The sequence below is a fragment of the Thunnus maccoyii genome, chromosome 17 (genome assembly GCF_910596095.1).
Source record: "Thunnus maccoyii chromosome 17, fThuMac1.1, whole genome shotgun sequence".
NCBI classification, from domain to species: domain Eukaryota; kingdom Metazoa; phylum Chordata; class Actinopteri; order Scombriformes; family Scombridae; genus Thunnus; species Thunnus maccoyii.
The window spans coordinates 3,489,641-3,553,508 of NC_056549.1; the positions used below are offsets into that span (position 1 = coordinate 3,489,641).

General features: G+C 37.8%; 4 protein-coding genes and 3 long non-coding RNA genes across 10 annotated transcripts; 3 read left to right on the top strand and 4 right to left on the bottom strand.

Moving 5' to 3' along the window:
• Positions 1-568: 568 nt before the first annotated feature.
• Positions 569-3,362, top strand: LOC121882764. Its single transcript, XM_042391206.1, has 4 exons — positions 569-642; positions 852-1,160; positions 1,268-1,534; positions 3,349-3,362. Exons 1-4 carry the CDS (start codon positions 582-584, stop codon positions 3,360-3,362), a joined length of 651 nt encoding a protein of 216 aa, XP_042247140.1. The 5' UTR covers positions 569-581.
• A 4,721-nt stretch (positions 3,363-8,083) lies between these two features.
• Positions 8,084-8,705, top strand: LOC121882173. Its single transcript, XR_006092027.1, has 3 exons — positions 8,084-8,172; positions 8,264-8,292; positions 8,467-8,705. It is a non-coding gene; the product is annotated as an uncharacterized LOC121882173 (long non-coding RNA).
• Positions 8,706-19,427: 10,722 nt separating this feature from the next.
• Positions 19,428-30,230, bottom strand: smpdl3a (sphingomyelin phosphodiesterase acid like 3A). The gene is made up of 8 exons (XM_042390153.1): positions 30,047-30,230; positions 28,865-29,078; positions 24,660-24,804; positions 23,890-23,986; positions 22,761-22,924; positions 22,318-22,498; positions 20,993-21,117; positions 19,428-20,118 (listed from the first exon to the last, which is right to left on the bottom strand). The coding sequence occupies exons 1-8, from the start codon at positions 30,150-30,152 to the stop codon at positions 19,816-19,818; spliced, it is 1,335 nt and encodes a 444-aa protein (XP_042246087.1). The 5' UTR covers positions 30,153-30,230; the 3' UTR covers positions 19,428-19,815.
• A 1,531-nt stretch (positions 30,231-31,761) lies between these two features.
• Positions 31,762-35,119, top strand: LOC121882186. The gene is made up of 3 exons (XR_006092039.1): positions 31,762-31,846; positions 34,542-34,656; positions 35,041-35,119. It is a non-coding gene; the product is annotated as an uncharacterized LOC121882186 (long non-coding RNA).
• Positions 33,402-35,805, bottom strand: LOC121882161 (fatty acid-binding protein, brain). The gene is made up of 4 exons (XM_042390201.1): positions 35,409-35,805; positions 35,034-35,206; positions 34,533-34,634; positions 33,402-33,625 (listed from the first exon to the last, which is right to left on the bottom strand). Exons 1-4 carry the CDS (start codon positions 35,479-35,481, stop codon positions 33,575-33,577), a joined length of 399 nt encoding a protein of 132 aa, XP_042246135.1. The 5' UTR covers positions 35,482-35,805; the 3' UTR covers positions 33,402-33,574.
• Positions 35,806-38,750: 2,945 nt separating this feature from the next.
• LOC121882120 (homeodomain-interacting protein kinase 2-like) lies at positions 38,751-45,975 on the bottom strand. 4 transcript variants are annotated; one of them, XM_042390146.1, is made up of 11 exons: positions 44,929-45,975; positions 44,405-44,596; positions 44,132-44,313; positions 43,878-43,998; positions 43,236-43,346; positions 43,007-43,078; positions 42,762-42,922; positions 41,791-41,907; positions 39,539-39,664; positions 39,284-39,385; positions 38,751-38,861 (listed from the first exon to the last, which is right to left on the bottom strand). In XM_042390146.1, the coding sequence occupies exons 1-11, from the start codon at positions 45,115-45,117 to the stop codon at positions 38,786-38,788; spliced, it is 1,449 nt and encodes a 482-aa protein (XP_042246080.1). In that variant the 5' UTR covers positions 45,118-45,975; the 3' UTR covers positions 38,751-38,785. The 4 variants fall into 4 exon arrangements, 3 of the variants coding, with proteins under 3 accessions (XP_042246080.1, XP_042246079.1, XP_042246082.1); XM_042390145.1 differs by having other exon boundaries at positions 39,284-39,421; positions 44,929-45,972; XR_006092017.1 differs by lacking the exon at positions 38,751-38,861 and having other exon boundaries at positions 39,333-39,421; positions 39,539-39,641; positions 44,929-45,974.
• Positions 45,976-47,119: 1,144 nt separating this feature from the next.
• On the bottom strand, positions 47,120-48,327 carry LOC121882180. Its single transcript, XR_006092033.1, has 4 exons — positions 48,242-48,327; positions 48,130-48,158; positions 47,617-47,685; positions 47,120-47,513 (listed from the first exon to the last, which is right to left on the bottom strand). It is a non-coding gene; the product is annotated as an uncharacterized LOC121882180 (long non-coding RNA).
• Positions 48,328-63,868: the final 15,541 nt, after the last annotated feature.

The following is a 63,868-nucleotide window of genomic DNA, read 5'->3' on the forward strand; positions in this document are numbered from 1 at the left end:
AATAAATAAATAAATAAATAAATAAAGCATGTATCTGTTATTTTTTAGAGTGTAATAATTTGTTCAGTTTTGTTTTGTTATGGTACAAAAGTGTCAAAAAGCAAACTGAGCAGAGGTGGGATGTGATCATGTGACATCCCCACATGGTGTCAAAATTAATATTTGTGTTTGGTGCATTATTTTAGAGAGTGGTTAAAGCAAATGCATCATACACTCTTCTTGTTTCTTCTTTGTGTTAGGGAAGTGGTCGGACCACACACCAGAGGCAATGAGTCATAGCTTCCTCTGCTGCTGTATTTTTAGAAAATCTTGGTAACATTTTACTTTATGGGTCCTGTAGTTTCCTAATCATTTAAGAAAAAATTGTCAAATTGTTTCTCATCATTCTAAAGTAACCATCCTCACATCAGTGCAATTTGTCTGTCTATGAAGCTATAAATTACATATTATGTATATATATATAAAACTTATTAAGGAAGTCTTTATGAGGAAGTGACACATTTCTCTTCAACACGCACCCGTTCAGAGACTCTGACAGTTAATAGCTGAGAAGGAGCAGAAAAAGTAGACAGAGAGGCACGATGGCTGAATTCAGATGGATTAAAATGTTTTTATTTCTTATACTGGAGCTTCAGATTACAGGTAAGGATACATAGAACATACCAGAAACATTTTATTTGATGAAAACAGTCAACAGCTGCTTGTTTTTCAACTGATTAGTTTAGTTTAGTAGACTCCTACAACCTGCAAACTTCTGTTGAATCTAAAATTTTCTTCATGCTATCTGTCAGTATAAAAGACATGTTTATATTTCAATATATTATTAATGTTTCTGTCATCTCTTATCACAGCACTGGCTGGACAGTTTTCCTCATTCATTATCAGAGATGGAGATGATGCCACTTTGCCTTGTGAAAGTGTGACAGCCAATCAGGATAAATGTGACAAAACTAACTGGCTCTTCAGTAGTTCAAACCCAGTGAATCTGGTCAAACATGGAAAGATTCATGAAAATACCAAAGTTAAATCAGACAGACTGAGTGTTACAGCGGACTGTTCTCTAGTTATAAAGAAGGTCACACAAGAGGATGTTGGTGATTATTACTGTCGACAGCACATATCAGGACCAGACACTCAGGTTCTTCTGTCTGTTATTAACAGTGAGTATTTACATTATTAAGTTTTCAGCTGAAACTGTCTTTTAGAACAATATACTGAAACATTACAATAACTGATGAAGCAATTTTGTATTTATGTTCTTCACCAGTGAATAAACATGAAGACAGTGAGCAGGTGACGCTGTCCTGCTTTGTGAGGACACATGATTCATGTAGACACAGAGTGAAGTGGCTGTATGAGGGTCATGATGTGGATGAAAACGTGACAATATCATGGGATGGCTGCTATGGTACAGTGAGATTTCCTGCTTCTCATCTCAAGCTGAAGTCAACATCTCATGAGATATTTCAGTGTAAAGTGACAGATGGTTACACTAACAAAGAACATCTGTTTACCTTCAGCCCTCCATCCTCAGGTGAGAATATGAATTATCACAAACTACAGTTCATTAATGAGAGATCAATATTCAATAATTGCTAACCCTTCTTTCCAAACTAAGTGTTGTTGTATAACTAACAGGAGACCATTGATGTGTGAAGTGATTCTGGGGACACTATAAGAGTGAAGTTATTGAATATTGTTTGAAGTGTCTCTTTCCGGTCTCTGCACCTTCGTCTCACAGTCAGCTGTACATAGAGAACAATGTTATTAGTCCAGCTCAGAGGACGGCTCACTGAAAATAAGGTTGTAGCCTCTTTCCTACCTTACTACGGTAGGAAAGAAGCCTCGTTTGTGCTTTAACAATGTTTCTCTTATGAATTATTGACATGTTCATCACTGTTAAGTGTCCTCTGGAAACACTTCCGTTGTCTTTCTGTAATGTGTTGTGTTGTGGTATTTGCAGAATGTTTTCTAAATGCTGTGCATGTGTTTTCAAATTGATGAGGATGTTTTCTTGATTTTCTTGTGTTTTGTCCATTTGCATGTGTTTTCCTAAGTTGCTGTGTGTTTTGCCCTCGTCGGTCACCGTATAAACCATTTTGTCATGTACATTTATTATAAGAAACGGAGCCAATTCTTTCAGACTTTCACTCAACAATAAAAACATGATATTCCATATACTAATGTTTCAAGATAGGTGAATACAAAAGAAACATTTGGATAAAGCACATATATATATATATATATATATATATATATATATATATATATATATATATATATCCAATAACAACAATAATGATAATAATAAATCCCAATCAGATCTGTTTTTATCTCGTCATTGTTAGAGAGTAAAACCTCCAGAGCTCTGCTGCTGTTGTTACCACATTCTCACCAAAACACTTCCCCTTCAGTTCTCAGGAACATTTACATCAGATACAATGAGGAACTAACAGGTCTCAGACCATTACAACATCATCTTATCTGTTCTTTGCCAGCTGTTGCAGTATCACCATGTTGCATCATGTCGAGCATCAAGAGTCAAAGTTTGACTCTTCACCTGTCTGTTCATGTGTGCTGTCAATCATCACCATGAATCCTGTCTGTTGTTAAACATGATAAAAAATGTAATTCTGTTTTAAAGCAGAAACATACTTTTGCTTCATAATCTATTGATTTGCTTTAGAATCAGTTGTGTGTAACTGTTATTTAACCAGACAGATGTCTCTGCTCCACAGCAGATTAGTGTGAAATTTGTACCATATTACATCCATGTTTTCACTTTTTAAAAGCATTACATGATGAGATCATGATCATAATCATGAGGTAGTTAGAAATACAGCAGTGGAATGGAAGTGGTGTTGGTGGTGAGTGGGTGGAGACAATCACCCTTAACTTATTGAAGGGTATTTTCTCACTAGAGTTTTTTGGTATTTGGGGATTTTTTTTGTCCAAGTGAGGATGTAAAATCCACAACATCAACACCAACAGGAATAAGTGGAAAAACGTTCTTTTGTCTTCCAGTTCATCTCTCTGTCTGTCTGTCTCTTGTTCTTTTTTCATGTCCAGATGAGGACACTGAAAGAGCTGCAGCAACAAAATCAACACCTATAAGTTCAACAAAAACAACTACATCAACACCAACAACCAATGGTACTCCAACAAATCAACAAGGTAGTGATTTAACAACTTGTATCTCTCTGAGTGTAAAGTATGAATGTCAGACTGAGTCTTGGCTGTGGGTGGAGATATTCTCTTATTCAGTTCATCTCAGTCAGTGTGTTCACACACATGTCTGAGTCTCAAACCTTGTTGTTGTTCACTGTTCTCTCTCTTTCTGTCTCTCAGCCTTTGATGTTTAAAGTACAAAACAGATAGAAGAGACATGTTTCTAAATGTCATGTGTAGATTTGTATTTTTGGTGCTTCCTATCTGTAGCAACATACACTTAGTTCACAGTTCAGTTCAAATATTGAACTATATTGTACTAATATTGTAATGAAGCAGTGATAAATGCAACATTTTTCAGGTTATAAAAAACACACACGCTGTATATACTGTATTTCTTTCATCTTTTAACTACAGGAGTCTAAACAGTGAAAAATGTTTTTAATGTTTTAATTCTCTTTGCAGTTGGGTTGAGGTTCATCATCGTGTCTGTGGGTTTAACTGCACTCATAATAATCGTTGTGTCAGTCAACATATGGACTAGAACTAAAGGTGAGAACATTCACAGAACGTTTATGAACAAGAAGTTTTGATGAACTCAGATTTTTACTGATGAAGCTAAACTCTTTTTTTGTGTTTCCAGTGAACAAATCACAGATGGATGACAATGCTGTGAGTTTAAAAACTGAATATTCAAATGTTTATGTTTGTGGTAGTTCACTATTTACTGTGATTCTATAAAGACAATAAGAATAACCAGTGTTGACTGTATTAGTCTGACACAAAGGTTGTTTATTTGTTCTATTTAATCTCAGAATCTCAGGTGTGTTGTGTTGTTTTTCACAGGTGCATAATGATGAAGATGAAGATGAAGGTACGGTGGACTATGAAAACGATGGAGAACCTTCTGCTACTGTCAGACTCCACTGATCAACAACTTTCACACCAACATCAACTTACCAGAGTCCACCGCAGTTAAATAACATTTCATCAGATTTTATATGAGAAGTTAAAGCCTTTGTTTGTGTTTTGGTGGGTTTAGGTGGCTGATTCTTTTTTTAACTGCAGCACTGTTTTGTCAAACTTTTCACCCATTTTAAGAATTTAAACAAATTTTTCAATGTTACTTTTTACACTGTAACTTTGTCTCCATTTTATCATTATTTATACAGAAAAACAAATAAGTAACTTTCATTTTGGATTGTTTAACATGTTTGCTGAGTGAGATATGTTTTAAATTGTGTAGAATAGACTTAACTGAGCTGGGAGCTCTAATAGAGTCAGTAACTGTCTTCTCTTTATTATAACTGACATTATATTACTGGCCAGTATTTCTCTGTGTTTCCTTGTTGAGCTGCAGTGGACGGATAATAAAACAAAGATGGAAATAAAAAGACTAACTTTGGGAGATACAAAATTGATTTGATTAACTATATTGATTGAGAATTGTGAGACCAACATGACATGATAAATAGTAATAATAGCAAGTTGCAACAGTAAAAAGTGATTCATTATTTTAGCTGGTAAAGATCAGTTTGGCCAGAAAATTTCTCATCTACCAGCCACCTTGGCTGGTAAGCTGAAAAGCGTTGCAACCCAGCGCTCTCACCCTTTCCATGCCACATTATCGTTAACTTAGTCAACTCTGCTGTTTTCTCCGCAACACCACTGAGAATCAGCTGCTGCCGACAGGGCCAGAGGACGGCCCCGAGAGGAATATTAACATTGTCCTTGTGTCATCAGCAGCCATGCCCAACATCCATATTTAAACAATCTGTTCTGTGTGAGGAGATTAAATGTGTTTTGTATAGTGTTTAATGTATCTGTAGTCTTCTTCGACTTCTGTGCCTTTACACAGCCTCTGACTTGTGACCACCATAAGTGTTCAATAAATCAACAAACAGCTTTAATTTTCCAAATTGTCTTTTTGAATATGATCAGAGTGCAGCAAATAAACAGAGCACAGACAGGAAGCTTGCTGCTGCAAACTAAATGATATGCAGTGTTAGGTTTATACACTGGGACAGACACTTCCTTCCAAGTCTAAAGTTAGGTCATTCATTTTCTGTGAAACTCCTGTTCCTATTTAAGGTGTGAATATCAGTCTGATATTGAACGCAGTTATTGACTTGAACTCCCACAGAATAAATGCTTGATGAGGCTGACAGATGACCAAATATAGTGAAGCGTTACTGACACAGCAGCCACAGCCTGCGCTCTCTCTGTTGACAGGAAAAGTTTACACAAAGTATTTGATTATGCCAATGACAGGCTTGGGTGGGTTGCTCTATGTCAAATTACCATAGTTTGGCAAAGTTGTTCTGAGTGATCAGCTTTATCCTATGATGAAACATTTCTATCCTGATGGGAGTGGTCTCCTCCAGGATGACAATGCCCCAATTCACAGGGCACGAGGGGTCACTGAATGGTTTGATGTGAATCATATGCTATGACCTTCACAGTCACCAGATCTCAACCCAACTGAACACCTATGAGAGATTTAGGACTGACGTATTAGACAGCACTCTCCACCACAATCATCAAAACACCATATGAGGGAATATCTTTTGGAAGAATGATGTTCATCCCTCCAGTAGAGTTCAGAGACTGTAGAATCAATACCAAGGTGTGTTTAAACTGTTCTGGTGATAATAACAATAATAATGCTGATTTCTCCTGAGAGGGCCAAATTCCTGGATGTGTGGACGTGCCCATAAAGCCGAGTCTGTGTTTATCTTGTCATCGTTAGACGGTAAAACCTTCAGAGCTCTGCTGCTGTTGTACCCACATTCTCACTAAAACACTTCCCCTTCAGTTCTCAGGAACACTAATTTAAAAAATACAATGAGGAACTAACAGGTCTCAGACCACTAAAAATACATCTTACCTGTGTTCTTTCCCAGCTGCTGCACTATCACCATGAGATCATGATCATAATGACAAGGTAGTCAGAAATACAGCAGTGGAAAGGAAGTGGTCTTGGTGGTGAGTGGGTGGAGACATCCACCCTTAACTTCTATAATATCTAATCCCTATATAATGATAACAATATACTCCACCTACAAAAAGTGAGAAAAACAGACCGAAGCCACAATGAGGAGGAGACACTTTACTCATGATAGGAAGTAGACAGTATATTTTTCTGTATGAAGCACTTATAAGGACATTTTGAGAGTTAAGAGCGAGAGAAGAAGACAGAGAGAAAGACAGAGAAGCACGATGGTTGAACTCAGATGGATTAAAATGTCTTTATTTCTGATACTGGGGCTTCAGTTTACAGGTAAGATACAAAAATCTGCATTATTACCTTATTGTACTTTATTAAATAACCTTTATTTTACTGAGACAGTCAAATATGCTGTTTAACATTCACACTACAGTCATATTCTTATTTCAGTTAATTTATCACATTTTTCTCTCTTAACAGCAGTAACTGGACAAACTTCCCTCTACATCACTCTCAGAGATGGAGATGAAGTCACTTTGTCTTGTGAACATGTGATGACTGATCAGGATAAATGTGACAGTACTACCTGGCTCTTTGGTGGTTTAAGAAGCGCAGCAGCAGTAGAGCTGATTAAACTTGGGCAGATTGATGAAAAAGCCAAAGCTAAATCAGACAGACTGAGTGTTACAGCGAACTGTTCTCTGGTTATAAAGAAGGTCACAGTTGAGGATATTGGTCATTACACCTGCAGACAGTTCAAATCAGAACAAGAACAAGGTCAATACTCTCAGGTTTATCTGTCTGTTGTTACCAGTGAGTATTTACATCATAATGTTTTCAGCTCAAACTATCTTGTCAGAACAATATACTGAAACATTACAATAATTATGATCACAGTGATGAAGTTAATCTGACTCTTGTTGTTTTTCTCTCACAATATCTCCATCTTCACCAGTGACTGAATATAAGGACACTGATGAGGTGATGTTAAGCTGCTCTGTGTCGACATATGGAGAGTGTAGACAGACAGTGAAGTGGGTGTATGAGGGTAATTATTGGGATGTGAACACTCAGCACATGAAGGAGTCACAGTCCTCTTGCTTTGCCACTGTGACGTTTACAACTTCCCATCTTACTGAGACGTCAAAGTATTCTGAGTTATTCAAGTGTAACGTGACAGATAAAAACACTGGAAAAGTGCAGCTGTTTGCCTTCAGCTCTCAGTCTTCAGGTGAGTAAACTGCCTCATTTAGTTTCTCTTTTTTTTGTATAGGTGGTTATTATGGGGTATTTTCTCACCACAGTTTGTTGGTATTTTGGGATTTAATTTGTCCAGATGAGGATGCAAAATCCACAACATCAACACCAACAGGAATAAGTGGAAAAAGCAAATAAGTCGATCCAAACAACTTTCTTTTGTCATCCAATTCATCTCTCTGTCTGTCTCTTGTACTTTTTTCATGTCCAGGTGAGGACACTACAAGAGCTGCTACAACAAAATCAACACCAATAAAATCAAGAAAAACAACCAAATTACCGACAACTACATCAACACCAACAATCAATGATACTCCAACAAAAGAACAAGGTAGTGATTTAATTTAATCTCAGTCAGTGTGTTCACACACATGTCTGAGTCTCAAACCTTGTTGTTGATCACTGTTCTCTCTCTTTCTGTCTCTCAGCCTTTGACGTGTAAAGTACAAAACAGATAGAAGAGAAATATTTGTAAGTGTAATTTGTAGATTTGTATTTTTGGTGCTTCATATCTGTAGCAACATACACTTAGTTCACAGTTCAGTTTAAATATTGAACAATTTTGTACTAATATTGTAATGAAGCAGTGATAAATGCAACATTTTTCAGGTTATAAAAAGCACACATGCTGTATATACTGTATTTCTCTCATCTTTTAACTACAGGAGTTTAAACAGTGAAAAATGTTTTTAATGTTTTAATTCTCTTTGCAGTTTGGTTGAGGTTCATCATTGTGTCTGTGGGTTTAACTGCACTCATAGTAATCGTTGTGTCAGTCAACATATGGACTAGAACTAAAGGTGAGAACATTCACAGAACGTTTATGAACAAGAAGTTTTGATGAACTCAGATTTTTACTGATGAAGCTAAACTCTTTTTTTGTGTTTCCAGTGAACAAATCACAGATGGATGACAATGCTGTGAGTTTAAAAACTGAATATTCAAATGTTTATGTTTGTGGTAGTTCACTATTTACTGTGATTCTATAAAGACAATAAGAATAAACAGTGCTGACTGTATTAGTCTGAAACAAAGGTTGTTTATTTGTTCTATTTAATCTCAGAATCTCAGGTGTGTTGTGTTGTTTTTCACAGGTGCATAATGATGAAGATGAAGATGAAGGTACGGTGAACTATGAAAACGATGGAGAACCTTCTGCTACTGTCAGACTACACTGATCAACAACTTTCACTCCAACATCAACTCACCAGAGTCCACCGCAGTTAAATAACATTTCATCAGATTTTATATGAGAAGTTAAAGCCTTTGTTTGTGTTTTGGTGGGTTTAGGTGGCTGATTCTTTTTTTAACTGCAGCACTGTTTTGTCAAACTTTTCACCCATTTTAAGAATTTAAACAAATGTTTAAAGTTTACTTTTTACACTGTAACTTTGTCTCAGTTTTATTATTTATCATTATTATTATTTGTAAAGAAAACAAACTTTTAAGTTACCTCCATTTTGTGTTGTTTTTAACATGTTTGCTGAGTGAGATATGTTTTAAATTGTGTAGAATAGACTTAACTGAGCTGGGAGCTCTAATAGAGTCAGTAACTGTCTTCTCTTTATTATAACTGATATTATATTACTGGCCAGTATTTCTCTGTGTTTCCTTGCTGGCCTCCATTTTTGACCAAACCAAATGTCTACCTGCGGCCTATTTATATTGCTCTGATCTGAAAAGTGTTTTCAATGTAGGCAATTGGCAAAATAGTGTAGCAATGTAGAGACCAATAATTTATCAGAAGCGTGTTAATGAATTACAAACTGAGTGTAAAGCAGAAAATGTGCATTCAGATGTCACTACTAACATGACAAGTTGTTATCGAGTGCCCCAGTGATCCATGACATGAAATTCAAGCGTCATGAATTTTATTATTTAAACCTGCTGCGACATGTCAGCATCCTCCACTACACAAAACACTGCCCACTCAGAACAAGACGATAATACCACATTACAACCAGCAGATGGCAGCATTGATGTAGTTAATAAACCAACCTGTGAGCTTTCACCCAAATCAAACTGTTAATACATCTGTTTGTAACATTTTACACAATGGGTTAATTTGTTTCCTACAAACTATACTGATGTTATTTGTATGTTTTTGGATTTTTGCACATTTCCTCACTATCTACATGCAGGACTTTAGAAATATTTTGATGTAAAGGGGTAGATAAAATAATAGGAACATCTTATAAGAGCTGTGCAGTAAATGTTTATGACAGACATTTGGCAACTAACAGACATACAAACAGTCAGCCCAGGTTTGAAAAAAAAATGTGAAAAAAAAACTTTAGGCTCAATTTTTTCATCACATTTTTACAGTTAAATTTTCTCTTTTCTCTTCTAGTTTTTCTTGTTAATTTTCCATTTCGTATCTGGTTTTGTGTAAATGTTGTTTGGTCACAGCAAATACATTTTAATAATGAGTTACACAATGCTTTCTGTTTATTCTATTTGTGTTTACTTGTTGACCACTTGGGTTGTAACTGTGCAAATTTAAAACATGTTACAACAATGAGGGGAAAATTAAACAATTCAACTAGATGAGTGAGGGGGAAAAAGGTTGAGAAAGAGAGGAACATTTCTGTAAAACTGGTTTCCCTGTGCACCGCTGGGGGTCGGACCACAAGGTCAGTACAGTGTTGATCAGGTGGAATAAAAAGGGTTGTAACCCCCATAGTGATCAAAGACACTGGTCAACATGCCACACCCCTCTACCCCGCTCCTCCTGTACAAACCCGCCTGAGGGCAAACCCACTGACCCTGCTAACAGAGCAGACAGGGATGGAGGGGGGGGTGGGGGTGGGGGGCTGGGAGATCGGAACGGATAGATGGATGGATGGATGATGGAGGAAGGAGGGACGGATTGAGGAAAGAACGGAGAGATTAAGCATTAACAGTCAGATTAACCTCCTTGCTCTCCTTTAGAGAATTATTGCTTGTTACATGTCTTTGCAATATGGCCGGTCTGTTCAGAGAAGAGAAGGAGTACGAGGAATAAAAGGATAAAAGAAAGGAACTGTGGGGGTTCAGTAAGTTTGGTGACAAAAGTGCTTCGTTCCATGATTTCCTACAGTTACTTACTTTGATGAATTTATGTTGGACTCATCATGGCCCTAAAAACTGTTGTGGAAACATGCAGCAATCATAAAGTTTCCTTTTTTCTCTCCTTCCTTCACCTTTATCTAGTAAAAGTCTCTTTGAGATTAAAATAAGTTATTCAAGAGAAACTTGTCCAAGAAGGCAGCATTAATCAGCAATATGAAAATAAATACAATAAAGATGAAATACTGCACTCAAGGACATCGAGATTATCTAGTTAAGGTAAAGTGACAACTGCTGGATCTGTGCCAATAGTTTACATAATACTGTAGTTACATTACATGCGGGACAAAAATTCATTTTTAAAAATGATTTCTTATATTGTTTCCTATCTGGAAACATATGATGTCAGCAGAGTTTGAAACCCTTTTTATGTCTTTCTGTCTGTGTGTCTTTCAGCTTATTTCATGTTACAAACTGAGGTTAGGAGGCACTTTTTGCCTTAAAAAGTTAGCTGATTGTGCAGTTTATTGTGTTGTTATGATCCATACCAGACTTGCAAAAGACATTTAAGCAGAGCCAACTTGTGAGCCTGATTCTGTAATACAGTAAGATAAGATTAGATACACTTTATTGTCCCCAACAGGAAATTCGTTTTGAGCTCAAGTGTTGAATACAGCTGAATACACAAAAATACAAAGTACACACAATATAGGTACATAATCTCCATATGACAGTGAATAGACACATACAAAATACACTATTGTACCTCTAGTATGTAGAGTATACACTATTCCTAAAATAAGCATGTTTTTGTGGTTTGCAGGTGCAGGAGAATGGTAAAATGGGGCTTTGATTGAAAGTGTTAGAAGTGTAGTTTGGTGGATTTAGGGCACTGTGTAGGAAAAGATTGGAGGATCAGAGATGGAGGATGGGTCTGACTCATTACTCATACTGTACAACACACCTGGAAGATGTTTACTTACGCTGATGGTGCAGAGAGAGATGGTGGAGACGTTGGAATCTGCAAGAGTCAACTGTTTTATTTGTTGTTTTGGACTGTGCAACAATTTGGGAATTTTGTCATCTACCTCTTAAATTTAAAATAGAGTCTCACCTGTCCACATTAAAGGAAAACTCCACTGAATTTACAGATCTTCAAGAGTACTACTGCATATGTGAAAAAAGTTGCAGCTCCAAAGTCTGATAAATTGCTGCAAATGATGACGTTGCATTGAGTGCAGTCCTGGCAGGCAAGCAAGCAAGATAAGCCAAACCTGTTCCCAATGAGGAAACACAGTTGACAACCAGGAACATCCTCATGTTTAAAGTGCAACATGCAGCAGGGTCAGGTGTCTTTGGCTGTGTGCGTATTAGATGGAAGGTAGATTGTTTTGCCGCAAAACAAAAAGTGACTATTTGTAGATTGGTTACATGTTTTTGTTCTTTCAGCAGCATCACTGAGACTTTATTTAACATGAATCTGTCACATATTAAACTATAAACAATGAAATGCTGCTTTAACAACAGTTATAAGCTGTACGAGTTCAGATGAAACTGTCCATAACAGAATAACTTGCTTGCTGGTATGGTTAAAAGTGATAAAAAAAAAAGTAATGAAATAATCCTTTCCCAGTCAAAATGGCACAGAAATGAGCTTTTTTTGTTTAATTTCCTTTGAGCCACACAACTAAAGGTTCACTAACTAGCTTTTTCTGAAGCTTTCAACTCCACCTTATAGTCCCCAGCTGTTAAAGGCATAGGAAAAAGGTAGTAAGTTGACCTTGAATTACGCCTGTTTTTTTTTCCCAATATCAAGAATGAACTTTAATTCTCAACACAAGTTTTATGTTTGGAGACAGGAAAGCACCTGAAAGCGGTGATAGTGTATGACACAGAGCATCTTATCAACTATACATTCCACCATCGCTCCATCTTTAAGATACATTTATGATTTACTTCTTTTATGAACATTCTTTAACACCCTGTCACACACACAGTGACAAATTCCATGACACTTACTATGATGAGACACTTTTTTCAGTGACCGCCATCTTTTGTTCCCATTCATAAATTCATCACTACTACAATAATCAGAGCTTTGTGTTCTTACACAATAGCTTTACTCCAGTGGGAAATGTACAACTCTCGTTTTGTGGGTGAAATTTTAATTGGAAGTGGAGACTCAGCCATGCAGCCGGGATGTCAATAGCTGGCCTCCGTCCAACTCATTCATACTGTAGGCACGCACACACACACACACATACACTCACACATGCTCACACACACACACACACAACCAGTTTTTAGCTTCCTAGACAGCAGCTCTGTAGCTCTAGAAAGGGCGAGTGCTGCAGTGTTGGTGTGTGGCTGCTCGTTAATAATTCAAATGTCAAGTGTTATAGATTTTAGAGTTTTGTCCCATATGGGTATTCCGAACTTAAGGGAAATATTGTGTGCTGACATCAAAATCAACATATGCATTTCTTATGTAGCTGTTGGCTAACAGGATACACAAAATTTAATAAGTACGAATAAACAGTGTTTATACAGGTTTAATCAATAATGACTATTGAGAGCATATCTGGAGAGAGATATCTTGATTGCAATGTTAAGCGTTCATTACATGACAGAGTTTGATAAACCAAAAGCAGTGAAAAGTATGGAGTTTAGAGACTGTCCTCCCAAGAAAAATGACACAATAGCTTGTAAATGTCAGTGTCCAGAGCGAGCTATATGTACATTTAAGTGACATCTAGCAGCTTGTAGGAATTATGACAGGAACAGAGGAGGAAATCTTATGAATCCGATGAAATCAGGGATGAGACAGGAGACCACTGTTTGTTTCCAACCGAGAGTCAAGATAGTAACCGCAAGAGAAACCGTAACTAAGATCATTCCCTAACCTTAACAACCATGTGGTTATTGTTGTAACCATGATGACAAAGGTCGCCTAACTTACCCTAACCGTAGTAACTTCAACCCACATGTGTTTCTCTAACCTTAACAAACTTATTATTTTAACCCAAACTATGACCTTTCCCTAAACCTGACCAGACATTAACCACAGCGTTGTCACATCATAAAAACATCATTACGTTTTAACAGTGATTTGTAACAATTTTGGAAAGCAAAGATAAATTACGTAGTCCTGTGAATTACTGCCGATAGAGGTGGCAGATTAGAAAACGCTTCTTGTCAATCTGGAGACCATGGAAAAACAACCTGTTTGGCCGTTTAATTTAGAGAACTTGTTGGAGGTTTATCCTGTTGGCAGCGCTAGAAGAAAGGTCATGGGGTCAATAAAATCAAAAGTTTATGAACTTTTGATTTTTTGATGTGTTGACATCTATTGTATGTCTGTGAAAGAGGCTTTTCTGTTGCTGTTCCTGAAGGTTTTTTTTTTAACCTGTTAAAGTATTTTCTCAGACAGATTGTAAAGATCAAAATTGTGATTTTGGGCTGCTGATATGAATGTGAGAAATGTTTGATATTTTCATTTGATAAATGACTGAAAATGATTAATCAGTTATTAAAAATGCTGTCAAGTGCTAAACTGACCTTTTTTGATTTAAAGAATTGTTCTTTTCTTCTTTTTGTCCTGCTTTACTGCTCTCTTCAAATTAGCATTTTTTTGGATGGATGCTGGCCCAACTTGGCACAGCCCCCACCAGAGAGTGAAGTAATGGGCTCTGTGGAGTCTGATTGGCTGACAGGGAACTGCCTATGGTGGGCCCATACAAAGGAGCAATCTGGGCTACAAGAGGCTTAAAGCAAACTCCAATCTGAGACTGGACCCCCACTAGTGCACACACACACACACACACATTGCCCTCAGATTGCTTGTTGCTGTCTCCATCACTGATGAAGGAACCCATTCATGCCCGCTGACAAATTACTACTGAAGCATGAGACTAAAGAGACCCCCCATCCCTCTGTCCCTGTCTCTCTCTCTCCATTATAGAGTGTGTGAGACTTGGGTGTGAGAGAATATCACACGGGAGACCGGAGCTATGAAAGGAGCTTTATGTTTATCTGCGCTGACCAACAACACAGCGTCGGCAATCATTATTTTTTTCATGTAAATATATTGTAAATGCACTGCCACTGTCACTGTAAATAATAATAACTTTATTTGTTGTATAATTTTTCAAGTATAAGTTACAAGAAGACTAAACTGGGTAGATCAGAGTGAAATAAAACCACATAAAATGCATGAAAAATGTTCTTGTTTTTTGTGTTTTTTGCTTGAAAGGCTACAAATGAGAGTAAACAGAATGACTGAGTGAGCATACAGTAATGTTTGTATGCAGAAAAGTGGTCAAGTTAAAAAAAATCGGCCTCATTTTCAGTCTCCCAGTACTTTTCTGTCTACCTTTACAATGTACAAAGAGTACAGATTAAGCTTTTTCTTTGCCTTACTAGATCTTTTAATGAGATCAGCAGCACAGTGATTAGGAAGTTATGCTAACACATGATGCAGGGTGGTGAGCGGAGTGTTTTATTTCTAAGAAAGCAACACTTAAACTTGTTACTCAGAGATTAGCAAAATTATATTCCCAATAACTTCCTCTGAAACTGAAATAACAAAAACAAAGATTGATTTTTGTGATTCAAAATCTGCAGACCTATGTATAACGGCGACTCAGCAACTACAGCACTAATCACTTTTAGTCCAATCCAGACAAGACAAAGGTTGTTTTACACAAAAAGGATTAGTCCAGAGTCCAGAAGGAAGAGGTAACCTACGGTCACAGGCCACTGATGACCTTTCATGTGAGGTAAAGGGATCCTCAAAATTTGTCTGAGTCTGCATTAAAGGATAGGTTCACAAAAGTCTCCTAAAAAAACAGTCAGGTGCCTATATGAACACTATGAACACAAGCTGTTTTCATTCCTTCCGTTCATGCTGGCCATTAAAAGAAAACTGCAAGAATGAAATAAAATGAATCACACGACTCTGGGATACCTGAAAGAGGCCAGTGTTTTAACCTTTTAGATGTTAAAAAGGGATTAGATGAGCTGGAACTCTTCTGAAAGGGTAATGGTATTCTGAACCATACACACTCATATGCACACACAGATTCCAGCTCCCCAGGAGAGGGCTGCTCGATGGCTATACTGTCCTGACAGTAATCCTCAGATTAACTGGTTGTGGGGCACCACCAGTCAGCCACCAGACAGCCAGACTGCCAGCCAACTGGAACAAAAGCAGAAATGTATGCAAACCTGAACACGTGGGTCAGTCAGCCAGTCAGAAAGTCGGCCAGTCAGACAGTCTACAAGCCAACCAACCAGGTCCTAATGTTTGTGAAGGCTCAGGATCTGGATCTCCTCTCTGTGACCCTGCAGCAACCGTCTCCTTAGAATTGAAGCCCAAACTTCTTATTTTACTGAGCTGAAAAGTTACTAAGTATATTTACAAAAGTACTGTTACTCAAGTTTCATTTAATACTACTTTATACTTCTGCTGCACTACATTTATTTACAGAAATATTGTAATTTTTACTCCACTACATTTATTTGACAGCTGTATAGTTTATTTTAATACAAAATCGATTAAACTTAACTTAATCGAGCAGTAATTCAAGTTGAAAAAATTAACTCCCCAACCTACAACATTAAAATGCTGCTAATATACAGTATAATTTCTGCATAATGGGCACTTTAAATACTTCACATTTTGCTGCTAATATGTCCATACTTTGTGAATGCATCACTTTTACCTGTAATGGAGTATTTTTACATAGTTGTATTACTACTTTCATCCTTCAAGTAAAGTTTCTGGCTACTCTTTCCACCTCTTTCACTTTGTAATTTGTGCTCCTTCCTGGTTTGGTATCACATTTACAGGCCAGCTCCAGTTTAACATCTGAAATACAAACTTGCAGCAGGACAACAGAGCTTCAGAAACATGATAAATGATTTGATTTCAGTCAGTATCCTGACACTGTAACAAGTCAGCATGAACAAAGGTATGTCGATCTGTAGAAAGGGTTCTTGGTGCTATTTGGGGTGTCACTCACTCTTATTCTATATAAATTTAAACAAAATGGCTGCATTTAAAATACTACTTAAAATAGTTTGACCACACAGTTAATACAAGCACAATACGAACCAGCTTTCCATCAGACATAACATAGAGTTAAAAAAAAAACGAGACTAGAGTCAGCAACCAGTTCTGTGGGACTGCCCTTTTGCACAGTGGTGCTTTGAGCTAAATGCTAACATAAACATGCTAACATGCTCAGAATGATATTGTTAATACACTGATATTTAGCAGGTATGTTTACTATCTTAGTTTAGTGTGTTAGCATGCTAGCATTTGCTAATACAGCTGAGGCTCATGGGAATATTATTAGTTTTCCAGGTAACCACAGTATTTGAGCGATTTTACCTGATGATGGCGCTAGGTGAAAAGTTAAGGAGCCACCAAAGTTATTACAATTCATCTTGAGAGGAACACTCATTTCACTGAGATCTATCTAATGGTTTTTTTTAGACATTTAACCCAAAACCACAAATGTGAACCTCCTGGTGGTGCTAGAGGAAAACTCAGGGCATCACCAAAGTCATTAGGATTCATCTGGATAAAATTTTATGCCAATCCATCAAGAAGATGTTAAGACATTTCACTGTTAGGCTATAACCACAGTCATGAGGAATCCATTCAATAATTGTTGAGATATTTCAGTTTGGACCAATGCGGTGGACCGACAAACCAATCAACGTTGCCATTCATCAAACCAGACCCTTAGTGTGGCCAAAACCCCCCAAAACTAGCATATCAGATGCTGAACAAATGGAACAACCTCACTCTCAAGTTATTTCTAATTGTAATAGTATGGTAATACTATAATATATTGACGGCAGTTTGGCTGAAAAGCTTGAACTAACTATATTTAAATGTGGAGTGGACCTTGCACAAAAGTCAATAAATTGCTGAAACAACAGTAATATCTAGCACCAACCCAAAACCACTTTCAAAAAACTAGTGTTATAGTGGAGACCTCCCTCTCATTCAAACACACACACACACACACACAGATTTATTTGCTGTATCTCACTGGCAGGTCAGTAGTTAAATGAAAGCCACTAACAGTGACCTAAGAGATGGATTCAGAGGACTGGGAGCTCTACTGCCGTTACCGTGGAGATGGAGTCCTCTCCATCGCCACCAACTCTGTCTCCATGGTTACATTCTGTCCAGGCACTGAGTGGAGGGAGGCCAGGCTTGGTTGGGATTAATTATGGTAAAAGGGGCACATGAAGGAAAGATTTTAACAAACACAAACTTGCAAAGTACAGATTCACTCGACGAGGCCTAAAGGGAACTTTTTCTAAACATCTGAATTTTTGGATAATGTGAGCAGCAAGTCATGAACATTTCCAAATATGTTCATTATTTCAATTATCTTTACAGTTTTGGCAATTCAGGTAATTCTGAAGGATTTAAGTTTTTTTTATGTAGTGTAAATACCAACTTATTAATGTGTGTTATGAGATAAAGGTGTTAAAAATGTGTAGCTTTTGTTACATTGCTTTTTCTCTGGAGAATATTTCCATAAAGAGACCGTACTTGTGCCAGATGTTAATTAAAGCAAAAATATGGTTGGTTTACGGCTTCTTGTTGATTTGAATCAATGCATTTTTACACCAAAAAAAGAGCTGCTAGTGGAGCTTTAAGAGGGCTGTAATCAACAGTTTGGGAGGAGGGCAGAGGGACACAAAAGAGTTGGGAGGTTAGAGGGGCAAATGCTTCAAGTGGTGGCTGAGAAACGAGAGGAGTTTCTGGAAAGTCTGAGCAGGAGAAGAATAAGATGGGGGGGAGCGATGGTGGGAGGGAGCGAAATTGAAGTGAGAGGGTCAGATGAGGTTATTCGCTGTTCCTTTACCTCCCCTGCAGAGACAAACTGGCCTGCACATGCCATTATTAGTGTGGCTTTTAAGTTTAGCAATTTTCTTTTTTATAATCTGCAAAGCAACACTTGCTCTAATAACCTGCCTCTGAAACAGAGAAGGTGATTGAAACACATTCTTTGAATAAACATCTTTATTTCTAGAAAAATAAACAGCAGAATTAACACCAGTGCTCTCTGTGATATGTAATATCTGATAATGAGCACCATTCATATTTCATTTCTTTGCAAGAGCGCAACACAGTTTCAATTTCATTTGTTCAACAGAAAATTGCCAAAAGTTATCATTCTTATACATTTTACACATTCAAAATGTATTTCTGGTACAATTTATACATTTTCTCTTGGGAATTTTATATTTACCCATAGCCTTTGTCAATGATAAACTCTTAGTATATAATGTGTGTAAATAATGAGGGTAGTTGCGTTAACATTTACATTAATATTCATCAGATGCTCTTATCCAGAGCAACTTTCTATACCAAGAAGTATTCACAGTTAATCAACACCATTAGCTCAAGTGATGGTCAACATTTGGCAGCAATTAGATCATCCCAGAGATTAAGTGTAATCCATTAGTGCAACAGGGGATACAGGGAATAAACTTGTGTGATGGGTTAAAGAGCTTCAACTCATTCTGTAGAGCAGATTTCTATTTAAAGAGTACACCTTACTCTGTTTCATGAAGTACTCTAATAAGGTTTATCCTGCTAAAAGCTATAGCATAATCAGTTTCCCTTACAGTCTACACCAGGGAACAGAGACTGGATCTGCAGGGCTGCAACTCAATACCATTAAGATAGCAATGATATTTTTATAAAATACTCTGGAGTTGTTATTTGTAGTCTAGATTGCATCTGGATAAGTAAAATATACCAAAAGATACCAAAAACTAAAATCTAAAATTGAATATCACCCGATAAAGAACCAGTTTGGAAAAAAATGTAGAATAATTGCATTTTCTTTTTTTAGATATCACAGTATTTGGCAGCATTAGAAGCTGTTATTTCCCTTTTTATGTTACCTCCATTCAAGTAACAAAATATATCATTTAAAAATATATGATTAAAAAATCTACTTGTAAATGTGACTCTAATGACATTCACTTTAATCAGCATTCATGCTCTCATTTTTTGAAAACAGACTTTTATGGTTGAGGGGTAAAGCTCAATATAATTAAAAATATCTATAATAGGTGTTATAGTGTATTGTGTATTTTCTCTATACTATTGGTTTATGTTGAATTGTGCAATTTGATACCAGAAAGCAAAATCTTGATGAACCAGCTTTGAAAAAAAGAGTAAAAGTAAAATAGTTAGTATTTGGGAACAGCAGAATCAGTGCACAGCAAACACTTTTACATGATGCGAGCATTCAAGTAAATATATAAATCGCTTTTAAGAATAAAAAAAACAACTAAATGTGACAGCTGAGATGAATCCTTTGAGGATCCTTCCTTTTTGGTCCATGTTCATGTGATCATTCTCCCTTTGCGACACATTTGGAGTAGGAGAGTTGGTCTAGGTAGAGTACAGAACACACCTGGATGACCTTACAGTCTCCTTCACAGGTGATGGTGCTGTTGTAGCTGACCATGTAGTGACTGAAATACTTGTCAAAGGCTTTGGTCTGTGGCAGCCTGAAGCTCAGGCCCAGCTGGAGGAGGCTTTGTGGCTGGAGGTCAGTCAGTCCAAAAGCCTCAGTCATGATATATTCAAGTCTCCAGTCGGATCTTTGTTTCTCATTGGCTTCCGTCAGATTCAAATAGTACTGCCAGATATCCTTCAGAGAGAGAGAAAAGCACCAAAAGAGAGAGAGAGGAGAAAGAATACGTCTTTGAGTCTATTTGAATGCTAAAAACAGTTTTTGTGTTGTGATTGACACCGTGATTAATCATCAAGAGAGACTTTTTCATCCATCTTTGATCAAGAAGATAAAAGGTAGAGTAGGTGTTTGAGTGCAGGACATTTTTAGTTTGACCTGAATTTGTCAATAAACTTTCAAGCTTAAGCAGTTTTCATCTGTCTTCTCTTTAAACTGTGAAGTAAAAATCAAAGAAACCTCTTGGGATCTCACTAGTAGCCTCACCTCCCAGATTTTACTTTGCCACATATGTCTGCAACAAATGATTGCATGATAATAAGCTCTCCTTAATGTTTTAATGGTTGAATTGATGGTCTTCTGTATGTGAGAGTTTCATTTTGTGTACTTTGGGTTGCAGGCTATTGTCTATAGTTTGAGCTTGGCTCCTTTGGTCCAGTGAATTTTGTGGCTGAATGGAAGCAAATCCCCTCAGCCAGGTTCAAAGGTTTTGTAGAAAACCTTCCCAAAAGAATGGAGGCTGTTTTAGCTGCAGATTAATGCCCATGGTGTTGAAATTACATGTTCAAAAATTACAACTGGGTCTAAAATTTGGGTGTCCACAAACATTTGGCCACACAGTGTACCTTAGCTTTTCTGTTCAACTATACACTGTATTTTTGTAAGATTTTCCAATTAAAGCTGCATAGGTTCTAGGCAGATCTGTAGAAGTATCATGATTCCATGAATGCAGGCTAACTTGCCTCCTGGCTAATACTGCTTGCATGCTGATTAAACAGAGAGCACATGATATGTGATAAACATCAAGCTGGTTGTGTAGCAGTAGGCTCCTTACCAACATAGCGTAGTCCTTGGTGTTGTACAAGTACATACGGAGAGCTGGGTTGTTAGAGTAGGGCTCCAAAACATGTTTGATTGGTGTAACGGCCGGTGACACAAAAAGAGAATTCACTGGTTTACCTACAGAACAAGCAAGTGAGAATTATATATCTCTATGAGAAAGTGTGTAATAATACAAGAGGAAAATAGAGAATAATTCTATTTGACAAAATGGTGAGTGTACTCAGGTTGTAAATGTGTGTCCTGAATCACTTTCCATCTAGCTTCATTAAAAAAGGTTTTCAACTGCCTGTCAGCAGATCTATTTTGTTGATCTTGTTAATATGATTAATTTACAGTGCGGCCAGATTAGGAACAAAAAGTAATCTGGATTTGACTAACACAAGCAATTTCTTACCCGCTGTTGTTGCCTGGTACATCTGGAAAAGCTAGTCAACGTGCATTTGACAGATTACTTGTACAAAACCAAATTTTTTTTAGAAGTTCTTGTATGGTTTTGATCAATTATCTATCTATTATCTATTACTGAAATCGCTCTGTCGGTAGTTATGAATGTTCTCAGAACTGAGAATTATATTAAATAAACTGTGAATTCTTTTACAAAACTCTTTTAATCTGTTTACATCTGGACTGGTGCAGAATTCATTTGTTTCCTATCAGTCAGACTGCAGTGCTTTTGTCACAGTCCAAATGTTTTCATCTGAAAGACTAAACAGTCCAAATGGAGCGCCACAAGGCTCAAATCTAGGTCCTCTACTTTTTACTTTATATTTGTTAATTCTAGGGGGTATCATTTGTAATTACAATGTTGATTTTCAGTGCTATGCAGATGACATGCAAATTTATGATTACTGCTAGAGCAGCATTTTTAGTAATTACATTGTAAGCCTGCTTTTGTCTTTACTTTATCTGTAATTCATCATCTTGGAGATTTTCTCTGCAACATTTTTTTTTACTTCCCACTTTACACTGTAGGTTGTAAATCTATTCTATTTTGGTGTTATTCTGTATTTTCACAAATTTGCTTCATAAATAGATGAAGATAAATTCTCCAGAGCCATGACAGAGTTTCATATGTATCTACACAAGAGTCACACCAGGGACATGTTATCATAGCTTAGCATAGTTACTCTTTGTTGTGAGTATAACACAGAGACACAGCAAGAGAAAGGGTAATTGGAGGAGGCCATTTTGATATATAATTTCTACTTAAGTGTTGTGTCCACTTCAGATGGTAAAATCAAGTTTGATTGGACATGATCAAGATTACATTAACCAAATTTTTGTACAGGATTGAAGAATTACAGCTTGTGATTGTACCTTTCTGGTCCAGCAGCACCATGATGCTGTCTCGATGGGTGTGGCCATAGAAATGTCCAGCAACAACATGACTGTACTCCCTAAAGATGCTGACCAGCCTCTCGTTGTGGATCTCTCTCATAGCAGTGATGTTTCTGGCAAAGGGCAGGTAACCCACTGGGACATGGGCTATGATGTAGACCTAGAGCAAAGAGGAAGACACATTTAAATCTCAGCAGCTCTTTTGGGCAAACAGAAGTAAAACTTTCAGGATTACTGACAATGACAAACAGTGGAGGGGTGTGGACACTTACTTAGCCTTTTGATTTATATGCGAGAAAAAAACTATTGTTTAAAGATCTCGAGTTATGATCATTTATTTGACAATGATATACTGACACATGCAGCACTTTAAGGCAAGTCAAAGGTCAGGATTTAGGACATAAAGACAGAAATTTTGATACCTTCTCCAGGCTCTGAGCAGCACTCTCCAGAGTTTTCTCCAGCCATTCAAACTGTCCAGCAGGGTCAGTCATGTTAACTGTGACTTTATTAGGACTGTAGTAGAGGATCGTATTGAGACTAACTACCCGCAAACCAGGTTTTACCAGCTGAGAGTAGAAACCGCCTGTAGATATGGAACACAGCACAATATAAAGCTTGATGCTGACATGATGATAACCTTAGATTATGTCAGCACAACATGCTACATGCTAAGCATTAGAATATTACACCAACATACTGAATACCTAAGATGGTAAATGTTACATGCTAAATATCAACATGCTAACAAACAATAGTTCTTATGTATACTATTTGTATAAATGTATACTATTTGTAGGCCTAACATGCTAACATTAGCATACAGCTCAAACCTGACAAAGTACCAATTATGAAAGTTATACCAAGTTAAACAAAGATAAAACTGACAAGTGTCAGGATGTGCTACAACTTGCCTTATGTTAATGACTCTACATGTCACAAATATACTAATTAACCCATTTGCATCAAAGTTCGATATTGTACTGAATGTGTTCTATCATGAATAGTAATTCATACGCAAAATCAGCAACATGACCAGATAAAATATCCGCCACACATGACTGGTTTTCCCCCTTCCTCATTTCTTGATGCTGGAATTTCACAGTTTGCAGAAGTCTGTGCTAAATTACTGTATATCCTGTATGTCACATAATTTTGGAATCACAGTAATCAGTCACATTTTTTAAATAATCCAGCTGCAATGTGGCAAAGTTTAGGAGGCTTAAAGGGCACATATTATGCTTTTTTTGTGGTTTTCTTTTATTTATATTTTGTTATGATGTCAGATGTCTATGTTAAACATGGTAAAAGTTCTAAAACTTGAGGTCAATGTATGTAAAAATGCTCCCTTCAAGTCAAAAGCCAGGAGTTCAGCCTGCTCTGAAGGCTTTATTTGCAAAGTTACCTCTACTTCCTCCTTGTGATTATGTCATGCATGGCCATAAGCCAGAATATAAATATAGAGCTGGAAATATGCATAATATGTCCCCTTTAAACTAATTTGACAGAAGCACCCTGACACTGCTGGTAGCTGACATAGTAACACGTCACCTTGTGAAAGCGTGAGCAGAGCTTCAGTCTGCAGCCAGGGTGCCCACAGCTGGGCAGCAGCCTTGTAGATGGCATTAGTGGAGGTCATCATCTGGTCCTAAAAGCAATGGTTCAAATATGTAACTGTGTCTCAGATACAAACAGTTTTCATCTAGCAGCATGTTACGTGGCAAGATGCTCTTTACAAACGTGAGAAGCAGGCATACAATAGCATTCATAATTAAATAAATTCCCAGAATTATAATGCGTTCTTAATATTCAATCGTTTCAAAATTAGAGCAATCTACTTGATATTAGAGTTTGACTGATATCAGTTTGCAAATATTGCCATTTCATTAAAGTCAGTCATTTAGTTGGTGTCATCCACTATCATGACTGAGGCTCTATTCAAACAACCACTAGTCAGTATTTTTACTTTTGGTATTAATGTCATATGATCAAATGCTGCATTTACAGGCTCAGCAAAAATAACAATCTCATATACAGTATATCTCAAATACTATTAATATAGTATATTCATGAATATTGTTACAAAATGTCACCCAACCACCTGAATATGTCAAACTGTTTTTGACTGAGAGTCTGTATATAAGAAAAGCTTCCCTCCGTCCCTTATTCCTGTAAAAGACGGCAGTAAAGAGTCATGCTAAGGTCAAGCTGTCATATCATGTGCTACACCCTACAGTCATTTGTCTTACGTATACGTCATCCTTTTCTTCAGCAAAGCTTGAGACACTGCATGCTGTTGTAACAGTATGTGAGGAAAGTACCTGTGGCCAGTAGTCATGGTTTCCCAGAGCCGGATAGACAGTCATGTTTGGAAAGTGTTGTCTGATGCTCTGAGTCATATTACTGATGACCTGGATCACTGTTTCTGTAGAAAGCTCATCCACAGGCACATGTGGTGGACTGTCACTGGGGGAGAAGAGAAAAAAGATGCAATATTACCAACCCAAGCAAATTTAACCACATACTGTAGGTAAATAGTATGAATATTGTACGTTTATTTTAATACCTTCAGAATCAAGACAATGCAGTTGTTTTAGTAGTAGGAGGTAGTGACTAGCTGCAGGTGAATGGCATTTACAGTACAATGAATGTTCTAAATTCTTGTTCCAGTTGTTAATTTTACTGTATTTCTATTCACATGCTGCTTAATAACAAGAGAGTGTAAGAGAAGGGGTTAACATCTGAAACTAGCATAATGTTAATGCAAACTCAGTGCATTTTATAGCTGCTTTGCATAGTTTCAGATTTTGGGAAGTACATTTGTTTGCTTTTTTGCCGAGAGTCTGGGGGAGAAGAGAAAAAAGATGCAATATTACCAACCCAAGCAAATTTAACCACATACTGTAGGTAAATAGTATGAATATTGTACATTTATTTTAATACCTTCAGAATCAAGACAATGCAGTTGTTTTAGTAGTAGGAGGTAGTGACTAGCTGCAGGTGAATGGCATTTACAGTACAATGAATGTTCTAAATTCTTGTTCCAGTTGTTAATTTTACTGTATTTCTATTCACTTGCAGTAATTGACTTGCTAATTACATCATGATCTGAGCAGCTTTTGTTGTTTTCATGGTTTTCTCTGCTTCACTCTACAACTGTCTGCCTTTATTTGTTTTTTGAAACACCTAAAACAGTTGAAAAAAGATACAAATAAACGAGTAGAAGAAGGACATGGACAACATGCTGCTTAATAACAAGAGAGTGTAAGAGAAGGGGTTAACATCTGAAACTAGCATAATGTTAATGCAAACTCAGTGCATTTTATAGCTGCTTTGCATAGTTTCAGATTTTGGGAAGTACACTTGTTTGCTTTCTTGCCGAGAGTCAGATGAGAGGAAGATAAATCTTTCATGCCTGTGTGTACAGAGGGAAACATATAACCTGGCTCTGTCCAAAGTTCAAAAATACATCTACCAACACCTCTAAAGCTCATCTGTACACAACCAGAAATGTAAAAACAGCTACTAACAATACTTAACACACAAACAGGAGAGTGATATCAATCTTCTCATCCAAATATACGCAAGAAAGCTAATAAATGTACTTTCCAAATTGTCAGATTATTCCTTTATACGTGACTTTGAAGGTAGAGAAACAGCAGTAACTCATAGGTTATAGTCACAGAGTAGCTTAGTTACTCAACCACAAGTCAGCTGTACCAGTAGAAACCAGGAAAACCCTGATTTTTTAACACCACTGTATTTCCTGTTCATAAAATCACAGTTGTAGACAGTTTTTTTATACTCTCGGTAGAGCTGAACTGTCCAATATTACAGACATGATGTGAATTCCCCTCCACAATGGACTTCCCCTTTAAGTCTAAAGGCAAACTCGTGCTACAAAACCCAATAACAATAGAATAACTTACTTACTGTGCAAGCAAAAATCTGCTTGCACAGCAACTTAATCTTCTCCCCCAGGGAGTCTTTTCAAGTTTTAAGTGGCAAGGCGTTCTTCTAACCACATTTAATAAGCCTGTGAATTCCTGGCTTAGTTGATTAGCTTCAGATTAATAGAGAGCTGTATAGAAGTACCACTGCTGCGACTGATGCTTACAGCTACGATTACACTTACACAGTAATGAACATTATAGTTTCCACTTCCCACAGAGAATGTAGCAGCTCTTTAAAGGCAAGTGGATAACTCTTACTCGTCTTTCAAGACCTGGTGATTCAGTGATCAAGTGAGTCCTCAGGACTTTATTCACTTGTGACTGTCGGTCTTGTGCCCACTCCATCTCTAATGATGGCAACCTGCTAAGTACTAAAATATGCAAAGAACTTCAAGTATGATTAAAGGCAGAGCATCAAATCCAGAATTATAAGACTTATTTTATCAATTCCTTACCGAAATCATCATTAGCAGACTGCTTCTAAAGAGCAGAACTCACTCATTTCTGGTACTGCAGCAACGATGCAATCTACTCCCTGCCATTCATATACTTTATTATAGTTTATTATAGTTAATAGCAACAATTAATCAATAGTGGGAACAATCATTAGTTACAGCCCTAAGCCCACTAACTTCTGAGATTGTGCATATACAAATTAAGACAATTCTGTTATTATGAACATTTCATGGATAAGATCCATTGGATATTAACCCAAAAACCACAAGGATGACTATAAAGTAAACTGAAATCATGAAGTTATCATGCTCAGCAGACTTAAAAGAGGGAAGTGACACTTCTGCTTGCTGATACTCACAAAAAACACACAGTACTGTACTGTGCTTTACTGAACCTCAGTGACTATTACATACATTCAGTCTCCTAAAACAAACAAATTCATCACCTCATCCCCTAATCTCATATACTGAGACTTAAGGTGTGTTCAGATGTGAATTTTAGAGGCAGTGCGAAGAAACAAGTGGACTCAAAGAGCTGTGAGTTTGTCCTGGGTGGCATGAATGAACTGAAGGGAATGGGAGTCCCCCCCATGTTGAAAATGTTTAAACTTGAGCAAAAAGTTCAAATGAGTTGATACATGAACACGCACATCAAAAAACATTGCAAAAATGTTGGTTTTGTATGCTGTAACTACCTCCAGCTAACATCTGTGCAGCTGCTACATTGGCTGTTTGGGGTGAATAAACTCAATAAAACAAAAACACTCCAGCAGTCAAATTTGTGCAAATAAAGCAAAGACCAAAAATGTGTCTTACATTTAATCTGAACACAATTTAAGAGTCAACAGCCATGCTAGCGGCTTTGTGAGGCTGCTGAGTCGCAGCATTGTTTTGAGCTAAATGCTAATCTCTGTATGCTAACATGCTCACAGCAGTTAGCAGGTATAATGCCAAACTAAGGTTGTAAACACAGAAAATGTTCACAATCTTAGTTTGGATCCATGCTAACTTGGGAGCTAACAATTGTTTTCATTATCCATTATTATTGATTAATCTGTTGATTATTTTCTCAATTAACCGATTAGTTGTTTGGTTCAGAAAATGTCAGAAAATGGTAAAAAATGTCAATTACAGAGCCCAAGATGACATCTTCAAATTTCTTGTTTTGTCCAAAACCCAAAGATATTCAGATTACTGTCATAAAGGACTAAAGCAACCAGAAAATTCACATTTAAGAAGCTGGAATCAGAGAATTTTTTTCTTAAAACTGAAATGATTAATCATTTATCAAAATATTTGGCAGCTATTCAATGAATCGACTAATCGTTGCAGCTCTGATACTAATATTATACAGCTGAGGTTGATGGAGATGTCATTAGTTTTGCAGCATTTGGTCATAAACCAAAGTTGGACAACTTGTAAATTTGACCTTATGGTGGTGCTACATGAAAAGTCAGGTGATCACCAAAGTGATAATAATTCATCCAGTGGGGGACATGAATGTCTGTATCAACTTTGATGGTTATTCATTTAGTAGATGTGGAGATACTTTACTGGAAATTTCAAACTTTGACCTGTTGGTGGCGCTTGATGAAACATCAAGGGACCACCAATGTCGGTACAAAAATATATATCAAATATTTTATAAGATACTTCCGTCTGGATCAACCAACCAACCGTCTTAAGAGCACTGACACCAGCATGGATAAAAACGAACAACCCTACAATATTCCCATGAGGAAGTGAGGAACCATCAAGAATAACCTCATTTCACAGAAATGTCCTCCATCTAAATGTCAAAAACCTCAAAGTGGCTTTGACAAAGAAGTACAGGACAGACACACACACACACACACACACACACACACACACACACACACACACACACACACACACATGTACAAAGAACAGAACTGCTATAAGAAAACAGGATGTGAAACTACTGTAAAGCCACCAGCACTGATTTTATGAGCTGATTCGGCACATCACTGATTATTTTCTTGCGACAAACGTCTCGTTATTCAGTATTTGGCCACGATTTTTGGCAGCAAAAGAAGCCAAAGAAGGAGAAGAACATAACATCTTCCTCCATCATTATCCCTTCCCCTCATCACTGACCCGGTCCATATGATGAAGTCCTGCGGCTGCGTGAGCTCTGCCATGTGTTTGAAGGCTGACTGGATGAGGCTGTATGGGGAGTCACACAGGAAGTCCCCATACACGCCGGCGTGGGTGGCGGGGGCTCCTTTGGAGGAGAAGCACACCTTGGTGGGATCTTGGGCCAGGTGGTAGGTGGGGTCCAGGTGGAGGTCGGTGATGTGCCAAAACCTGCCTGAATGAGAAGAAGGTATGAAATGTTTACAGAGAGGAATGACAGTTAAATGACTAAGAAGTGGAAAAAAAGATCTAATATGTGTTTTTAGTCAGATACACACGACTACAACTAAATGTATCTGTGTATAGGTGGAGAATCTGCACATTTAGAGAAAATATGTGTATTTCATGTCACACAAATGCAAAAATACAACTGCCCATAAGACTATATTTTGCCTTTATATCCCAAATTAAATTCAAGACATTTTTGAAATACATAAATAAAATATTGATCAAATTATTCAATTAAATAGCGCTTTTTAGTTAGGCTATTTGAGACTAAAGGGTTAAATGTATCATATATAGAATGATACAGCACCGTTCACTGTATAATTTAGATGGTAAGTTTCTTTTCGTGATAGTTTTCCTGTTTGCATTTAGTTTATTTTTATGCTTTTAAAATGCTTAGGCTTATCTTTGATGTTTTTTCCTGTTTGCTGAAGTTAAGACATTAAAGCCATTAAAACACCTTTTCAATCTTACTGTTGCCTTTGTGTTCTTAATGAACTAATAAAAGAAGATAAAAGAAACCATCACCATCATTAGACCCATGTATACAGGAGACTGATTCTCAGAAAAGACGTTTCTGGCTGAACTCCGTTCAAAAATCCCAAGTTTTAGATCATCAGCAAACAAAGAAAAAGTTTCAAAGAAAGTTTGACAACTTAATACAAATCCACCATGTCTTTGGGTAAATTCGGCGTGATAAACATGAACCAATCAGCAGCACGTTGTTAGAAAATATCGATTCTATTAGAGTTGACTCTCACTGTTTAGTGAAAGCCAGCAGATAAACCACCAGTATTAACTCACACTATACATGTTCGCCTTGTAGTTCTGACAGTGGTGACAGGAGGCCGATCTGATCCGCTTGACATTCAACAGAATTGTCTTTTTTAAGCGGGAGATCCCGGAGGTTTGACTCACCTGAGCCCGGCAGGTAGGCGCCTCCTGTGGGAGCCGCCGCCAGCGGAGCCGCGCAGCACAGCAGCACCACAAAACACCGCAGCTGCACCATGATGTGTGTGTTCATACAGACAGTAAACACTGTATCACACACCCCAACATATATGTAGCTGACCACGGCAGACCATTCTCCTGTGAAATAAACAGGAAGTACAATGGTCAGCTGGTCATGTGACTCGCAGTGTTGTGAAGCACAGAGGGAGGAGGAGGAGGAGGAGGGACGGAGGGAGGCGGGGAGTCTGCAGGGTTTGTTCCATAGAAATATGTTTACTCAGAAAATGCACTTATGTACAACACTGAGGTACTTGTACTTGCATATTTCCATTTCATACCACTTTATACTTTTACAGCAACTCAGAAGAAACGTTGTTCTTTTTATTCTACATTAAGTAAATTAAGCTTTCATACAAAACATGTGATGATCTTATAATAGTATAATGTATGAGCTACATCACAGACAGATGCTGCTTACAAATGAATGAATGTACCAGTAGTAACAGTAAGGTGGTGATATTATAGGCTGTGTAATAGTACAACACATTTATGGACTTTTCTTTTTAAAGATCGTTATTGAATTTCACAATGATACATTTACAAATACAATAGATCAAAATAAAGTGCAACATTTGCATTCCTCATTGCTGTATATAAGTTCACAATACACAAAAAGAATATGGACTTTGCCTCCTCTGCACATCCGTGTTTTAACATTCTTATTGTTTTTATTCTTTTAAATATGCTCATTGTGTTCTATTATTTTAGGAGTAGACTAAACTGTACGTACCAGGGGTACAATAGTGTATTTTGTATGTGACTGTCAGCGGTGGGAAGTAACAGTAAGTAAGTACATTTACTCAGGTACTGTACTTAAGTACAGTTTTGAGGTACTTGAGTATTAAAAGTTTCTGCTACTGTGTAGTTCTACTCCTCTACATCTCAGAGGGAGATATTATACTTTAAACTCCACTACATTTGTCTGACAGCTTTAGCTTTACTTTTCAGATTGACATTTGACATGAAATAAGATAAACTTCTAAATTACGCTGCACTATTTAAGATTAAACCAGCAGTTCCCAAACTTCACATGAAATCAGTGTGTAGTTGTGTGTTTCCTTTGTTTCAAATAAATAAAACCCAAAGAGGTAAAACTCCAATATTTCACAAAAACACAAAGTTGAGAGAAAAATTCTGGAAAATGAGTCCAAATGTATGTTTTTTATTCTTTCCTGCATAAATTATCATCTTACAGTCGTTCAGATTCATCCTGTGACTCTTATAAAGATCAAATAATAACTTGCTTATGCACTGATACATCAGTATTAATAATGTACTTTATTAAATGTATTTAATATAGTCATGTACTTTTACTTTTAATACATTAAGTAGATTTACATGGTAAAGTACTTTTACTCAAGTGGAATTTTAAATGTATGACTTTTATTTGTAATGGAGTATTTTTACATTGTGGTGTTTCTACTTTTTAAAGGATCTGAGTACCACCACTGGTGTCTTTACATATGGAGTTAATGTACCTACAGTATTTTGTGTGTAACTTGTATTTGTTTATATGCAACTGTATGCAACACTTGAGCCCAAGATATACATTAAAGTATATTTTATCATCTTATTTTTCCACTTATCTGTGTGTGATGTTGACAGGTGAGCCATGTGTTTGAAACTATGGCGGTATCCCACATGTGAACGCAACCTCAGTCTAACTCCTCCTCATCCTTCAGAGAGTCATCAGATACATGTAGCGAGGTAAACATTTCAAATCTCACACAATTTAAAAACTCTAATAGTATTTAAAGCAGCTGCTCCCAACATTTTTGGCTGGTGTGATCTTTTAAAATGAGGCAAAGTCTACAGTATGTGTCATTATAGGCGATGGCGTTAGTGCAGACATAATTTATGAATCTTAAAAAAATCAATATGTTGTCACAGAAATGTTTATTTTATTGTATTTTTTTTTAAATTTCCTGTCCCCTTAATCCCTACAATCCCTCGGATCTGCAGGGTTCACTTGTGTCAGACTTGAACCGCAGACTTAAAGGGTCAGGGTCTGTATTTACCACCAGCAGTCCTCCTAAATGGCTTAAATTTCCTAACTAAGAGTTTCCTTTTAAAAGCTATTCACAAAGCTGCTGAGAGCAACTTTTAGTAAGGAAGTGAGTAGGTCTGGGTATCATTTACAAAAATGACGATACCAGTGCCAATACCAGTGCCCTTAAAGGGATACCGATACCAACAGAGTACTTCATTTGATACCCATCATGTGAATGGAAGCATTCATTCGCGTAAAATGCCACCACTCCTCCCCATCCAAATGAGTTGAATACATGAATACATTTTGAAAGTGTTCAAATTATTGAAATATTTTTTAAATAACTGTAACACAAAAGTATTATCACCACATGGGTTGTAGCTGCTGCAGTAGTGGGCCGATCACACGTCACATTAAATTGCAGCTGCTAGAACTGAGAGACCCCCGTTGGCTGACATCATGTTTCATAACCCAACGATGACCTGGAATCCATCTTTATTAATACATTTATTGAAATTGGTTGCATGGTGGCCAGGACTTAAGAGTCATTTGAGGTTTTAAATGCATTAATATATTTTTTTGGCCACTTGGGGGCAGCGGAAACAAGACATTTCGCCTTTTAAGTTCATATGTTGAACTTTAGTAAGTCCAATATTCACTCTCTTTTAGTTCTGTTTTTACTCTCTACCAACTCCTGAGGGAAATATCTGGCTCTGTAGCTGCTGAATGCTCCACTATGTTCACCAGCTAGTCTACAGCTAACTGTGTCTGTTTGCCGTTTGGTGCTGAGCAGGTAGTGAACAGCAGCTTTTTAGAGGTTTTTCTCTGGAAACGATGCTATGAGAGCGCTAAAGTTGCAACTAAACAATGAGCTGAAACTCACTATAAAGCTCTGTAAAGCTGAGGGGAGCTGCAGAGTCACTGATAATTCTCTGTAGGTTCATCACCACTTTAAAATCTAGCAACCAAAGACAAATTGCTCACTCTAAGTGAATAATTTGACATATTGGTGCAGTTGCTCCTCTTTGTTCGAGAAAATTGTCTTGTTATGTCACCAAGTTTGAAGATTACATTGTTTTTTTTACTCCAGTAAAGTCAGGGTTTGGACCAGAAAATGATTTAATGTTTGATGGTTATAAGAATATTTGTTCTTTCATGCAGCATAAAGAATAACAGCTCCATTATTACACCTGACAAAGATCAGAAAAGAGACAAACATTTACTCTCTACACTGTGTTTTATTTCATGTTTCACACAGGGTTGCAAAGACAATCCATCCATCATGACAGAAATGTATTCATATAAAAAAAAATCTTACAAAACACGTGCAGCCTGCGGGCCGTGTACATGTGGAGGAGGATGAAGTGCAAAGAGAAGCATACAGTCAATAATAATTATAAAATCAACACTTCTTGGCTGGTTCGCGATGCTGTTGGTCAGAGCACTCATGCCTTCTCGTAGGTACGCACCGCATGGATGTCTTCAAAGGTCAAGTTCTGCGGGGGAGAGACGGCAGTTGTCATGGCAGCTTAAGTGAATGTTACTAAAACCTCCCACTTCACCAACAAAATATCCTTTTTTGTAAAAAAGGTGATTAAGTAGAGAATTTTCAACAGCCACAACTAATGAGGCAGCATTTGACATCTGCTTGGTTGGTAATTTACTTTAATTTACTATAAGAAAACTAATTTGATTATGAAGAAGTGAAAAGATAAGTTAAAAAGACATAAAATGCTCATCATAACAAAAACAATAAAACTGTCTAAAATGTGTTTTGTGACTTTTTTTTTCTATTATCATCTTATTTGTTTCCTACATCTGGTCTTGAGTTTACTTGTAACAGTTTTCTAAACAGTTTTCTAACAAACTGCACACAGTCCTAACAACATAAAGAAAATCACATTTATTTTGCACTTAAAATTAAATTTTCTGAATTCATCGTTAAACTTCTACCTATCTACCTTTTTTATTATAGAGCACATAGAGGAGAGAGAATAGGAAAGCTGGTGTGAAAAATACGTTTCAAACAACAGTTATACACACTCACTGATTCCACTACAGTGATCAGAAACTGCAAATCTGCTGCAAATTGATTATACCGTCTGCTAATTTTCTTTCTAAACAAACTGAGCCCTCAACATCTAAAGCATTAACAACCATATATCTTAAAGCAACATTTTTCCCTGTACTCTACTCCAACTATGTAGTTTCCTGACAAAAACCATCCCAGATGAAGATTGACCCTCTGTATCTTCATTAGGACAACCCAAATGTCATTTATAACCATGTTGCTACACAGAAAAACTTAAAACATAGCTTAAGCTTCTTCTTCTACTCTCCTGGTAAATGTACTCTAAGTCAAGAACTGTGTGTGTGATCTGGGTCTATTTGCAATTATCTTACCATGACCAGCTTGCCGTCCTTGATTTCTCTGACGAACTTGGTCTCTTTGCCGTCCCACTTCTGGACGTGGACCAGCTTGTCTCCCTCCATAGTCACCAAGGACTGAGAAAGAGAGGAGGAGAAGGTATTTAACAAGAAAGTTAATGCATTAAGATGCTGACAAACATCTGTTTATTTCCAGGACTCTCAAGATTCTTGTCTTCTGAAAAATCCTCACTTTAACTCACTAATAGGAAAATAATATTGGTAAGAATGACATATATGAGTAAATATGTATGTATGTATGCTTTTTATGATTAGAATTATTTGAATTTACGTGTAATTGATGCATTGATTAATGTTAATGGTTTTAGTTGTTTTTCTCAGCATCAAATATGATTGAATTTGCATCTAAACACTCATAATCATATAAAAAATTATATGATTTGTTCTGCTTTTTTTCTTTTTATGCATATCCAGAAGTTTTTTAAACCTTTGGTCTTTTTTTCCTGTATAACTTACTTTGCAGTTTCTGTCATCAGCGGTGGTTTCGTCAAACTCCTCTCCCAGTTTGAAGGAGATCTCTGTGTTTTTGAAGGTGCTCTGGGTGCGGATCACCAGCTTGTCGCCCTCCTGGCTGACGATCACCGTCGGCTTGGTCACATTACCAACTTGCCTGGTGGCGAAGCCCACACCTAACCAGAGACAGGAGTGAAATATGGCTGTTAGTGACCTGTTTTACCACGACTTCACAGGATTTCATTAGTTCTAGACACAGAATCTGAGTAGTCTGATATGATACACAGCAACTTTTCAGCCAGGATTTATTGCATTTATCAGTGAAATCAGACAAAACAGAACAAACTAAAACTAAACAGAAAGGAGGGGATAACTCACCGAGAGCTTTCATGTACTCATCAAAATTCTCACTGTCAACCAGTTTCCAAGTGGCACAGAAGGCGTCGACCATGGTGAAGGTTTTCAGAGAGGCAAAGTAATCTCCAAAGCACTCTGAGCAAGCTGCAGCTTTTGCAAGTGTCCCACCTTGTGTTATTATTCTGCCTCTTATTATTATGCATGCAGGTGGGTGTCGCCAAGCACCTCATTGGCTCAGGAGATTTTCTCTGAGCCGTGATTGGGCATTTAAATTGGGTCACGGTCTTATGGACCCACAGAGAAGAAAAAAAAGAGCTAAATTAGCCCATTTGTATGCCTAATGATGTAATTACTCTCATTCATGGGTGTCAGTTGGGTTTGGTGAGGTAAAGTCTGGTGCTTGCCATATCTCAGCCAATGAAAGTCTACATGTAAGAATAAGTAATGCCAAAAAAACTAAATTTAATCTATAATAAGAAAAGAAATAAAATCTTACTAGCAGCCAATCAACACTAAAGTTCCCTCTAAGCTTATAGTTTGTTTGGTTAGTGATGGATGACATTGGACACAGACGCACTTGCTCTCTTCATTCTCAGTCAGGAGCTCATCCACATTTATGTTTCAATTAATTTCCACATCATAATCCCCTGTTAGCCTTGTGTTAGAGACAGGAGTTCTTGTGTCTGGAATGTGTCATGTAGGGGAGCGCTAGTGAAGCAGAATCAGTTTGTTTGACAGCCCTTTGTCCTTAACTGCATTAACAACCCCCCTCCAACTGCAATTTCTTCATGCTCAACACACACACTAATTACTGTCTAAACGTTTGTGTGTCTGTGTGAGAAAGATTATGTGTGTGTAGGTTTTGCTCTCTCACACAAAGTAAACGTATGTCTGTAAATGTCATATCTGCTACAGGATTTGCACAGAAGGAAGTTTCTGTTCCTTGTTGGTGCGGTGATTAAAGGAGGCAAAGTGTGACTTCTATTAGACAAGTTACAACTGAAACTGTGAACAAAACCCTCATGTTCAGGCAAACAGTATTTCTTCCTTTCTCTTTTTTAATCTCTATCTTCATGGCGTACATCACTTTGACTCAGCGTTGTCTGCTAGCTATTAAGTTTATATACTACTGCACTGCAACAGCAAATACATTTAGCTTTAAAATGATGTTAAAATGATTATGTGATACAAAGTCTATTTCAGTTTCTAACTTTCACAAGTAAAAATCACTTAACATGAGTTTACACGTCTGTCACATCCCTGCATGTTGCTCTTGTAAAGTAAAAAAAGTCAAATTATGAAAAACTGCAGGAGAAACTACAACATAATTTCTAATGGACATACTGGACACTGTAACCATACAAACTAGAAAATACTGTGGCAATAAAAAAATGCACTAAAACACTCGTCGCTCAAGATCTGTTTGATATTTCCCAAACGCTTTGAAATTTAAATATTAATACAAGGTAAATGCATGTTTTATGTCATTCTAAATGTCTTTGACATACATAAGGGGAAACACTGGCAGAGGTAGAAAGTGACCGATTACATGTATGTAAGTACTTTTTTATACATAAATGTTGTACCAACTACATTTATCTGACAGCTGAAGTTTCCAAACCTATACTTTACATTAAACATAGAATAATAACACAAAATATCACTAATCTAATTTTTTCTTTCCTTCCTTCATTGCCTCCTAATTTTTCCTTCCTCTTTATACTGTATATATTACACACACACACACACATATATATACACACATACGTCTGTGTGCCACTTTCCTTCCTTTCCTCTTGCTTTAGTCCTTCTATTTTCGCTCCTTTATTCCCTTTACCTGGTTTGAAAACATGAAAATCCCCTAAACTTAAGATGTTTTCACCCAGGAACAGAAATACTGTACTCTATCCACCACTGATTTTCTTGTTTTTCTTGGAAAGTATATCATGCAGAATGCCGAGTATATGCAGCAGAACACAGTTTTTAATGTCTTTCCACTGACAGGACATGAGCTTGGCGTGCTGTAAACGACTGATGCAGGTATACAGCAGCATGCAGTATGACTGTAATACCCATTGTGTTGGAATTAGGTTTTCAATGATTTCATATGAGTTTAATGTTCAGTTGTCTACATACTTTGGTTATATAATGAAGCAGGAGTTTTCAGAAGTGAGTTGCACATGTTGTGAAGGATCTCTGGCGCCACCCTCTGGTGAGATGTAGATACAAGTTGCCTGCGTGTTGGAAATAAAAGAAAGATGCAACTGTTAGTGTTTCCTGTAGCTGTGTAAGACTGTCTACAAGCCTCTGGTAACCTCCCTCACCTCACAACTGTACTTCTTACACAGACAGTTTGTGAGGATGTTCTGCTGTCTGCAAATATGCCAAATTCTTTAATGTTTTACTCTGAGCTTGGATGGATCATGAGACAATGCTCCTCGTCTCCTACACAGGAGCAAAACCCCTGGACTGAAAGACTTTTAGTGACATTTTGCAGGTGAAGCTTTTTTTCACAGGTGCTGCTGCTGGTTGGAAAAACTGCAGCTGAACTTCTGTATATAATTCACACCAGACAGGAAGAGAGGTGGTCTGACTGTCTAAAGTAGAGCTATTCTGCTGTCAAACTGATTAAAATGTCTTTACTAATATGACTGTATTTGAATAAGAGGCCTCACTATGCTGTGCAGCTGTACTGTAATATGAAGGGGAAAACTGACTGGATTTGGTTGGGAGATACTCAATAATAAAAGATAATAATAAAAGATTAAAAGGATCTGGAACAATAACAGCCAGATAATTCCTAGTTTTAGACAAACTCTGTGACTTTCAAACAAGAACTGGTTCTGGCCTGATTCAGTAATGAAGTGAGTGATGTGCAGCACTGTGGAAATTGTCTTTTATCCTTTCCTATGGTTGGTATTTTTCAATTAACTTGTAACATACTGTATTTTCCTGGAGATTTCTTTTGTCCTCATGATGTTGTTTTGACAGCAAATTAACTGTGCACCGGCGTACCTGTTGAAGCTGTCAGAACACTCCTTCCTGTCCGTCATCCAATCTTCTGGGAAGCTCTTGTCATGTAACTCCGTCAGCTGATCCAGGACATGTTCATGTTGTTTAGTAGTTAACGCTGACCACAAGATGTCAGCAAAGCTGTTCAAAGAGGACTCATAAAGTCAATCTCTCACACAACAGGCAACCGTGATCATAAAACTAATTAAAGGCACTGATTCAGGGGAGGCCTCACACTCATTATGTAAATGGAAGAGATCAGGATGGTTCATGCCGCGACAGATGCTAAACTTAACTGATGATAATAAATGAAGATAATTACATGGTGGGAACTTTGTAACCTTCCTGTTCTCAAAGACATCCTTTTCTGCCATCATACAGATCTCTCAAGATGTTCCTGAATCGGTGGGAAAATCCAGGAAATCTTCAAGAGGAGACATTGACCAGAAAAGTCCAGGAGAGCTGTTGAATAAAAACATGTGCAATTAATCACAGGTCCAATAAACACATGTCTGAGGCAACAACCATTCTTCAGTCTTTTCAGTTGTTACATTTAATGCCAGTGATTATAGAGCCAATGGACTTACCAGACCAGACTTAACCAGATAATAATATGTCATACTATTGATTACAATCAGTAAAATGTCCTCTGCAACGTGGGAAAAAATAACAATTAGTCCCATCGAGTGCTGTGCACAGACTGAAGCGAAGGAGGAAAAGTGCATGCAGGGTTAGATTCATATTATATACTGTAGAATCAAGTTCGTTCTTTCCATAAAGTCACACAGGAGGATAACTTTCATCCCATATTAACACAATTAACAGCTGTTTTTGGCAGGAACACTCACCAGTATTCCTTCAGGGTCACAAGTGTGTTGGCGTACCTGTTAACGTTCTCAGAAAACTCCTCCCTGGCTGTTGTCCAATCTTCTGGAGAGCTGCTGTTTTCTGAATTCATCAGCTGATCCGGGACATCCTCCGGTGGACTTGTTGTTAAAGAGGAGTGGAAGATGTCAGCAGTGCTGTTGGAAAGTGATTCAGGGGAGGCTCCAAAGTCATACATGCATACATTAGAATCGCAGAGGTTGGTTGTGCCGTGTGCCAAACTTTGACCACACAGATATAAGTGTATAACCTACCTGTCGATGCTCTCAAGCACGTCTGCTGTCATCCAAATCACTTGAGATCTGCCTGAGTTAGTGGGCTGATCCAGGACGTCTTGGTGTTTTATCGTAGTTAAAGCTGACCAGAAGATGCCAACAGAGCTTTTGAAAGAAGACAGATGATAGAGATCTCTCACACAAGAGACAACTGCTGCCAATCAAAGGCACTGATTCAGGGGAAGCACCAAACTCCCTATGGATCACAAACACAGTAGACAGCTGCCTGAAACCCACCCATCCTTGCACCATTGATTAAAACATTATATCCATTATAGAGTATGTTACTAATCACAATTAACTATAAACAAGAAGCAACCCTGCAGCAAAACACAACTAATTTGGTACATCTGTTTTCACCATTAATAAATAAAAGAGACAAAGCATGAGTGACTGGAGGGCTGTTAGCTGTGCTTGCCCCTCCCTCATTACTACCCACTACTTGAGCGAAACCCTCAACCCAGAACTGCTCCAGTGGAGCTGCTCAGTGGCAGCAGATCAGACTGTGGTTTTACTGGGCAGCTTCCAGCTATGAATGTGTTACTGTGTGAATGTGATCAGGGCGTTCCTGAAAAAGAGACCACTGCTCTCAGAGAAACTCCCCTGAATAAAGGTTTTTTTTTTAAAATAACAAACTTTATTTTTTAATGGAACATAATAACACCCACAATCATTTTTCAAAACAAATCACATGTTGAAATGTATTCAAGCCACTTATAAGACAAAGAGATTTTACTATTATTATCATAGTGTTAGTAAATGAACAAACTGGGCAAAATACATATATTAACATGCGTGTGATCTGATTGTTCATAAACTGTTTGCTGAACCGCTTCCTTGATTGTAATAATATAGATAAGCAACTGCATGTAGACAGGAAGAGTCAGAGTTTGACTCTCTCAACATGCTGAAGCAGCGTGCAGCAGGTCTAAGAAGAGTAATAATCAGTATCCAAAGTGAAGCTGCAACCATTAGTTGATTAATCTGTTAGCTGCCAGATATTAAATTAATCGCCAAATATTTTGATAACTGTTTAATCACTTTGAGTCATTTAAGAAAAACATTTTTTATGGACCAAACAACTAAACGGTGATGATGAATAAAGCTCTAATCTAAACAGTTTGGATCATTTCTTTCTTTTTGGCCTCAAATTCCAAAAACACAATCTTGTATTCTTTTTTCCTGTTTGCTCTTGAGTAAAAGATGGATTGTATTTTTGTCTGCTGTAACTTAATCATTAGCATGTCCTGCTAACTAGCTTTCTAATGGTAATTAGATTTACCTCCAAAACTGTATTGCTGTGTCACACGAGGCCAAAACACAGTAACTACATATTTGTTCAAAATTGAGTTAAGACCAGAATCTGATTTTTTGGTGCCTTTTCTACCATAAAGAAAATAATATTTATACTGTAGAAACATATAGTTTCCATTAAAACAGCATGTAACATTATCAGTATCTATAAAACAGAGCTAAAAACCAACCCAAACAAACTGTGGCTGTGTGATCTATGGACTCCAGAAGCCACCGTTTCAATGAGACATCTAAGAGAGATAAATCAAGTGAACACTAGCGTTAGTTCACAAGGTAGCCTAGCTACTGTTACCGTACCGCAAAGCTCAAACTAAATTTATGTACTCATTTTTACCAAGCTGTTATTTGAAAAATCAATTTTAAACAAACCAACATCTGGCTAAGTCAGCTTCTTATTCCACATAACTAAATGGAGTGCTAATGCTAACTTTAACTAAGAACCAACCATATTCACAGCAGCCATTTTGACTTAAGCACAGGTGTAATTTGATATCATTAATGATATCTATTTTATCAAGTTTATCAGTAAACCGTGTCCAGAGCACCAGCATGCACAATGACTGGCTACTTAAACTGGTAAAGCTAAACTGATAATTATTAACTTACACCAGTTTTCCTGCTATGACACGTGAAAATATCTCCTGTAAAAAAGTTTTTGGGCTTGAGAACCACAGAGAACTTGGGGAAGATGGAAAGTACTGAGAGATGGATAACGGATTGTTGGTTTGGTCTTTTCATGGAATTTGTTGACAATCAGGAAAAATATATAATTTACGAGCCACAACCTTGAAAGCTTAAACTTAAAAACGTGTTTCGTGGCTGTGAAGTAGCCTCCTCTATCTGTTCAGACTGAGAAACTTGTCTGTACTTTTATTGTTGTGAAATAAATCTATCTAGCTAACCCTGTGTTGGCCTACCAGTTACTGGTCTTGGAAATTTCCTCCCTGGCTGTCGTCCACAGACCTTGACAGCTGCTCTTCTTGGACTCCCTGGGCCACTCATCCACATACTCTGGGGGCGATGTGTATGTCGACCTGAAGATTTCATACAAGCTGTTAGTTGAAGATCATTGGCACAACATGCAGCTGTGATCATAAAACGAATGAGGCGTAACTATGTACGGATAGCCTACATGTGACTGACAGACACCCAAGAGATGATGCTTGAGGATTGTTTATGCCATTAGATAAGCTCTGTTTATGATAAAGACTTAAAATAACCTGCTCCAACACTGTGTTCTTTTAAAAGCAAACTAAAGACCTTCCTGTTGAGTCGAGCATTTTTCTTAAATGATCGCACCATATTTGAACAGTATGTTTGTTTGTATGAACATATGCATGTATGTTTATGTGATTTTTATCTGTATGTATGCATGATGTTTCTGTTTATTTGCACATTTTTGCTGTTTCTTCTTTTATGAAAAGCACTTTGAACTGCTTTTGTATGAGATGGTGCTATATAAATAAACTTGAATTTGAATTAATATTGATAATTGATAGCCCTTAGTTTTGCAAAATAGTAGCATGGTATAGCTAAACTTGCGGTTAAATGATTTATACTGCGGTGTAAGTATAGTAACAAAAAGAGGGACTTTGGCACTAAAAAGACTGTAACGTTGAAAGATATCTACTTGATTTGACTCATTTGGACGCTGAAGCTTCAAATTAGCTTCAGATAAACTTTTAAATACATTTTTTGCACAGAAGGAGGACTGTGGATTTTGTCAGGAACAGGAAATCTCATATTAATCAAACATTAATGAAAGTTAGCGTCTATTTATTTTGTTGTCTACTAACTTTGATAAATGACACATTCTTTCTAACTTACTGGCTGCTGCTCTGATAATCAATACTCACATCTAAACATACAAAGAAGCACACACACTCACAGAGAGATATCCTTCAGATGGCTCTTGATAATAAAGGGATGGCTGAGGACTTGGCTCGGGGAAATCCTCTCTCCTGGATTCATTTTGAGCATCTCTTTTAAGAGCTCGATGCACTCCCATCTGTCCGCCACTTCTGCCTGGGCCTCGTCATCCAAATCCAGCTAATTAAACAGTCACTGTTACCATCTCGGTTCATTGATAGAAAATTACTGAAATTGGCTTTTCAAGAGCTACTAAACACTTACCTTTTTCAGAGCATCCAGAGAGCGGAATTTGTAGGTCCTCTGGTATTTGGGGTTCTCAGTATCTTCGCCTATCTAAAAGAAAGGTAAAGGTTTATCTTAGTTACCCTCTTTAAATTGTTGATGGTTGTAAATTATTAGCGAAGTGCAAGAACATTTTGGGACTACTCTTAATTGAGTAAAGAGAACAGTGAGGATGGTATGGAAATATCAAGAGGGGGTATTGTCGTACCTTCAAACTCCACCGACCGCTAGACTGTTTTTCAAAAAACAGTCTTGATTTCATCCCTGAATCCAGATAGTTATCATCTGGTTGGCCGAAGAGGTCGATCATGTATCTTATCTGGAGTTAAAGTGGTATGTAAAGATATTACACAGGGCATTTTACGTGGCTACACTCATAATATTTAAAATACCAACAATAATATTTAGAATTACAACTTCTCCCAGCTTGTCAGAGACAGTAGATAAGACTTACAATAAATCAGACATAAAACAAAGGAGCAAAAAAGTTTTATATTTTAAAAGGACAATTTAAAGAAATTAAAGTTAATTATAAGAATTCTGAATAAATTACCGAGGCTGAGTCACATTTATTCATCTTTCTGAATCTTTGAAGAGGGGTAAACACTAAGTATTACAGGTTGTGTTTATAAGGGGTTATACATACACAGCACATTGTGCTAAAAGCTTCAAAATGCACTGTTAACCATTGTGAGGATGCTAAACAACGGATAGGAATACTGGCCAAAACCACTGAAATAAAACCAAGGTATAAAAGAGAAAAGCCTAACCGCTCAGGTGAGAATAGACGGGTGGAGCAATTCTGTCACAATAGAAAGAAATCAAAGACCAGTGAGAGTAAATTACTTGCCAAGTCATGTTCAGAGGTCCCAGGGAAAAGGATCACACCAAGCATTGCCGCCATAACACACCCCAGCGACCACATGTCAATTGCCTCAGAGAACGGTGCCCCTAGAATAATTTCTGGTGACCTGAAAGTGGACCACAAGAATGAGGAATATTATTATATTCTGTGTGATAAAATTACAACTTAGCACAGAGCACAAATATCCTACAAACTAGTAATCTGCAAACATAGTATTGCATAGTTTCTCGGAGCCTCACCTGCAGTAACAAGTTTGATATAAACCTCCCTGTCGGGCTTCTGATCTGAGAATTGCCAAGCCAAAGTCAATAAGCTTCACCCTGAAGGGCAGTCTGAGATGATCCACCAGCATGATATTGTCCATTTTGATATCTGTGTGGATCACACCAACGTTCTTCAGAGCATTGAGCGCAGTGGCCAGCTGCAAGAAAAAAATAATATGATTCAGAGCTTCTACCACAGTTTAAAACAGATCAGAGCTTTTAGTTTTGCTTGTTTTTTTAATGTTGTACCTGCTGGACGACAGTTCTGACATCCTGTAACTGAATAGGAACTAAAATTCTCTTTCTCCAGCGATCATGAAGGCTGATGTCTAGTATCTCAAACACCAGTGCAGTTCTTTTGTCCATTTGGAACCACTCTTGAAACCGGACAATGTTGTGCTTATCCAGTTCTTGCCTCATGAGGTTTTGCAGCATTGACAACTGGAGATATGTGACAAATTTTATTTGCTTTACTAGTAGTCGATATGTTCCTTTGAAGCCCCTCCCATAAAAAACAGGTCTACTTACGTACAAGGCAGGAGTGCAGACAGAGAAAGCACTGCTGATAAATCTCAATATTTTAATATATAAAAGCCATCTTATTGATTTACAGTAAGTCCATGAAAACTGTCACTTTTACACAAACTAATACAGTATATTTATATACTTTTCCTATAATATTTCTTGGTACTGACTGCAGGTGCATTTTGTAGAAATTAAATTAAAATTAAGATACTGTTTTACATCCAAAATCAATGAAGTAACTCACTCACCTCTTTCTTTGCATTGCTGGTGTTTCTGGATATTTTTACAGCCACAGTCTCCCCGGAGTCTCGTTTATAACATTTTGCCACAACTCCAAAGCTTCCCTTCCCCACAATTTCCAGACATTTGTAGTTTGTGGGGAGTTTGAAGGACAGAGTGTTTTTTTTAGGAGGTGGATTGTGTCTGTCTGATGCCATAGTAGATTTATATTTCTCAAGAAGAATGATTAGTAAAAACCAAGTCAAGTCTAGTCAATTTATTAATATGGCACATAAAAACAACAACCGTTGACCAAAGTGCTTCACAGAGAGATTGAATTATGGGATTATTTGATTGATGGTTACAATCAAACAAAAACACATGAATGATCAAATATAAACACAGGAAGGATCAAATAAAAACACAGATTTAAATAAGAGGATACAAGTAAATGAATAAAAGCATAGAATATATTGATAAAATCACAAACAGCATTGCACAAACAACAAATAAAATACAAAGAAACAAAGCCAGAGTGTGGTTAGAAATGTCTTCAAGATGACAATTAAGAGACTAAAGAGAAGAGATGTGTCTTTAGACGAGGTTTAAAGATATCAGTGGATGGGTAAGATCTAATTGTTAGTAGCAAACTATTCCAAAATTTAGGGCGAAAAACTGAAAATATTCAATCACCTTTGTTTTTTCACTGGGTGTGAGGAATGGAGAGCAGTGATTGTGTGCTCCCTGTGTTTCCCCCACACCTGCCCTGCATCAGCCTCATCAGCCCTGTGTTTCCCCCAGCCAATCAGCTCCTTGCCTGTTTCCCATTTCCTCATTTGTTCAGTTTGTATTTTAGTCCTGGTTTTCTGTTCAGTCTTTGTTGGATCCTCTGTTCTGTTCAGTTTGTTCTGCTCAGTCCAGTATTGTTCAGTTAAGCTCTTCCTCATTCACTTCTTTGGTTTGGTTAAACTGGTTGAATTTTGTTCTATATTCTCAGTCCTCTGTGATGACATTCTGTGTACCAATATTCACAGAACTTGGAGCACTTTTCTGATGTCATAGATGGAACAAATCCGAATCACTTAGAGAGTAGAAGAAGTACTCAGATACTTTACTTACAATACCATAATGTCAAAATACTTCATTACAAGAAAAGGCTGTGCATTTAAAATCTCACTCAAGTAAAATTACAGAAATATTACTCATTTTACTTAAAGTATTAAAAGTAAAAGTACCATGTTAACCCCCACATACTGTTCAGGTGAAATTTGACCCATTTTTACATCGGAGAGCAGTAAAAACACCTTTAACCTTTCTTTTAGAAATTTTATGACTGTTCCTAAAGTGCACTGTAAAAAAAAAAGTTATTTCACAGAGATTTACTGTATTATTTTACTTTTTTTTTTCTACATTAAATGTAAATGCCATAAAAACACAGTAAATTATTTTTATTAAAAATATTCACCAAGGCAAGAAGGCTGTAATCTGTAAATTAATATAATGGAATATTATAGGATTTTTAACAGGATTTTTCAATTACTTAATGGTCTTGAATGTTACGTTACATTGAATTCTATGTAAAAATACAAATAATACACACCCTATGTAAAATTAAGGCAACTTTCTGTTTTTTTACTTTAAAGTTAATGTAAAAAAAAAAGTTTTAAAAAAAGGTAAAAAAGTAAAAAAAAACACTTACTGTCAAATATTGGTAAAAAAGCAAAACAAACCCTTAAGTTATTCTACAAAGAATTTTTTTTAAAAATACAGATATTTACTGTAGACATTATCTGCATTTTTACAGTCCAACTGTTGTAAAATAAAAACAAAAAATATATAAAATATTGCTAGAATGCTAAATAAATGTATAAATGTGCACAAAAAAATGAAAAACAATGCAGAAATACCTTTCCACCAAATTTAAATAATGGCTTGTTTTATACAGTATTCTTTTGTAAATTCATAGAATTATCCAATTTATCCTTAAGACTGCCCCATCCCAACTGTTTTCAGTTTGCTTTGAACACTTTCATACCAGGATATTCAAAACTGACTAAACAAAGACATAAATGGTCAAATTAATGCATATCAAACAATTAACGGTGATACTAAACTGAGAAAATATATGCTGTAAATAAAGAATAAAAGCATTTTAAAATTAATAAAATGAATAATCCTTGATAAATTATTCAAAACAAAAATCATTACAGGCAACAAGTTTAAAAATGAAAACAAGATTTTAAAACTTGAACTACAATGCTACCACATCCGTCACTGAGCACAATAAGCGTTTGATAGCAGGTTCATCAAGTAAAATGTAACATATCTTATGCTAATTTATATTTCAAGAATTTTGCATTATTACTTCTCCTTTTTTACATTTTGCTACTACTTAACTTAGACACCCCTTCTGGATAAACAGCTTTTTTACAGCAAAACATTCTGAAACTGATCATAAAAAATGAATCATGTGATGACGTGAGTTTGGTTTGTTTGGTTAGGCGGTAGCGTAGAGGCTACTGGGATCAGTGGAGGCTGCAGCAGAAGAGGAGGAAGCTTTTACAGTGCTATAGGTCACTGCATCATCTTCATCAGCATCATCTTTGCCCCGAACCTGAGAAACAGCACAACATAAATTACACAAGATACGTCTATGTGAAATCCACCACAACACACTGCCACATGTTGAAAGACAACAGAAACATCAGACTTCCTACCCGGGTTTTACTGTCGGTCTTCCTTGTGTAGCTGATGGAGGCGTAGGAAACACCACCTTCAGGATCATCCTACACAGTGAAGACAACATGATGGCTGCTCAGTAACATGTGGATTTATACTGACTCACCTCTTCAGTTCAGTTCAGTTAAATTCTAGTTGTATTCTGTCTTCTTCTATCTTGCAGACGGCAGTTAGACTCAAGAGTTTCTATCATACTGCCACATTATGGAAAACAAATACAAGTAAATGTAATGTTGTACTGGGTGTAGTGTGCGATCTCTGAAAAAGACTGAGTCCCTGCAGGGTTTAAGCTCAGTCCCTGACTCATCTGATCTCTTTTAACTTTTAGTGTCACAACACAGTCAGTACTGTTTATTCTTCTTCTCTTTTAACTACAGAACTTAAAATAACAATGATGTTTGCTCTACAAAGTCTTATAATATCAATCATATAATCACAATAATAATCATAATAATCATCATATAAACCTGATGATTGAATTTTAAACTCACAGTGTTTTCATCCATCTGTATGTTGTTCCCTGAAAGACAAAAGAGAGTCGACTTTAGTTTCAACACTGAAAATCCAGGTTTTTCAAAAAGTTTCATCTGTGGACTTTCTCACCTGTAGTTTTCTTCCGTCTGATGACAACCACAACAACAGTTAGTAAGAGTGCTGCTAAACCTACAGCCACAATGATGTACCACCACCGACCTGGAAAGAGAAAGAAAACATTAAAAACATTCAGGCTGCAGCTTTCTGTTCTGTTCAAAATCCTGCTGCTAAACTAGGAGAGAATTCACTCACTACTACTATTGTTTCCCTCACACAAACCTTAGTTTTCTACTGTTATCATGTCTTGAGCAAAAACAATCCAATTCAACTTCAAAATACTGATTTGCAAATATTGACTGTGAGGAGCATTACTAAACACTCGACCATTTACTCAGACATGTGTTTGAACACTGACTGAGACTGACTGACTGATGAAGATAATATCTTTACTCACAGCCAAACATTAGTTTGACACTCATACTTCATTGCATCATAACAGTATTCACACTTTAGACTTTAAAAGAGGAAGACAGAGAGACATGGCATTATTGGTTTATGTATAAAAATAATCCAGTTTTTTTAAAAAAGAGATGTTGAATCTGCTGTTATAGGTTTCCAACACATGATTTTTTACATAAATGAGTGCCTATATGTACTTTTCCTTTTCACTCTTTCCTTTTAGTAACAATGTTCTAAATGTATTATAAATCAAGTATTCATATAGTGTTTTGGCAAAACTGTATCTGATTATGGTCATGCCAATAAAGCCCTTTGAATCTGAATGTGAGTTAGAGAAGTATATGCTAAATGTTCAGTTTCTACCTTGTTGGGTATCATTGTTTGCAGGCACTTTCAGGTCTTTGTTGTCTCTGCTTTTGTGCTTTCTTCCATTGTTGTAGTTGATATAATTGTTGCTGTCATTGCGTCCTCACCTGCATCTATTCTACTGTTTTTAAACTGTATACAGCCATGCTAATGACTCATGCTAACATGCTCACAATGACAAAGCTGACATGCTGATGTTTAGCAGGTGTAATGTTTGTACATGTACCATATTTACTGTTGCCATGACAATGAAGGTCGCCTAATTTTAAGGAAGTAGTAACTTTAACTCACCTAACATATTTCTCTAACATTAACAAAGTGATCATTTTAACTCAAACCATGATCTTTCCCTAAACCTAACCAGACCTGAACCACAGCATTGTCACATCATAAAACATCATTATTGTTTAACAGTGATGTGTGACAGTTTTGGAAAGCACAGACAAATGATGACGCCCTGCTGATTACTGCTGATATAGACACCAGAGTAGAAAATGCTCATATGTGTTGTTCTGGAGTCACATGGTCAAACCACATATTCGGTTGTTTAATTTGGAGGATTGTTGGTTTTTCTTGCTGTAATCAATACTTACCTTCATAATGCACTTACATTATAAGTGATGGGGATCAAAACCAACAGTCCTCGTTTTGAGCAAGAATGTGTTTAAAGGTTTATCTGTTGGTACAACCATGTCTCCTAGAAATGACGTTCATATACAATTAAATTGTTTTCCCAGTTACACTGTGTTAGCAAATCACTGCCTGGATCACGATCAGAGGCAACACTTTTTCGAATGAATGAAGCTATACAATTAAATTATCAGTCTGAAGTCGCAGGGAGGTGGTTGTGGTGGCTGACGGACGTACACGAAGCACCAGAGAATGGGGTAACTTAACAACATGCTTAAATATGTTATGCTTAAGTCACTGCAGACTTTTTTCTGTATTAAAGCAAGACCATGATCTTTCCCCAACCTTAACAAAGTGCTGCCAGCGCCTAAACATCATCATACAAAGTTTAATATTTCTATGGTTTCTTCTAGTGGATATACTGCATGATCGGGTATTTTAATGGAAACTACGCTGGACTACATTGTCTCTGAACATTTCTCTCATATGTTCAATATCAACAGTTTTGTGATTTGTAAAATATGTTAATTAACATTTTGTTGAGAGGAAACTTAATTCAACCGGCATTATGTTTCTACCAAAAGTGCATTATATTGAAAAGTGTTCCTAATATTTTTTCCACCCCATTAACATACATGAGGGAGGCAAAATATTAGGAACACTTTTCAATATAATACACTCCAGTACATCACCATCCACTATGAACTAAATATTAACATAAAGTAGAATTATCACCTTTCTGACAATGTCAACGAAAATTGAAACTATATAAACTTTGTAAAAGTAGAATTTATGGCAGAGCTGTTGTTGTTCCTAATAAAGTGCTTGGTCAGTGTTCAGTATATGACATACAGTATATGTAATTTATAGTAGACGGGGTTGGAAGATAATATGAGGCTTCAGCTTTCTCAGTTAGTCAAATAAAGTAACAGAGAGAGATACTGTAAAGAAACATACAGAAAATGTTGAGTTACCTTGTGGTGTAATTGTAGCATCTTTGGTTGCAGGTGTTATGGTTGTAGCTGCCTTTGTGCTGCTTTGAATTGTTGTTGATTCAGTTGTTGCTGTTATGGCGTCTGCACCTGGACAAATGAACAAAGCCCAGAAATTATACAATTAGAAAATACTTCATGTTTATCATCTGCAGTACCTCAATGAGAAAGAATATCATCTTAAAACTTCAAATCTATAAAACACACAAAATTTTATGTAAATCTTTACATCAGTCTGAAGTGATTTTAAACAGCTCATCATATTCTCACCTGTTTTCTCAACTGTGGTCCAACAGCTGAAGATAAACAGCTGCACTTTTCTGTCATTATGTGTCACAATACACTTTTTGCAATTTGAACTGATTAAAAGTCTTTGGGAAAGAATGTCTACATCTACACTAGTAAACAGCTGTTTTCACATATTGCCGGGGCAGCAGTGGTTGAATACATTGAATAAAATGTTGAATACATATGAGTGACTTTGTTGCTCACCTTCTTGTGTTGTTGTTGATGTTGTTTCAGGTTCTGTTGTTGTTTCAGCCACACCTGACAGATTAAATAACAAAAACCAACAAACTTTAAAATGAGACAAAAACACATTGTTCACCATCTGCTGTGACTAAATGAGAAACATTTATATCAACCTAAAACTTAAAATACACCAAATAAATAAATGCAGTTTTGTCATTTTTCATATCAGAATAAAGTGATTTTAAACAGCTCATCATCTTCTCACCTGGTTTCTCACCAGACAACTGAGGAATGAAGTTATACAGCTGCACTTTTCCATTGTTGAGATCTGTGACTTCACACTTCAATAACTCATGAATTGATGTGTAAATAAAATGATGTTTGTACATGTGCCATGTTTACTATCTTAGATTAGCATTCATGGCGATCCATCCAATAGTTGTGGAGATTTTTCAGTCTGGACCAAAGTGTTTAAAAACGTAGTGATACATTAAAATAATACATAAACATAACTGACTGAATCTTACTTTGCTTTTCCTATGTGTTGTGGTGTTTTTTAGTGTTTTTATGTGTTCAGAATCTGAATTGAACTGTGCACTGTGGTGTTATGTACACTGTGAACACACCAAAAGTATAAATGCATTAATGGAATATTATTCTAATGAGAGGCAGAGCCTTCAGCTATCAGGCTCCTCTCTTGTGGAACCATCTTCCAGATTTGGTCCGGGGGGGCAGACACCCTCTCTGCACTTAAGAGTAGGCTTAAAACTTTCCTTTTTGATAAAGCTTATAGTTAGGGCTGACCACGCTCGCCTTGGATCAGCCCTTAGTTACGCTGCTATAGGCCTAGACTGCCGGGGGACTTCCCATGATGCACTGAGTTCCTCTCTCCTCTTCTCCATCCGTATGTATTCTTTTACCATTAATGCATGTTACTAACTTTCCTTCTTCCTCGGAGTTCTTTGTGCTTTCTCATCTGTAGGAAACCCCATAAACCATGCTGACGTGTTGATTTCTTTCTTTTGTCCTTCACCAGCTGTTCCGGTTGTTGTTGCTGTTTGTTGCTGCTAGTCATGTATCTCTTGTTGTCGCTGTTGCTGTTCTGCTTCTCTGTGTCCCCACCCCCCCACACCCTCTCCTCTCTCTCTCAACCCAACCGGTCAAAGCAGATGGCCGCCCATCTAGAGCCGGGTTCTGCTTGAGGTTTCTTCCCATTAAAGGGGAGTTTTTCCTTACCGCTGTGGCCAAGTGCTTGCTCATGGGGGAATTATTGGGTCTCTCTCTCTCTGTAAATTAAAGAGTACGGTCTAGACCTGCTCCATGTGAAAAGTGCCCTGAGATGACTTTTGTTGTGATTTGGTGCTATATAAATAAAATTGAATTGAATTCTACATTATATTTGCAAGAAGCCAATCACCTTAATGTGCCTGTCTGGGTTAAAGGACGGGTTCACAGTTTTTAAAGTCTGCCTTAAAACAACAGTCAGACGCCCAAATGAACATTGAAACAGGTTTTTCTGAGCCTGTCCTCTCAAAAAAAAAAAATGTCAGAAAAGGTGGTAATGTCAGTCAGCCAAAAACTACCTATATTTCTGTTTGAGTGACAGATGCCATCTAGTGGCCGTAGTAATTATGACCCAGAGAAGTGGTGCAGTTCACATGATCTATATATAAGTTTACAAATTTCTTCATTCGGAGGTGGCTGCTTTGATCCTAATTTATAAAAAGTGGACTGTGGATTTTGCTGCAAGTGACATTTTCTGTTTCTAACCAAGAGTCAGGACAGGTTTTTAAAAGAACATAACTACAGTCTTCCCGTAACCTTAACCCCATGGTGATTACTGTTGCCATGACGATGAAGGTCCCCTAATTTTAAGGAAATATTAACTTAACCCGCCCTACATGTTTCTCTAACCTTAACAAAGTGATCATTTTGACTCAGTCTGAAGTGATTTTAAACAGCTCATCATATTCTCACCTGATTTCTCAACTGTGGTCCAACAGCTGAAGATAAACAGCTGCACTTTTCTGTCATTATGTGTCACAATACACTTTTTGCAATTTGAACTGATTAAAAGTCTTTGGGAAAGAATGTCTACATCTACACTAGTAAACAGCTGTTTTCACATATTGCCGGGGCAGCAGTGGTTGAATACATTGAATAAAATGTTGTATACATATGAGTGACTTTGTTGCTCACCTTCTTGTGTTGTTGATGTCATTGTTTCAGGTTCTGTTGCTGTTTCAGCCACACCTGACAGATTAAATAACAAAAACCAACAAACTTTAAAATGAGACAAAAACACATTGTTCACCATCTGCTGTGACTAAATGAGAAACATTTATATCATCCTAAAACTTAAAATACATCAAATAAATAAATGCAGTTTTGTTATTTTTCATATGATAATAAAGTGATTTTAAACAGCTCATCATCTTCTCACCTGGTTTCTCACATGACAACTGAGGACTGATGTTATACAGCTGCACTTTTCCATTGTTGGGATCTGTGACATTACACTTCAGTAACTCATGATTTGATGTGCAAATAAAATGAGAAGTCAGGAAGGACACAGTGGCTGAACAGGTAGACTGTGATGTCTTCAAGTCTTTGTTATCTTTGTCCAAATTGTTACCCTGATACAACAACTTCACTGTGTGTCTGCACTTATCATATGTCGACACAGAGCAGCTTATCTTTGCCTTATCAGTGTCCTTATGTTCAGTCACTGGTGAAGATGGAGATATTGTGAGAGAAAGACAACAAGAGTCAGATTAACTTCATCACTGTAATCATAATTATTGTAATGTTTCAGTATATTGTTCTAACAAGACAGTTTGAGCTGAAAACATTATGATGTAAATACTCACTGGTAACAACAGACAGATCAACATCAGAGTTTTGACCTTGTTGTTTGTCTGATTTGAACTGTCTGCAGAAGTAAAGACCAGCATCCTCAACTGTGACCTTCTTTATAACCAGAGAACAGTTCGCTGTAACACTCAGTCTGTCTGATTTAGCTTTGGCTTTTTCACCAATCTGCCCAAGTTTAATCAGCTCTACTACTGCTGTGCTTCTTGAATGACTGAAGACCCAGGTAGTTCTGTCACATTTATCTTTATCCTTTAACACATTTTCACAATGCAAAGTAACTTCATCTCCATCTCTGACAGTGAAGGAGGAATATTGTCCAGTTATGGCTGCTGAGAGATATGAGAGAGGAATATGAACAATTAACTGAAATAAATAGAAATATGACTGTCATGTTCATTGTTAGTGTGAGGATCATTTTAGATACAACAGAACTTTCTAAATGTGTCTCATCTTCAGTTTTCAGCTCATTAAACTCAACATATTAACAACTAACAACATACTCGTCTCAATTTAAGAAGGTTAATAAAATACTAAATTAATCTTTTTTTCTTACCTGAAAACTGAAGCACCAGTATCAGAAACAACATTTGAATCCGTCTGAATTCAACCATCCTGCTTCTCTCTCTCATCGATCTCTGGTTCTCTTAACTGTCGCAGTCTCTAAAGTAATGTGTGAAGTAAGGCGTCTTCTTCCTGTCATTTGTACGTGTGTCACTTCCTCTTCCTCACTCTGCTGCATGTACAGTCCAGGCAGTAAGTATTTGGACAGCTACACAGTTTTTGTTCTTCAGTTTCTGTGTTTCAGCACATTCAATCTGTAATAAAACAATGAATACTGCATTAAAGTACCAAGTCTCAGCTTTAATTAGAGTAGTAACTGTAACTGTAAATGTCCAAATACTTACTGTCTGGACTGTATGTAGGCAGACTGATCAGAGTTTTTTGCAACCAAAAACTAATTAACATATTTACTTTTGACAGTTTAGTTCTTATTCACTGTGACTGACAAGACATTGACTCACATTTCTTGATCAGTAATATGACGGGTAAGCAGCACTAAAGAGGTCAGAGGTCAGATGTCACAGCTGTCTGACAAAGATCCTGTGAAACTGGGATATAATCACGGATCACAAGGTAAAGAAATATGTTTCTGCAGTCAGAGCAGCCATATTCAACCATATTAAGATTCAACAAGTGCACACTGTGTTCGTTCCCACGGTGTATTTGTGACAACGACGTGTTTAACCTCCTGAAAAGAAGAAGAGGAAGTTGAACGTGTGAAGACTGTTAAGTAAGATAAATGCTGCTGGAGGTCACAGCAGCCTGACAAAGATTGAACAGGATGAACATGTAGGATGGAGATATGATTATGTGTCACTGATTACAAGACAAAGGAATATGTTTCTGCCTTTTAAAGAGAAATTGAGGCAATCTGATGCTGTAAGAAGCAAACTACTGTATATTAAGGCTCATATTTTGTCTCAAGTGCACACTGTGTCCAGTCCCATGATGCATTTGTGACAATGACGTGTCTGACCTCCTGAAAGGAAGAAGATAAGAATTGAGGAAGTTGAGCGTGTGCAGATTGTTAGTTAAGATAAATGTTTGCAATAATGCAGCTCTTCTTTTCTGTAGATAGTGTTTATTAGAAAACAGACAGGATTCATGGTGACGTCTGACAGCACACATGAACAGACAGGTGAAGAGTCAAACTTTGACTCTTGATGCTCAACATGGTGCAACATGGTGATACTGTAGCAGCTGTAAAAGAACAGATAAGATGATGTTTTAGTGGTCTGAGACCTGTTAGTTCCTCATTGTATCTTTGAGGTTTTCTGAGAAATGAGAGGTGTGTCAAGTGTTTCAGTGAGAATGTGGAAACAACAGCAGCAGAGCTCTGTAGGTTTTACCCTCTAATGATGACCAGATAAGAATCAGAAACACAAGAAGCTCACAGGAACAGACAGTCAACACTTTATGAAAAGACAAAGAGGAATTTTCTGCTGAAATCTACTTTAATCTCTGGAAGGTTTGAGGTCTCTGAGACTCCAGCAGTGCACGTTAATACATACTGATGCTGAGTTAACTTGTTTATACTTAGTTGAGCTTCAGTTCAGGCAGCTTAACATTTAATATGAAGGTTTTTCATGCTATATGCACACTGCAGAGGTGACTTTGGTCATTTAAGCTGCCTGAAATGTATTAACAGTCATCATAGTGAAGCAGTAACTTCCACAGCTTGAGGCTTTGTTACGGCATGTAGGTGCAATACTGCACACTGACTGTGGGAGTGTTTTCTCTGTCTCTCTCTCTCTGTCTCTCTCTCTCTCTCTCTCTCTCTCTCTCTCTCTCTCTCTCTCTCTCTCTCTCTCTCTCTGAGTGCATGCTGGGAGTGAGTGTGGTGAGTGCGGTGGTGAGTTTGCGTTGTGAGTGACTGAGTTTTTCTATCTTTTTATGTGTATTTTCTTGTGTATGTAAAGTCACTGTGAATCGTGTTGTTTTGTGAGTCTTTCACTGTGTGTGGGTGAGGTTTGGGTGGTGTAGGTGGCGTCAGCTGCCAGCTTTGCTGGTCAGCATGACAGCAGGTGGAGGCTCCGGCTTGGAGAAGCTAACTCGCCGGCACGCCATTAAGTTGGCTCCGGCGGTTAGATGCAGTGTGGAGGAGTGTAGTCTGGCTGTTGGTGAGGTTGTTGGGTATGGCAGCATTAAATCTGCCTCCCGGATGAACAACTCTGTGGTTGTATTTCTGGACAGCGTGGACAAAGTAAACCGTGTGGTTGAGAGCGGCGTGGTTATTCAGGACACCTTCACTCCGGTGTTTTCGTTGGTGAACCCCGCTAAAAAAGTCATCATTTCAAATGTTCCACCTTTCATTAGAAATGAAGTGCTGGCGAAAGAGTTGTCCAGGCACGGGCAACTCGTATCGCCCATAAAACTGATTCCTCTGGGCTGTAAATCCCCTCAGTTAAAACATGTCATGTCTTTCCGCAGACAAGTTTTCATGATTCTTAACAGAAATGAGGAAGACTTACACCTGACTTTCAAGTTCAAGGTAGATGACTTTGATTACACTTTACACGTAACAACTGATAATATGAAGTGCTTTGGTTGTGGTATGGAGGGGCACCTCGTTCGCTCATGCCCAGAGAGGGGAGGGGCGGCCGGTCCGGCACCTGGCGCGGAGCCGCCGGGGCCGCCGGTGCAGCCGGGTTCGGCTCCTGCTGCGGAGCCGCCTGGGTCGCCGGTCCGTGCTGCGTCGAGCGGGGCAGCGTCTCAAGATGAAAACATACAAGGTGATACAAGCATAAAGGAGACAGCTGACGGGGGGTCACCTGATTCACAAACCGATTTGGAAGCTGAGACAGGTGTCAAACAGGGAAATGATAGCAGGAATCAGGAGGAGGAAACTGTCAGGAAGGAAATGAGCAGGATGGGACAGACTGCTGCCAGGGTGGCAGAGTCTGTGCTAGAGGAGGAGGAGGAAGAGTGCATGGAGGAGGATGTGGTGAAATCATCAGTGAAACGGAAGAATACAGAAACCAAACAAGTTGAAGGCAGAATAAAAAAGGTGTCAAAGTCAGTGACAGAGTGTCCATCCTCTCAACCAGAGGAAAGGTTCCACTCTGACTGTGAAAATGAGACCTCTGACAACTTAGAGAGTGGATATTCTTTCATTAGAGTACAAAAGTTCTTACAGGACACAAAGGGGCTGAGACAAGTCAAGGTGGACAACTATTTTCCAGACTTGCAACTTTTTCTGGACTCAGTAAAAGTTTACATGAAAAACACAGAAGAGTTTGGGCAGCCTGTTTTCTCTGATCAAGAGATCTACAGACTGAAAAAAATAGTTCTGAGGGTGAAGACTCAAATACGCACTGATGAATAATATGTTTGTAAGTTTTCTATTTTGTGTGCTTTTATCCCACGTTTGGCCCATTTTGCACATGTGCACTTTAAATATTGGCACTTTAAATCTGAATGGAGTGAGGGATATCACCAAGAGAGCCTCTCTGTTTAGTCTGATTGGTATGAAACATTTGAATGTTACTTTTGTTCAGGAAACTCACAGTACTGAAGAAATTGCTGCTGAATGGAGGAGAGAGTGGGCGGGGGAGGTTTTTCTCAGTCATAAGAGCAGCTTGAGTGGTGGGGTTGGAATTTTATTTAACCAAAATTTCAATCCCATTAACATTGATGTTGAGGAAGTTGTGGCAGGAAGAATTTTAAAAGTAAGAGCTGATTTTGGAAAAGTTAAAATGGTATTTATCAACCTTTACGCACCAACTGTAGGGTCTGAAAGACTGGACTTTTATGACGTTTTAAGTGATGTAATTAAAAAATGTCATCCTGATGAGTTTCTGTTCCTTGGAGGGGATTTTAACTGTACGGAAAACCCAAAAATGGACAGGAACCATCCAGAGCCACACGTGGCTTCTAAAAATTGCATTTTAAAGTTAAGTGAAGCTCATGAGCTGAGTGACGTGTGGAGAGTTTTTCATAAAAGCCACCGTCAGTACACCTGGGTCCACACTAAGGACAACCTTTTGTCCATGGCCAGGCTCGATAGGTTTTATTGCTTTAAACATCACTTAAATGTTTTTAGAAGTTCTTTTATAAGTCCAGTTGGTTTTTCCGACCACTCTTTGGTTCAGTGTTCTGTTTTTATCAAGCAGATACAATCTGGCAGTGCTTATTGGCATTTTAACACATCGCTTTTATCAGATGGAAATTTTAAAGATGTTTTTAATTTCTTTTGGAAAAATTTTAGTGAAACAAAATCCCTCTACAGCTCCTTGCAACAATGGTGGGATATTGGGAAAAGTCAGATCCAGAAACTATGTCTACAGTACACTTTCAATGTCTCCAAAAACATGGCCAGGTCTATAAGAGCTCTGGAGAGAGAAGTGGTGGAGTTGCAGGCTTTTGCAGACTCCACAGGAGAAAGAGGACACATTGAGAACCTCAAGACTAAAAGGTCTGTCTTGGCTGACTTGCTGGGTACCTCTGCAAGGGGTGCTGTGGTGCACAGTAGGTTTCAAAATGTGGCTTTGATGGACGCTCCCTCTCACTTTTTCTTTGGGTTGGAGCGGAAAAATGGGCAGAGGAGGCAGATGATGTCACTACGCTCACATACTGGGCAGCTGCTGCAGGAGTCGGCTGACATTCGCAGGTTTGCAGCGAGTTTTTATGGTGACTTGTTCAGGTCGGAGTACACCGAGAATCCGGAGGTGTCTCATTTCTTCTATGCAGATCTGCCAAAGGTCTCGGAGGACGCCAACGCAGAGTTGGGGAATGAGATATCTTCTGAAGAACTGTATGCTGCACTGCAGGGTTTGCGGGGTGGAACATCCCCGGGCATTGATGGTCTCCCTGCCGACTTCTATAAGACTTTCTGGTCGGTGCTTGGTGGGGACCTCCTGATGGTCCTCAATGACAGTGTGAAGAAGGGCCGGTTGCCTCAAAGTTGCAGAAGAGCAGTCCTGACTCTCCTCCCTAAAAAAGGAGAGTTACAGGATATTAAAAACTGGCGTCCTGTTTCTCTCCTCTGCACCGACTATAAGCTTCTGTCCAAGGTTCTGGCCAACAGGATGAGGAAGGTGATGGAGCAGGTCATTCATGTGGATCAGACCTACTGTGTACCTGGCAGGTTGGTAACAGACAACATAGCGTTAATTAGAGATGTTGTGGGCCTCTCCAGTTCTTTGGGGTTAGATCTTGGGCTGATATCCATAGATCAACAAAAGGCTTTTGACCAGGTTGAACATATGTACCTGTGGCAAACACTCAGAGCTTTTGGTTTCAATCCAGGTCTGATAGCCCAGATCCAGGTTTTGTATGGAGACATTGAAAGTGTACTTAAAATAAATGGTGGTTTAAGTGCTCCTTTTAAGGTGGGGAGGGGGGTTAGACAAGGTTGCCCCCTCTCAGGCATGTTGTACTCATTGGCCTTAGAGCCTTTTTTACACAAACTAAGAACACGACTCTCTGGTTTTAATCTCCCTGGTTCCAACTCTGTTGTTAAGCTTTCTGCCTATGCTGATGATGTCATAGTGCTGGTCCAAAAACAGAGTGACATTGACTCTTTAGCTGACAGTGTGGAAAACTTTGGTCTGATCTCTTCTTCAAAAGTTAATTGGGAAAAAAGTGAAGCTCTGATGGTAGGTGATGGTTTAAAGCAGCTCAGCTTACCTGGGAGGCTCACCTGGAAAAAAGGAGGCATCAAATACCTCGGGGTATACCTCGGAGATCCCACCACTGTCTCTAAGAACTGGGAAAATGTTTTAGAGAAAGCTGAAGGCAAACTGAAAAAATGGAAGTGGATTTTACCAAAGTTGTCTTTTAGAGGTCGTGTTCTGGTTATTAATAATCTGATTGCTTCTATGTTGTGGCACCGTTTGTACTCTGTTGATCCTCCAGCTAACCTTCTGTCAAACATCCAGAGGGTGATCGTGGACTTTTTCTGGGATCATCTCCACTGGATCCCACAGAGTGTATTGTTCTTAGCTAAAGACGACGGAGGACAAGGACTGATTCACCTGGCCAGTAGGGGTGCTGTTTTCCGCCTCCAGCACATTCAGAGACTGCTGACCGGCCCTGCTGATCTGGTGTGGAGGCCTGTGGCTCGGGCGATCCTGGGCCAAGGTGGAGGTCAAGGACTGACTGAGAATTTGTTTTTAATGGATCTACAGAACCGCAGACTGAGTGGGCTTTCTGATTTTTATCAGGGGCTGTTCAAGGTGTGGGGCATGTTTAAGAAGCACAGGCCGCTGAGTGAAAGCTCATTGTACTGGATTTTAAAGGAACCTGTCGTCTATGGACTACGTTTTAAAACACTCTGTGGACTGGGAACCTCAATGATGGAGAAGTTTGTCTCCTCCGGAGTCGTCACACTGGGTCAGCAGGTGAGACTGTGTGGACCTAAGCTAGAGATGGTTTCTGCTCTGGCTTCTCAGCTAGGAGTATTTTCAGAGAGACTACTAGCCAACCAGCTCAGAGTGTGGAGAGACCAGCTCTCACAGACTGAACAGAACCTCCTGGTCTCATACTGCCAGGGCTCTGTTTTACCCACCGACTCTGATCCTTTTCCAGCAATCACACTGACTCCTGATTTTAAAGACTGTTCTGGTGTTTTGTTGAACTGTGCTGTACCTGGAGGTGCAAACTTGAATGTTTTAACTGGAAAAATGATGTACCAGCTGTTGGTAAAGATGGTGAACAAAGCCAAGTTGGGGGGGCGTGCTGACACACCATGGAGGTCTCACCTGGGTCTGAGTGCTGAGGTGAGGCCTCAATGGAGAGCACTTTATAAAACCCCGTTAACCAGGAAGGTGGGAGACTTACAGTGGAGGGTTTTACATGGCGTCCTGCCTGTAAATGCTTTTATTTCTGTTTTAAATCCAAGTGTTTCTGAGTGTTGTCCTTTCTGTCCTCAGAGAGAAACTGTTTTTCACTGTTTTTTGGAATGTGTGAGGTTAACTCCTCTGTTTTTGTTCTTGGAGAGGCTCTTTGGTGAGTTTGGGGAATTTTTCTCCAAACAGGTTTTCATCCTGGGTTATAAATACTCAAGGAGGACTCGTGACAAGTGCCAGTTGTTCAACTTTCTGTTGGGCCAAGCTAAGATGGCCATTTATATCAGCAGAAAGAACAAGATAAATGGTTCTTTTGCTTTTGATGTTATCACCGTACTGATCAGAATGATAACCAGCAGACTAAAAATTGATCACAACTATTACAGGTTGATGAATGATCTGGACTGTTTTGTCTCTGTGTGGTGTTATAAAAATGTTCTGTGCTCCATTGATGAGGAGGAGCTCTGCTTTGGACACATGCTGGGCTGAATCTGTTGTTGTTTTTTTAATGCTTGTTGATCTGACGACTAGATAAATAAAGGTGTTTTAAAAATTCAAAAAAAAATTCTCTCTCTCGCTTCTCTCTCTCCGGCGCTCTTCCTCTCTCTCTCCCTCTGCCTTCCTTTGTAGGAATGAAGCACCTGGAGCCAATTATTCCATGAGAGAAAAGGGGAACCTGAGGGGCGGTGTGGACACACACCTGATTACTGACAGCAGCAGTGGTTTATGGGCAATTTTTCTTCTTCTTCTCTTAGTTTTCTTCTCAACATGGTTTAGAGTGTTGGGTTTTGTTATTTTAGGTTGGGATGGAGATTACCGGTAGTCTAGTTTTCGGGTTTGGTTTTCATTAGGTTGAGTACACTTTTCTTTTAATAGGTAGGGGAATGATCTGGGTGCAACGGCCCATGGCGTGGCTGGCCCAGTAACTTCCCATCTTTTGTTCTTTTTGGCTGGGATCTTCATCTCCTTTTTGTTTGTTTTTTTTCTTTACCTTTTAAGTATGGTTAAATAGTTGAAAAATAAATGGCTGTTGTTAAAGCAGAGGTTTTGGCGTCTTTGTTATGTTTCGGTCTCCAGGGGGAGCCTTTGTTTGGTGAGGCCCTAACATATTGGGGGCTCGTTTAAACGTTTTGTCACACTGGCGTTGCTTTTGTAGGCTTGTTTTCAACGCAGAGTGCAGGTAAGTTGTTTTTGGCTTTGTTTGTTTCACCTTAGTGTGGTAACTGTGCGTTTTGGTTCAGCGCAGTTACTCGTGACTACAAACTGTGTCTTTATAACTTTTTTTTTGCCTCTCCAAGTGTTAATGGATACATAGTTGACACTGTGGGGTGTTGCATTGATACATTGGTTCATTTGCTAGTTGTTTGATAGTGCAAATGTTGTGTGTGTTTAGTAAAGTTTTATGCACACGTGTGTTGGACGCCACTGACCGTGTGCTGCTGTCTTGTATGGGCAACATTTGGTGTGTGTGTGTGTGTTTTGTATCGGGCTGTAGTTGACCTGTTCTTCTGGTTTTGTGGTTGAACTTGGATTCTGATGGAGTTTAATCTTGAAGAGTTTGCTGCGCAGCCTAGCCTAGATAAATTCCATCGTTGCACGAAGGAACATTTGTGTCTAAAAATTTGAGGAAACAAGTGATAAAATCAAAATAAATAAAATCAAACCAGCTCCGTCTGTCTTTATATGCAGCCTATGATCACAATGCATCGTCATGTGCTTTAACACTGCTGAATACATATTGAATTATTGGATTTCTGTGCATTCAAAGGTAACTTTGAGTGTATTTCTATTTGTATTTAGACACATTTTAGATCCAAGTGTGAACAGAGGGAAGATTTAGAGGTGAAAGAACAGACAGATAAGGGAAGTTGTATTCTGAGTAGAAGCAGGACGTCTATAGCTGAAAATATCCACCTTTCATTATCAGTCAGAACACTGTTAGTACATGAAATAATTACACAACACAGTGTAGAATTAAGTGGTTAATATGTCTTTATTTGCATATTATATTATTATCGGATATAATAAAGAGAAGACTGTTACTGACTGCAGTAAGACTCAAAGCTCATTCAAACCAAACACATGTTGGCTTCCTGACAAACATGTTAACAATGATAAATGAAAGTTAAAATTAATTCTTCTGTAAATATAAACATGAAACTGATCTGAAGCTGCTGCAGCTTAAAAAGCAGCAAAAAAAGTCTTAAAGTCAAGTCTAAATTCTTCCACTTGAAGCAGATTTAAGGAAGTTAAATGAGTTAAAATGTGAGAAAAGTTTGAGAAATAATGCAGGAAAAGACATTTAATAAAACTCACAGCTTCTTAACAAGAGATAAAATCCAGATTTGAATATTGTTGTCCAAGTCAGACTAAAGATAAAAATTTCTCAGCACACAAAACATACAAATCTCAAAGTGATCTTATGATTCTTTCTTTATGTAAAGAATTCAACTACTCATGTAAAACTGAGACCATATTAATGATATAACAGCAAGGGAGTCGTTTCTCTGGTGAGTTGATGTTGGTGTGGAAGTCGTTGATCAGTGGAGTCTGAC

What these genes read in the sequence shown, in the direction of transcription:
- LOC121882120 (XM_042390145.1), bottom strand. Translation starts at nt 45,117, where the DNA reads ATGGCATCAGACAGACACAATCCACCTCCTAAAAAAAACACTCTGTCC. An exon ending in CTCTGGATGCTCTGAAAAAG is followed by an intron (nt 42,923 to 43,006) that starts GTAAGTGTTTAG and finishes CTGTTTAATTAG; the next exon opens with CTGGATTTGGATGACGAGGC. An exon ending in GTGCTTGAGAGCATCGACAG is followed by an intron (nt 39,422 to 39,538) that starts GTAGGTTATACA and finishes ACTTTCCAACAG; the next exon opens with CACTGCTGACATCTTCCACT.
- smpdl3a (XM_042390153.1), bottom strand. Translation starts at nt 30,152, where the DNA reads ATGAACACACACATCATGGTGCAGCTGCGGTGTTTTGTGGTGCTGCTG. An exon ending in CGCCTACCTGCCGGGCTCAG is followed by an intron (nt 29,079 to 30,046) that starts GTGAGTCAAACC and finishes CTTCTCATTCAG; the next exon opens with GCAGGTTTTGGCACATCACC. An exon ending in GACTTCATCATATGGACCGG is followed by an intron (nt 24,805 to 28,864) that starts GTCAGTGATGAG and finishes CTTCTCCCCCAG; the next exon opens with TGACAGTCCACCACATGTGC.
- LOC121882764 (XM_042391206.1), top strand. Translation starts at nt 582, where the DNA reads ATGGCTGAATTCAGATGGATTAAAATGTTTTTATTTCTTATACTGGAG. An exon ending in ACTGGAGCTTCAGATTACAG is followed by an intron (nt 643 to 851) that starts GTAAGGATACAT and finishes CTCTTATCACAG; the next exon opens with CACTGGCTGGACAGTTTTCC. An exon ending in TCTTCTGTCTGTTATTAACA is followed by an intron (nt 1,161 to 1,267) that starts GTGAGTATTTAC and finishes GTTCTTCACCAG; the next exon opens with TGAATAAACATGAAGACAGT.
- LOC121882161 (XM_042390201.1), bottom strand. Translation starts at nt 35,481, where the DNA reads ATGGTCGACGCCTTCTGTGCCACTTGGAAACTGGTTGACAGTGAGAAT. An exon ending in CTGATGACAGAAACTGCAAA is followed by an intron (nt 34,635 to 35,033) that starts GTAAGTTATACA and finishes TCTCTTTCTCAG; the next exon opens with TCCTTGGTGACTATGGAGGG. An exon ending in AGGACGGCAAGCTGGTCATG is followed by an intron (nt 33,626 to 34,532) that starts GTAAGATAATTG and finishes TCTCCCCCGCAG; the next exon opens with AACTTGACCTTTGAAGACAT.